The sequence below is a fragment of the Aegilops tauschii genome, chromosome 1 (genome assembly GCF_002575655.3).
Source record: "Aegilops tauschii subsp. strangulata cultivar AL8/78 chromosome 1, Aet v6.0, whole genome shotgun sequence".
Lineage (NCBI taxonomy): Eukaryota > Viridiplantae > Streptophyta > Magnoliopsida > Poales > Poaceae > Aegilops > Aegilops tauschii.
This window is the reverse complement of record NC_053035.3, coordinates 81,440,910-81,512,998: the sequence shown is the minus strand read 5'-3', so window position 1 is coordinate 81,512,998 and position 72,089 is coordinate 81,440,910. Positions and strand designations below refer to the sequence as shown.

General features: G+C 45.8%; 1 protein-coding gene and 1 long non-coding RNA gene across 7 annotated transcripts; one reads left to right on the top strand and one right to left on the bottom strand.

Annotated features, from left to right (window-relative positions):
- Nucleotides 1-47,401: 47,401 nt before the first annotated feature.
- On the bottom strand, nucleotides 47,402-63,559 carry LOC120973402 (uncharacterized). 5 transcript variants are annotated; one of them, XR_006669635.2, is made up of 3 exons: nucleotides 59,304-63,559; nucleotides 58,021-58,145; nucleotides 47,402-52,603 (listed from the first exon to the last, which is right to left on the bottom strand). It is a non-coding gene; the product is annotated as an uncharacterized lncRNA (long non-coding RNA). The 5 variants fall into 5 exon arrangements; XR_006669636.2 differs by having other exon boundaries at nucleotides 58,027-58,145; nucleotides 59,304-63,558; XR_006669634.2 differs by lacking the exon at nucleotides 47,402-52,603 and having other exon boundaries at nucleotides 57,749-58,145; nucleotides 59,304-59,757; nucleotides 62,572-62,681.
- Nucleotides 54,593-71,084, top strand: LOC109777371 (probable ATP-dependent DNA helicase CHR719). 2 transcript variants are annotated; one of them, XM_020336019.4, is made up of 12 exons: nucleotides 54,593-55,179; nucleotides 56,353-56,488; nucleotides 57,011-57,075; nucleotides 63,595-63,789; nucleotides 63,878-64,027; nucleotides 64,966-65,325; nucleotides 66,028-66,287; nucleotides 66,381-66,596; nucleotides 68,493-68,694; nucleotides 68,914-69,067; nucleotides 69,461-70,060; nucleotides 70,160-71,084. In XM_020336019.4, exons 1-12 carry the CDS (start codon nucleotides 54,904-54,906, stop codon nucleotides 70,834-70,836), a joined length of 3,291 nt encoding a protein of 1,096 aa, XP_020191608.1. In that variant the 5' UTR covers nucleotides 54,593-54,903; the 3' UTR covers nucleotides 70,837-71,084. The 2 variants fall into 2 exon arrangements, with proteins under 2 accessions (XP_020191608.1, XP_073364836.1); XM_073508735.1 differs by having other exon boundaries at nucleotides 69,461-71,084.
- The last annotated feature ends 1,005 nt before the right edge of the window (nucleotides 71,085-72,089 follow it).

The following is a 72,089-nucleotide window of genomic DNA, read 5'->3' as shown; positions in this document are numbered from 1 at the left end:
CCACCTGTAAAAAAGTAAACCATTTGTAACACCTCATTCATATATATATATGAAAACACAGTAGGAGCCTTTCCTACTGTCCATTCCTCAAAAAAATGATGTTACACTTTTAGAAGCAATTTTTATTGCCTTATTGCACCGATGAAAACTTACTTGAAGAATCTTATTCAATCCTTAGGTAGGTATGGTGGACTCTTGAAAATAAGATTTGGGTTTAAGGGTTTTTGGATGCACAAGTGAATTTTTGGCTAGCAAAGATAGGGGGCAAGCACCACATGTTGAAGGATCTATGACAATATGACTTCTATGTGAATATGAACAAACATAAACCATTATGTTGTCTTCCTTGTCCAACGTCAACAATTTTGGCATATAATATTTTGATGGGGGCTCACAATCACAAAAGATTTCCATGATAGTGTATTTGCATGTGAAAATTCTCTTCCTTATACTAATTATTCGTGAATTGCTTGTATGACCAAAATTGTGATTGTCAAGCCTCAAAAGATTTCACTTTCTAAACCCAATGTGAAATTACCACTAGGCATGATATAATTTCAACTTCTTGACATTAAAAATTTTCAACAATTTACTCATAGGATATAAGTGAAGCACAAGAGTAAATGACATAGAAAAGGGCTTCGTTGACGGGATGTGAATGTCGCTTATTTAGCCTCCTTGGCAACTATTTGAGGACTCTACTTTATTTAAAACCTTTCAGATCTAAGTAATTTATTAAAACAGCAAGAAAAACAAAATAAAATTAAATTCCAAGGATAGCACACATCATGTGGAGAAGCAAAAACTTAGGATCAACCAATACTAACCGATAATTGTTGGTGAAGAAAGGTGGGATGCCTACCGGGGCATCCCCAAGCTTAGATGCTTGAGACTTCTTGAAATATTATCTTGGGATGCCTTGGGCATCCCCAAGCTTGAGCTTTTGTGTCTCCTTAATTCCTTTTATATCACGGTCTCCATAAATCTTACAAACTTCATCCACACAAAACTCAACAAGAACTCGTGAGATAAGTTAGTATAAACCATTGCAAAAACTTTATCATTCTCCACTGTAGCAAATCACTAAAATTATTATTCAACATTGCATACTAAATGCCTCTGCATATTTAATACTCCTATCCTCAAATAGAATCATTAAACAAGCAAACATATGCAAACAATGCAAACATAACAGCAATCTGCCAAAACAGTACAGTCTGTAAAGAATGCAAGAATATCAATACTTATTCAACTCCAAACATTATGAAATTATACCACACTGTAGAAAATTTATCCGAGCTTATTATGCAAAAAGTTTCAACATGTTATCACATTCTGACTTTCCTCAGGAATTTTTGCAACATCGATAAACTTTCTGTTTTCAAACAGCAACATGTATACTTGCAAGATAAGCATGGTAAAGGCTATCCTTGAAATTTTTATTGAAAAGAAAGATGCAAAACATTATTCTAAATAAAAGCAACCAAATCCTAACAAAATAAATTGACGCTTTAAGCAAAACACATATTATGTGATGAATGAAAACATAGCTCTAAGTGAGGTTACCGATAATGTTGAAGACGAAAGAGGGGATGCCTTCCGGGGCATCTCCAAGCTTACTTGATTGGATCTTCCTTGAATATTACCTTGGGGTGCCTTGGGCATCCCCAAGCTTAGGGTATTTTCACTCCTTATTCTCCTCATATCGACATCTCACCCAAAACTTGAAAACTTCAATCACACAAAACTTAACAGAACTTTGTGAGATAGGTTAGTATGATAAAGAGCAAACCATTTCACTTTTGGTACTATCAAAGACAAGATTCATAAATGTTTCCACACAATTCCTACTGTATCATATCATTTCCACAATTTATATTGAGCAATATAAGCCATAGAAACTAGAAAACAAGTAAACTATGCATTGAAAACAGAATCTGTCAAAAACAGAACAGTCTGTAATGATCTGTACTCAAACCATACTTCTGCTACTCCAAAAATCATGAAACAATTAGGACCACGTGAGCAATTTTTATATTAAACTTATGCAAAAGAATCAACTCAAAAGCACTCTTATGTTAAAATGAGACTTATTTTCGTGAGTGCAAAAGTTTTTGTTTTTCAGCAAGATCAAATCAACTATCACCCAACATGATCCCAAAGGCTTTACTTGGCACTTTATTGAAACAAAAGCAATAAAACATGATCAATATAGTAGCATAATCATGTTAACACACAAAAACAGTAGGTAAAAGTGTTGGGTTGTCTCCCAACAAGCGCTTTTCTTTAATGCCTTTTAAGCTAGGCATGATGATTTCAATGATGCTCGTATAAAAGTAAAGAATTGAAACATAAAGAGAGCATCATGAAGCATATGACTAGCACCTTTAGGTCTAACCCACTTCCTATGCATAGGGATTTTGTGAGCAAACAACTTATGGGAGCAAGAATCAACTAGCATAGGAAGGCAAAACAAGCACAACTTCAAGATTTTCAACACAGAGAGAGGAAACTTGATATTATTGCAATTCCTACAATCATAAGTTCCTCCCTCATAATAATTTTCAGTAGCATCATGAATGAATTAAACAATATAACTATCACATAAAGCATTCTTTTCATGACCCACAAGCATAGAAATTTTACTACTCTCCACATAAGCAAATTTATTCTCATGAATAGTAGTGGGAGCAAACTCAACAACATAACTATCATGGGATTGAAAATTAAAATCATGATGACAAGTTTCATGGTTATCATCATTCAATATAGCATACATGTCATCACCATAATCATCATAGATAGCAACTTTGTTATCATAGTCAATTGAAGCCTCATCCAGAATGGTGGATTCATCACTAAATAAAGTCATGACCTCTCCAAATCCACTTTCATCATTATAATCATCATAAATAGGAGGCATGCAATCATTATAACAAATTTGCACATCAAAACTTGGGGGACTAAAAATATCATATTCATCAAACATAACGTCCCCAAGCTTATGGCTTTGCATATCATTAGCATCATGGATATTCAAAGAATTCATACTAACAACATTACATTCATGCTCATCATTCAAATATTTTGTGCCAAACAATTTATTGACTTCTTCTTCTAACAATTGAGCACAATTTTCCGATCCATCATTTTCAAGAAAGATATTATAAAGATGATCAATAATATGATGCAACCTCAATTCCATTTTTTATGTAGTTTTCTTTTATAAACCAAACTAGTGATAAAACAAGAAACTAAAAGATTCAATTGCAAGATATAAAGATATACCTTCAAGAACTCACCTCCCAGGCAACGGCGCCAGAAAAGAGCTTGATGTCTACTATGCAACTTTATTATTGTAGACACGTGTTGGGCCTCCAAGCGCAGAGTTTTGTAGGACAGTAGCAATTTTACCTCAAGTGGATGACCTAAGGTTTATCAATCCGTGGGAGGTGTAGGATGAAGATGGTCTCTCTCAAACGACCCTGCAACCAAATACAAGAAATCTCTTGTGTCCCCAACACAACCAATACAATGGCAAATTGTATAGGTGCACTAGTTCGGCGAAGAGATGGTGATAAAAGTGTAATGTGGATGGTAGAAATATATTTTTATAATCTGAATAAATAAAAACAGCAAGGTAGCAATTAGTAAACGGGCACAAAAGCGGTAGCAATGCTTGAAAACAAGGCCTAGGGTCCGTACTTTCGCTAGTGCAATCTCTAAACAATGCTAACATAGTTGGATCATATGATTACCCCTCAAAGTGTAATAAAGAATCACTCCCGAGTTCCTATTAGCGGAGAACAAAAGATAGATGTTGTTTGTAGGGCACGAGACCACCTCAAAGCTATTCTTTCCGTTCGATCTACTCAAGAGTTCATACTAAAATAACACAAAGCTATTTTTTCCGTTCGATCTATCCTAGAGTTCGTACTAGAATAACACCAAACCAAATTCATATTCATAATACTCAATCCATCACAAGGAACTACGAAGAGACCCCAAAGTTTCTATCGGAGAAAAGATAATAAAAACGTGCATCAACCCCTATGCATAGATCACCCCAATATCACCGCGGGAATCCGCGAGTTGAATGCTAAGACACATATCAAGTGAATCAATATGATACCCCAATTGTCACCTCAAGTATTCATACCGCAAGACATACATCATGTGTTCTCATCTCTGAATATTCAATCCGACAAGACAAAACTTCAAAGGGTAAAGACTCAATTCATCACAACATTAGTATAGAGGGGAGAAACATCATATGATCCGACTATATTAACAAAGCCCATGATATAGATCACGAGAGAGAGAGAGAGAGAGATTAAACACATAGCTACTGGTACAAACCCTCAGCCCCAAGGGTGGACTACTCCCTCCTCATCATGGTGGCCGCCGGGATGATGAAGATGGCCACCGATATGATTCCCCCCTCCGGCAGGGTGCCGGGACAGGGTCTAGATTGGTTTTCGTGGATACAGAGACCTTGCGGCGGCGGAACTTCTGATCTAGGTTAACCCCGAAGGGTTTCGGAATATTTGGGAATTTATAGTGCAAAGAAGGGGTGTGGGAGGCCACCGAGGTGGGCATAACCCACCTGGGCGCGCCCGATGGGCCTGGCGTGCCCTGGTGGGTTGTGCCCCCCTCGGGGCACCCCCCAAGTGCTGCTCTGGCCCATTGGGTTCCTTTTGGTCCATAAAAAATCCACAAAAAAGTTTCACGGTGTTTGGAGTCCGTTTTATATTGATTTTCTGCGATGTAAAAAACAAGCAAAAAACACCAACTGGCACTGGGCACTGGGTTAATAGATTAGTCCAAAAAATGATATAAAGTTGCTATAAAATGATTGTAAAACATCCAAGAATGATAATTAAACAGCATGAATACTTCATAAATTATAGATACATTGGAGATGTATCAAATGCGTTCGTCTGCCATCCTCCTCCAGGGAACGTTCGCCACATAAGTGACTAGCATCTTTGGTTTTCAACCAAGAGGTCTTGGGTTCAAGTCCCAGGTGAGGGAGTCCTGGATTAAGGGGTCCTGGGGCGTCCGACCTGTTGGACTTGTGCCGGACTAATGGGCTGAGAAGACACAAGACAGAAGACTGTCTCCCGTGTCTGTATGGGACTCTCCTTGGCGTGGATGGCAAGCCTGGCATTCGGATATGAAGATTCCTTTCTCTGCAACCGACTTTGTACAACCCTAGTCCCCTCCGGTGTCTATATAAACCGGAGTGTTTAGTCCGTAGAGGCAATCACAATCATACAGGCTAGACTTCTAGGGTTTTAGCCATTACGATCTCGTGGTAGATCAACTCTTGTAATACTCATATTCATCAAGATCAATCAAGCAGGAAGTAGGGTATTACCTCCATAGAGAGGGCCCGAACCTGGGTAAACATCGTGCCCCCTGTCTCCTGTTACCATCGACCTTAGATGCACAGTTCGGGACCCCCTACCCGAGATCCGCCGGTTTTGACACCGACATTGGTGCTTTCATTGAGAGTTCCGCTGTGACGTCGAAGACAGGATTGATGGCTCGCCTTGTTATCAAGGACAGTATCACCTCCGGAGGAGCCCTGGCCTCAGGCCAAACCCTCCGGCTGGGCGGCTATACCATGACTGCCCGTCCGGCCGTTAAGCCGACGATGACTTCTCGGGTCATCGAAAATCGCCTCCGTGTTGACTCCGGATACTCCAAACAGATGGATCCGACGGAGTTGCCGTCTTTAAACGAACTGCTGGATTGCATCGCCGCCTTGGGGGTCACTACAGACTACGATCTGATTGGGCTTAAACCCGATTAGAGAGAAATCAAATCTCCGCCGATCACCCATCAGATAGCGGTAGTAGAGGAGCAAAACAGCAACTCTTCCTCTACATTGAGGACGAACTATGTTCGGATTTCCTAGCTCGAAGAGCCGGATACCTGTCCGCGGAACGACATGCCCTGTCCTCCGAACCTAGAATCGGACGGTGGACCTGAAAAATCGGTTGATATCCCGGAGCCCGAACTATTAAGCTCGGAAGTTTCTCAAACTCCGGATCCCAAATTGGGTCAGGGTTCGGATTTAAAGCCACCCACCCACCCAGATATATGCGATCTCATGTACATACAACAGCAGTCTCAGGAAACGGTCCATCACTTTTGGGCCAGATTCCTCCTTGTCAAAGACAAGATTAAAGATTGCCGCGACGAAGACGCGATCTCAGTATTCTGCAATAATTGCACGGACAAAGGAATCCTCAACGCCATCAACCGTTATCGCGTATTACACTTTGCTGACTTGGAAACCATAGTACAGAAGTATTGCGCAATGGAAAGCGCCTGGAAAACTCAGGCAGCTCGCTGGGAACCATCGGTTTCCACTCAACCCCTCGTCCGGGCAAAAAGGATGCACCCTCGCGGGGCGCCCGACCCAATAGTAAAGAAATCTAAGCCCATTACGGGGCACGGAACCGTTCTGGAGGGATGGCTCGATAGGCCATGCAAAATACACACAACACCGGATACCATACCAACCCACAGCCTTAGAGCATGTTGCATACTCCGGCAAGTGGCCAAGAGCAGTGAGGATATCCTCACCAAAAATACCTCAGAGCAACACCCCCCGGAAGTCGACGACCTCGGCGTATTGATGGTCTTCGAGACTTTCGCTTCAAACAATCGGCGCAAAAGGGCCCTCCGCGACCTCGCCGAAGTTTGCCAAGTTGCAGCAATAAACCCCTGGAACGACACGGCCATAACTTTCAATGCCAGTGACGAACCAAAATTCTGGACAGTCCGGGTACCAGCCGCCTTGGTCCTCAATCCAATTGTGGACGGTTTTCGGCTCACCAAAGTGCTCATGGACGGCGGCAGCAGACTAAACCTCATCTATGAGGACACACTCAACAAAATGGAAATAGACAGGAGCTGCATCGAGCAAAGTAGCACGACCTTTCGAGGAATCATTCCCAGTCGGGAGGCGCGATGCGCGGGAAAAATCACGCTCGACGTGGTATTCGGCACGCTGGAGAATAATCAATCCGAAGAGATAACCTTCCAAGTGGCCCCTTTAACAGTGGATATCACACCCTATTGGGGCGAGATGCATTTACACGCTACCAAGCTATACCTCATTACGGGTACATGATGATCAAGATGCCCGGGCACAATGGTATTATCACTCTTGCCAGTGATCCGGACATAGCACTCCGCGCCGAAAACAAAACCGCATCCCTGGCCCTCGAGGCACTGTCTGAAGCCCTCGCGGCTGAAGAGTTAACCACGCTACGCTCCACGGTGGATAGGGACGATGTAATCCTGGACAAGCGACCCAAATCCACCTCCTTTAAACAGTAGATGAAATAGTCAAATTTCAAGTCCACCCGACGGACCCCAAGAAGACAGCATCCATCAGGGCACAACTGGACCCAACGGTTGATGCCGCGCTACGAGAGTTCCTGCGCGAGAACTGGGACATATTCGCCTGGCACCCTTCTGATATGCCAGGAATCCCACGCAGGTTGGCCGAACACAGCCTCAACATATCGAAGGGATATAAACCGGTCAAGCAAACACTGCGGCGCTTTTTCGAACCCAAATGACAAGCTATGGGGGAGGAGCTAGCCAAGTTAATCGAGGTCGGATTCATCAGAGAAATAAAACACCCGGACTGGCTAGCAAACCTGGTGATGGTGCCAAAGAAGGATAAATCCTGGCGCCTATGCGTCGATTTCAAAGACCTCAACAAGGCCTGCCCTAAGGATCCCTTCCCCCTCCCTCGCATCGATCAGATTATTGATGCTACTGCAGAACACGACTCACTATGTTTCCTCGACGCATACTCTGGATACCATCAAATCAAAATGAAGGAGTCCGACCAAGCCGCAACGGCATTCATTATCCCATATGGGTCGTTCTGCTTCAACACTATGCCCTTCGGACTTAAAAACGCCGGCTCCACCTACCAACGCATGATTCAAACATGCCTGGAGAAACAGATCGACAAGACAGTTGAAGCATATGTGGATGACGTCGTCATCAAAATTAGGCACGTCGAGTAATTGATAGATGATCTGCATCTCACATTCGACAACCTCCGTACATATGACATCAAGCTCAATCCGGAAAAGTGTGTTTTCGGCGTTCCCGCCGGAAAACTGCTGGGCTTCATCGTCTCCAATAGAGGAATTGTGGCAAATCCAGCCAAAATCCAAGCTTTGTCACAATTGGCTACACCAACAGACCTTAAACAGGTCCAAAAACTAGCCGGATGTGTGGCAGCTTTAAGCCGCTTTATCTCCAGACTAGGAGAAAAAGCATTGCCGCTTTATCGCCTTCTCCGACGCACCGACCACTTCGAGTGGACGGATGCGGCAACGACTGGACTGGAAGAGGTAAAGGCTCTTTTAGCGAGCAACCCAATCCTGGCCGCGCCGAACGTCGGCGAACCCATGTTGTTATACATCTCGGCAACACACCAAGTGGTGAGCGCGGTGCTCGTCGTCGAGCGAGAGGAGGACGGACACAAATTCCCACTTCAGAAACCAGTATACTACGTATCCACTGTCCTCACACCATGCAAATCCCGGTACCCTCATTACCAAAATATAGCATATGCGGTCTTCATGGCATCCCGGAAGCTACGACACTACTTTCAAGAGTGCTCAATCATAGTGGCTTCTGAAGTACCACTCAATGACATAATAAACAACCGCGATGCCACGGGCCGGATTGCCAAGTGGGCCATTGAGCTCCTTCCATTCGACATAACATACAAACCGCGCCGGGCCATTAAATCCCAAGTACTGGCCGACTTCGTCGCCGAATGGACAGAGGCCGAACTCCCTAAAGAGTACGGCACATATTCCAACCGGGTCAGGCACTTCGATCGTTCCAAAATGCTGGCGGGCTTAGGAGCGGGCGTTGTCTTAACGTCCCCCACTGGAGACACAGTTCAATACGTACTCCAAATATTATACACAGACTCCAACAATGCAGTCGAATACGAGGCCTTATTGCATAGCCTTCAGATGGCTGTCTCCATGGGCATACAAAGCCCGGAGGTGCGCGGGGATTCAAACCTTGCAATATCCCAAATAAATGGAGATTTCGATGCCAAATATCTGAAGATGGCGGCCTATCGTAATGCCGTTCTCAAAATGTTGGCTCAGTTCGAGGGGCTCGAGTTTCATCACGTGGCTCGAGAAAGTAATCAAGCGGCGGATGTCCTTGCTCGCATCAGCGCCAAGCGCGACCCCGTCCGCCTAACATATTCCTGGAAAGGCTCTTCAAGCCATCCGTGGTGTGGCAAGGGGAGAGCGCAACACCAGTCTAGACCCGATTATACCCCCAGATTCCGAACACAATACCAATATCATCGGGGGCTCAGCCACCGAAATAACACCATCGGCCCATCTTATCATGGTAGTAATTGCCCCATGGACCGGACCCTTCTTGGCCTACCTTAATAGGCAAGAGCTCCCTGAGGATCAGAATGAGGCTCGCTACATTGTCCGACGCTCAAAAGGCTACAAGGTCCATGACGGAGAGCTCTACAAGAAAAGCGCTACCGGAGTACTTCAAAGATGCATCTCCGAAGAGGAGGGACGGCAGCTCTTGGCCGAAATTCACGTCGGTCTCGATGGTCACCATGCCGCGGCTCGGGCCCTTGTAAGTAAGGCCTTCCGTACAAGTTTCTATTGGTCGACGGCCCGAGCAGATGCACAGGACCTTGTCCAACGTTGTGTTGGATGCCAGCTTTTCGCCAACCAAAGCCATATGCCTCCCACCACTCTACAAACAATCCCCATTACTTGGCCTTTTGCGGTCTGGGGGCTTGATATGGTCGAACCCCTTAAAGGAGGAAGCCATAAGAAAAAATATCTGCTGGTCATGGTAGATAAATACACCAAATGGATAGAGGCCAAACCAGTTAAAACGGCCGAAGCCGGACCAGTGATAGACTTCATATCCGGTGTTGTGCACCGTTATGGCGTCCCACACAGCATCATCACCGATAACGGCTCCAATTTTACAGCCGATGAGGTGAAAGCCTGGTGTGCTAACCTAGGCATTAAGCTCGATTATGCCTCCGTCTATCATCCACAAACAAATGGTCAAGTCGAACGAGCTAATGGTCTTATTATGAGCGGCATTAAGCCTAGACTAGTGCGGTCTTTGAAAGAATCAAACAAGCACTGGGTTGAGAAGCTCGACTCCGTACTCTGGGGGCTGCGAACCACGCCCAATCGCACTACCAGATATACACCCTTCTTCATGGTGTACGGCACAGAGGCTGGGTTGCCCTGCGACATTATTCATGACTCACCTCGAGTGCGCATGTATGAAGAGAGAGAGAGATGCCGAGCTTGATTGGAAGGATGGCGTAGATGACCTCGAGGAGGAACGCGACGTCACAAAAGCCCGTTCCGCATTTTATCAATAGCAGGCTCGCAGATATCAAAGCAGAGAAGTGCAGGCCAAGACTTATAACATTGGCGAACTCATTCTACGCCTACCAGAGAAGAAAAAGGACAAACTCAAGACCAAGTGGGAGGGTCCCTTCATCATAGATGAAGTTCTCACTAGAGGAGCATACCGCATGCGTGATGCATCGGACAACAGCTTAGAGCTGAACCCGTGGAATGCTGCCAGACTTCGAAGATTCTACGCCTAGAGCCGGACTCTTTGTTCATCTTCTTCTCCCTTTGTTTCCATTATTTTTCCTCTCTTTAAATTTTCTTCTAGCTTTAAGCTCTTGTGCGGCTAAACCACACACCTACGACGTACACATCCTTAAATATGTATGCCCATAAACCCGGGGGCTTCTTGTACAGAAGCTTATTATTACTTTTCGAGCATCAAGCTCACCACACATGTGTCTTTTTCCTCATATGTACCTTTTCTTCGCCATTATATGCATCGTTATGACTTAAGTTTTGGCCAAGCTGGGTTGCCTGGCTCCTGTGCTTAGGCCCTATGTTCCCGTTTGTTCGGCTAGGGCATAAAGGGAGCACCTTTGCGATTGTTACTGCCGGGTCATCCGGACGTGTACCTCAGACTGGGTGAAGCCAAAAGCTAGCGTTCTTAAGGGAATATTCGGTCGGCGTACTAAAGACGTGTTACACTCATTACACTATGAACCCCCAGATGTCACGCACACTGCGATTTTTTCAATCACAGTTCAGGCATGCACACTACCGATGTTCACCCAGGGAAAGGAACCCTTAACGGAACTATTCTCTCTGGAAGATGTTTCTTACAATTACAATGTAATATAACATAGCTAGCTGGATACAACTTGTCTGTTCAAGCAACTATGACCCCTACGCCTGGTTTCCACGCATACCCCGGTCTATATTGCCGCTTTGGTATTTGGAACACTCCGCACCTTCGGGTCCAGAGGTCGAAGCGAAAAGGTCTGCCATGACAATCGTTTTATAATCCGGCTAGGGACAATTATGTCAATTGAAGTACATAGTCACTTGGACTCAAAAACTTCTTCCTCTATGCCGTCTAATAGGCTGTCTAGCTTACAATCCTGTTGGGAACATTTGGCGGCTACCTTTACTTGGTCATATACCAAACTAACTAGAATTTCTTTTCCATCTGACCCCTTAGGCCCGACCCGGGCCATATGATTCGGATCAAGCTTGGTGTACCGTGTCTTCACCATGGCCCAGGCCTCTCGCGCACCTTCTCGGCACGCTGATATCTTCCATAATCGAATACGTCGCCGTGCTCCTTTGAATAGCTCCACGAGCTCCGCCATACTTCCTGGAGGGGAGGCGGATGGCCATAAAGCCTTGGCAACACTCTACATTGCTTGCGAACTCGCTCGTGCATTTGGGACAGCTCTTGTAGCAGGTCGCCTTGAGATCCGGACATTTCCTCTTCAGGACGGCCAGTCAGCATACCTGCAGACATAAATCTATCAGTTCCTGCCCTCGCAGAATTATATGGAGGCAAGTTCGAAAAGCATACTGAATATGCCGCCTCGTAGTCTCTTATTCTATTTCACGGAGTCGGCCAGCTGAGCTCGCACATCTTTTAGTTCTTCACCCAGCAGGGCGTTGGAATCCTGCAGCTTATTTTTATCATCCCTGACCCGTGTCAGCACACGTTCGCCCGCGGCTAGTTGCCTTTTGGCCTCTTGTTCACCCGCTTGCGCAACTTTCAGTGCTTCCTTCAGTTGATCTGACGATCCTGTCATGGGAAATTAAACAGTATTAATATTGTTGGTATATGATTATATTTTTTCGATAGAAGGGAACATTACCAGGCGGTGCCTCCTTGGATTTCTCCAGTTCGGCGGTAGCAGCAGCTAGCTGTGTCCGACACTGTTCCAGCTCTTGAGACAGCAGGTTGTTCTTTTCCGTGAACGCCTGGTTATACAATGATCCTTAAATCAGTTGTACCAACTGCTTCAAGTCTCGGGGGCTACTGGTATATGATTATCAGATTTGTGCAAAGGTGTACTTACCCGCATATCTTTCAAGTGTTGGTCTGTGGCTCTCGTAATCCTGTCTCAGACAGCTCGGATGCACGCATCAGCCGAGCTGAAGGCATTGAATGCCTCTTTTGTAAAACCGGAGTCGCAAGAGCGGCCCTCCGGCGCCGATGATTCATGGCGCTCTCCACTTCAGAGTTTGTGACGGATACATCATCCGAACCCTCTACCGAAGGACAATCCGGTGTCACTCTTGTATCAGCCCTTGTCTTTAAGGCAGGGTCTGGAACCTGACTTGTGGAGGCACGGCCGGCAGGATCCCCGGACATAGTCCGGCGAACGCTTTTCCTGATAAGACACAGTGGATAATGTCACAGTTTGATGTGACTGCCAGGGGGCATGTTTAAAAACCCATACCTCTTTGATAAAGGCTCTACCGTGTTGTCGTTCGCTTTCCTCTTCGAAGATTTGCTCGGCGCGGGCGCCGCTCTCTTAGGAGATGCCTCTGGTGCACATTAGGGCGTCGGGCGCCTCCCCTTTGGAGCATGAAATAGTGCGGTGGGTGAGGCGTAATGAGGAAGCTCTTTCGAAGAAGGTGTCTCTTGATTACTTACATGCGAGGCGGGGAGGAGGCTGGGATAGTCAGCGATAATGGCCACTTCTGTGCCGTCATAGCTCGCCTGGTAGAATACTCCATCCTCAAGCTCCACAAATACGTTCGGACCCTCTTCGAATCCGGGGTGAAGGTCCCGGTTGTGATCCTCTAGCTGTGGGGCGGGGCTATGGATCCCCTCGGTAACCTTCCGCCATTCCTGTTACAAATGGATGGGTTAATATCCATTAAAGGTGACTCAGGGAGAGGATTGAGTAAAGTGGTGGGATTAGAACTCACCCAGCTAGGAGGACTGTACATGGAAAATCCATCTCGACGTTTAAGACGAGTGAACTCCTCTTTCTCCCCTTTGTACAGTTCGGCCAATATTTTGGCCAAAGCAGCGGGGGTGTCCGGACCCTTCCGACCGCAGCATGAGGCGTCATCTTCCCTATTATAGTGCCACATGGGAAGCCCTCTGTATTGGAGTGGCTGGACCCCCCGCACTATGGAAGTCGCCATTACCTCGATTATTGATAATCCGGACTGGGCGAGTGTCCTTATTTTGCCCATTAATGGACGGACTTCCGCACTATCTTCCTCCTCGAGGCTTCGAGGGCACCAGCTGTGACGTTTCTTCAATGGAGCATTTGAAAATTTGGGAAGACCCATTCGAACTGGGTCAGGGAGAGCGACGTCCTCAATATAGAACCATTCCGAGGGCCATTCTTCGGGCGCCTTCTTCGGCGTGCCGGACAGGTATCCAGTCCCGGCTATGCGCCATACTTCGGCGCCGCCCACCTCGAATATCGACCCCTCTTGGTTGCGAGGGACGAGGCAGAATAGCTTCCTCCACAAACTGAAGTGGGCTTCGCAGCCCAGGAAAAGCTCGCAAAGGGCAACAAAACCCGTGATGTGCAGGATAGAGGCTGGTGTGAGGTTGTGCAGTTAGAGGCCGTAATACTCCAGGAGTCCTTGGAGGAAAGGGTGGATTGGAAACCCGACGCCTCTCAACAAGTAGGATACGAAGCACACCCGTTCCCCCCTGGTTGGATTGGGAAAATTTTCCGCCAGAACTTCGCTTGTGAAGGAGGTCAATCCTGCTTGAACAGGGACCATATCCACGGGGGGAAGGAATCCCTGTGTTTGGAGCTTAACCAACTGCTCATGGGATACAGAACATCTCTCCCAATCGCCTTTTTCGGAGCCGTGAGGGTGGGAGGAAGAACTGGGACGCTAGCCATGTTGAATGGTTTCCCCTGGCAAGACTCTAAGGATTTTCCACTGGGTGTGGAATGGATCTGAGATCCAATCCCTTTAAATAGAGGCCTTTCCTATGTGGCCGGGGGGTTATGTGCAAAAAATACCCCAACCTCTCATATTCGCTCGACACGTGGAAGCAGAAGGTGTGGAGGCACAGAAGCCGATGGGTGCGACATTAAATGGAAGGCCAAATACAGCTCTCTAAATTAGGTACTTTGAAGTGATCGGAGGAGGAACCCGCCTTGCAATGCCGAAGACGATCTGCGCGCCGGACACCTCGTCATTGGAGCCTGGTTCAGGGGCTACTGAGGGAGTCCTGGATTAACGGGTCCTCGGGCGTCCGACCTGTTGGACATGGGCCGAACTAATGGGCCGAGAAGATACAAGACATAAGACTCTCTCCCGTGTCCGAATGGGACTCTCCTTGGCGTGGATGGCAAGCCTGGCATTCGGATATGAAGATTCCTTTCTCTGCAACCGACTTTGTACAACCCTAGTCCCCTCCGGTGTCTATATAAACCGGAGGGTTTAGTCCGTAGAGGCAATCACAATCATACAGGCTAGACTTCTAGGGTTTTAGCCATTACGATCTCGTGGTAGATCAACTCTTGTAATAGTCATATTCATCAAGATCAATCAAGCAGGAAGTAGGGTATAACCTCCATAGAGAGGGCCCGAACCTGGGTAAACATCGTGCCCCCTGTGTCCTGTTACCATCGAACTTAGACGCACAGTTCGGGACCCCCTACCCGAGATCCGCCGGTTTTGACACCGACACCAGGAACTCTCAATTTTTCCTCCTTCCTTCCTCGCAAAAAAGAAGAAGAAAGAAAATCAAAGACTTGAGAAGGCATACAGAACAAGCTAGTGTACCAGTAAAGAGATGTTGCCGAGTTTTAGACAAAAGAGAGACGTGCTCCTGTAGCTGGTTCGAATCCAAACCGAGACTATGACTATATATGGTGCTATGCTACTCTGCAAGTAATGAAACTGACATATCCAACGTCCGCTTCTCCTCTTCTCTACTTACTCTGGCTAGCATCAGAAGCTCTGGCCGCAGCAACCATGTCCGTTGGCTGCTCGTCCACCTGCTCTTCAGCAGGCAACAACCAGATATGCACCAAGTCGCCACCCGTACCATCGCCTGTGGGTCTCATCACACCCCCGCCGGCACACGCACCACAGCCGGTTGCTCATCGCAACCCGCTGCCATTGGTGTGGTGCCACTACTGCAAATCACGCAGAGTCATCCGTCGCATCTCAACCACAATCTTCAACCCTGGCCGAGTCTTCTACAAATGCCCGAATCATGGGGTAATAATATGTTTAAGTGTTGTTCTGCTGCTTTCAGTTGCTGATTTTTTTAATAGTTTGGTTGATGATCTTCCAATTTGATTCCTGCAGAAAAGGGAAGATTCGTGTGATTTGTATTTCTGGGAAGTTGCTGATGTGGGGGAATGCAACTACGCTGATTATTTGGTTAGCCGAGGAATCGCAATACCAGCAGGTTGGGGTGTTTGACAAGTAATTGGAGGAATGGAAGAAGAGGAAGATGCAGAGCAGAAGATTAAAGAAAGATGCAGTTCCTCTGATCATGGCCAAGCAACAGCTGATGAACAGCCTTGACAATAATGAGGAGATGAAAGAGCTTGTGAAGATAATGGGCAAAATCGATGTGCCCTGTAGGATGATTGTCTCTTTATTTGCAGTGTATGTAGCACTCGTGATGTATTCAGTGGCTATGACATAAGAACTTTGTTGAAACTAGTAATGAATGAAACCTGTGTAGCAGGCTGGGCGTAGTGTTCTGAACATCTAATGATTTCTATTAACGGAAATCGGGGGGTATCCCCTTTTTCTCATAAATAAATAAATAGCAAAGGCCCTTTTGGTAATAAATAAATAAATTAGCAGAGGCCCTGTCGGGTCAGCTTTGTTCCCATTCGAAGACGTCGAGTAAATTGCAGTCCCATAGCAAACTGTGTCATCAAATTCAAGTTTCACAGCCAAATATGAGTACAACTAAACAACAATGTCATCATGTTTTAGTCGTCATACAATCACCAAACACAAATGACCATACATGACAAGTGATGTTCTCACAGCAAAATACTAAACAACATGTTCATCAGGTTTCAGTTGTCATAGCAAACACAATTTCACATAGTAGATAAGAAAACGTCTTCTGACAGGCAAATACAACAAAAGCAATCTAATCATCATCCGCAGCAGCAGTGTCAACATCTTCGCCATGTGTATCAGTCTGAATCGTAATTCCCCAGAGTGTCTTCTTCTTCTTCATCCTCAATGTCCTCCAACGTTGGCTTCTTATTGATCAACTCTTGTATGTCCACAGCACGACAGGCAATCTTTTCGCCAGCGTCATTGACGTGATGGTTCTCAAAGATATTAGGAACATCTGTGGAATCTTGTACATCAGGAGCAGTGTAAGCATCATCTTGTTGTGCAACTTCATTAAACAAATTCCTCTGCTCAAACCTTTGCAATACTCTCCAGTCATCGCTACGTGCAAATGTGTCTTCCAAGAAAAATATATGTGTTTCTTGATTTGCCAAAATAAAAGGCTCGTTGGTCTGGTATGCCGCCTTTACATTGATGGATTTGAAATAATCATCAGGTCTGGGTTTTGCGATCTTGGAAAACAGGTTATACGAACGATAGCACAACAGAACCACATACCGATGATCCTCGAAACTGGAGATATACTGCAACTGAACAATGTCTGTTATGTTAGCATACATTTCAGTTGTCTCTCTGTCGTACGTATCCGTGCTCATGATGGCACTGTTTTGTGTCTTCCTGCCTTCGTCGCGTGCAAGGGTGTTGTAGCGCACATCTCCAACAACGCAAGATTCATAATGTCTTACCCGAGTATCAGGACCCATTGCTAGTGCGTAAAGGGCATCATCAACTGCCTGCCCATCCTCCCGCATCATCTTAACCTATGGTTAGAAAATAGACAAGCTGATCATCTTATGTACTCAATATATTAAAAAAACTGATAGTGCAATTCAAAAGCTTACATGGCTCTTGAACCATTTCGCAAATCCTGCCATAACCAGTTTGTCAATGTTTCTTGGATTTTGCGGCAGTAACTCCTTTTTGTAGATGATGCACAACATAGTGATCACGTCAAACATCTAAATATATAAGAATGTGCTGCAAGTTTAGTAGATTATGATGTATAAGCTGCAGTACTTAGCACTTACTTGATATAAGGTAGTATCTCAGGACAGTTATTCAACCCATACCAAACCATTTTGTCCAGATCTTTAGGTTTGTCCTCTTGTTGACTCTTCCCTATAACTCGAACAGAATAATTGAAAACATTGAGCCCGGGATTGTCTTCACCCACCTCTTTGCTAAGATGATCAGCTGTTTCAATGTATTTTGAGCAGAATGTCAACACTTCTGTAATAATGCAAGCCTCTGCAATGGAACCCTCGGGTCTAGCTCTGTTCCTACATAGCCCTTGAAAGTGCCTAGCCGCCTTTCAATAGGGTACATCCAGCCATACTGTACTGGACCTCTAAGTAGTGCCTCATCAGGTAGATGAACGGCCAAATGCACCATCACATCAAAGAAGGCTGGAGGATATATCTTTTCAAGGTCGCATAGGATAGTTGGTATCTTGTCTCTAAGACGCTCCAAAGCATCTACCCTGATATTTCTACTGCAGAGTTCCCTGAAGAATTGTCCCAACTCTGCAACTGCTCTGTATAAGTCAGGGCGGCCCAATCCTCTAAGGATAATAGGTAAAACCCTTTGAAGTAGGACGTGGCAGTCATGAGTTTTCAACCCTTGTACCTTGTTTCCATCTGCACTAACTCTCCTTTCAGGGTTGGAAGCAAATCCATGTGGGAATCTCACACGTGACAGGACCTCGCAGAATTCTTTTCTTTTTACCTTGTCCAAGACGTACACAACTGGTGCCATATCCCGTGGTTTACCTTCATCTTGCACCTCCATATCCTCTATGATACCCAGGTGTGTCAAATCAATCCTAGATTTTAAGGTATTTTTCGTCTTGCCTTCAATATTAAGAAGTGTGCCGATAATGCTGTCACATATATTTTTCTCGATGTGCATCACATCAAGATTATGCTGCAGATCCAAATCTTTCCAATACTCCAAGTCCCACAAAGTGGACCTGCGTGTAAACAATAATCTCTCTTCTGCCCTGCCACGCTTCCTTTTCCCGCTACCATTACCAGGATGGTTTCCTGGTGTAATATGCCTGACCTTCTCTAATTCCACTTGCAACTCATTGGCGGTGAGCCTCTTGGCGCATCACGGTTTTCATGCTTTGCATTGAACACATGTCTTCGGTATTTTGTAGGATGCGGCTTGTCCTTGGCAAGGAAACGGCGGTGTCCAATGTAACAGATCTTGCTAAGTATTGCGTATGATAGCAGATTCCTGTCACAGAGAACACATGCATTGTAACCATGTGTCGTTCGCCCTGACATAGTGCCCAAAGCCGGATAATCATGGATGCACCAAATTATAATAGCATGCAGAAAGAAATCAGCTGGTGGGCTTCTATATAGGTCTCGATTGAGAACACCCCTCCATAGCTATTGAAGTTCCTCCACAAGAGGCTCCATGAATAAATAAAAATCCTTTCCAGGACTTTTTGGACCTGGGATGAGCAAGGCCATCATGTAGTTTGATTCATTGGTGCAGACATTTGGAGGCATGTTGTAAGGGATAACAAGCACTGGCCACATGCTATATGTGGCGCTCTGGTGGCCAAATGGGTTAAATCCATCTGAAGCTAAGCCAAGTCTAATGTTTCTCGGGTCAGTAGCAAACTTTTTCTGTTTCTGATTGAAGCTTTTCCACTCACTGCCATGAGATGGATGGCTCATTACATTCTGATCTCTGTACTCCTAGTTCCTAGAATGCCACAGTACATCCTCTCTTGTTTCAGCATCATGAAACAACCTCTGCAATCTTGGTGTAATTGGAAAATGACTCGGAACATTATGAGGAATCCTCTTCACAGCATCGCCATCTTTCCATCTTGATGATTTGCATTTCGAGCGTTCACTTAAGTTGGCATAATCCTTCTGAAACAGAACACAATTATTCTTACAAACATGGATCATATCATATCCAATTCCAACTACACGAAGGAAATTCTTCATTTCACTATAGGTGTGTGGCAGCTCAGATGCATCTGGGAAAGCTTTGCAGAAAGCAACCAACATCGCATCGAATGATTTGTTGGTCATCCGCTTAGATGTCTTCACCTGAAGAAAGGTGACCATAGTTGAGAATACTGACAGCTTATTTCCTAGGGTGACAGCCACGTTGCATTGTTCCAGCATGCGGCCCCACCATTTTTCTTCTGTAGGTGAAAGTTCACGAAATGCACGAGCATTTCGTAGCACTGTTTCAATGCTGGTCAAACTCACTGGCTCCGCCACCACCACCTCATCCTCCTCTTCCACCTGAGCATCAGGCAGATCAAGATGGTGAACTGCTGCTTCCATGTAGTCAGTAACATTGACGTTCACAGCTTCACCATGATGAACCCACCTAGTATATGTGATCGACATCCTATACAAGTGTAGATGATTTTGCACAGTTGACTGGGGTCTTCTAACTGAATTTATACAACTGCTACACGGGCAGAGCACATCTGATTTCGGACCACCGTACTCACTCCGGGCCGCTTCATCCCACAATACCGCCGAATCAAGAAAAGACCAAGGAAGGAAGCAATCTGAATATCAACACCCACAAACCCCTTTGTGTTCTACTCGTGATGTCATCTACGCATAAACCTGGCTCTGATACCACTGTTGGGACGGTGCATGGGAAACAAAAAATTTCCTAAGAACACCCAGGATCCAACCTAGGAGATGACCATCTAGGAGAGGAGATATTGGATATACATACCCTTGTAGATCGCTAAGCGGAAGCATTAAGAAACACGGTTGATGTAGTCGAACTTCTTCACGATCCAATCACGATCCGTCCCGCGAACTCCCGATCCAAGTGCCGAACGGACGACACCTCCACGTTCAACACACGTATGGCTTGATGACGCCTTCACCTCCTCGATCCAGCGAGCGACGGTGAAGTAGCAGCTCGAGTCCTTCGGTAGCACGACGGTATGGTGGCGGTGGTGGTGGAGAAATCTCAGCGGAGCTTCGCTAAGCACTACAGAGAAGAAGAGGGATGCGAGGGAGAGGAGAGGCAGCACCGTTGCGTGGAGATGTGCTCACGGGGTGCGGCTGCCCTCTCTCTACCTCTATATATATAGGGGAAGGGAGGAGGGTGTGGCGCCCCTAGGGTTTCCCCTAGGGGGCGGCGGCCAGGACAGATGGGTTCTCCCCTAGGGTGACTTGCCCCCCAAGCCGGGAGGTGGTAAGACCTAGGGGAGCGCCCCCAACCCTCCTGGTTTTTTTAATCTAAACACACTTATCATTATTCAATAATGTTCATAGGGATACAACTAAGATCTGGTGGGTTTAACAGCCACACATGGCGCCCAAAACCCAGACCGAAAGCATGCTTAGCAAGGCTATGCGCCTCATGATTTGTAGATCTTCCCTCGAATATGAAGGAGCAGCTGTTAATTGTTATTGCCGTCTCCACAATCTCTTTAACAGTGCTACCATACAGGCCACCAGTTTGCTTCTGAATATCATTAACCACCCCCTTGCAATCGGAGGCAACTATAACATGTGTCAAAGCTAGGTCTGTTGCTAAAGCAAGTGCTTCTCGGCAAGCAAGTGCTTCCAACGTAGCAGGATCTTTTATACCTGCTAGTCTGATGCATGAAGACCCCAGATATGTTCCCGAAGTGTCACGGCAGACCGCATTGAAAGAGCCTTCCTTCAGATTCCTAGCAACTGCGCCATACACTTTGATCTTTGCATGTCCAGGAGGAGGGGGAATCCATCTAGGAGCCACTCCCTGCTGGTTTGCCGCTGCAACTGCTATGTGTTTCTTTGGCTTACATTCTTCCAAGTCACGGATTTATCTGAAGATGAAGTTGTGCGTTGAAAGTGGGCTTTGGAAGATATTTTCATGCAATGCTTGTCTTCTGGAATACCAAAGCGCCCAAAGAGTCACAGCAACCTGGACGAATTCATTAGGAGATAACATGTCGATCAGTATAAATAACCACCTCTTCGCATCAGGCACCCTTGTGCTGTTCAGAGCTTCAACAAGGTCGGCATCCTGAAGAGCCCAAACACATCTGGCGACTGTGCAATGGAGCATAGAGTGCTGCCATGAATCCTCAGAACCACATAATCCACATCTGGTGCTCGTGGACATATTGCGATGGTGAAGAAGATCCACCGTCGGGATTGAATGTTGAGCAAGTCTCCATAAGAAGATCTTTAGTTTTGATGGCACATCTACCTTCCACAGCTTCTCCCATGATTTACACTCTCTGTCACTATTTGAGTTGGCAGACCGGCCTTCAAGCCAAGCTTCCCTACTCATCTTTTTTCAACCAGCATACGGTAGGCAGAGCAAACTGAGAAGAGCTCGTTCTTTTCGTGCACCCATGACCAGAAGTCGTCCATGTGTCTTGTACAAAGAGGTATAGACATTATGGCCTCTGCGTCGGTGGGAATAAACACTTGGCCAATTGTTTGCCTATCCCATTCTGCCCCCGGCAGAATTAATTCACTAACAAGCTGGGGTGGGTTCACAATCCTGCTCATGATCGGTCTCATGTTCGAAGGCCTCGGTAGCCAATTGTGAGCCCAAATATTTGTTGAATGCCCATCCCCGATGCGGCGAATCATCCCTTGTTTCATAACATCACGGCCTTCTAAGATTGCCCGCCATATTTGGGATGGCGCTTGTCGGTGTCAAAACCGGCGGATCTCGGGTAGGGGGTCCCGAACTGTGCGTCTGGGATTGATGGTAACAGGAGACGGGGGACACGATGTTTGCCCAGGTTCGGGCCCTCTCTATGGAGGTAATACCTTACTTCCTGCTTGATTGATCTTGATGAATATGAGTGTTACAAGAGTTGATCTACCACGAGATCGTAATGGCTAAACCCTAGAAGTCTAGCCTATGAGTATATGGTAATGAATCTGTCCTATCCGGACTATGCCCTCCGGTTTATATAGACACCAGAGGGATCTAGGGTTACATGGAGTCGATTACATAGGAGGGAATCTTCATAGCCGGTCGCCTAGCTTGCCTTCCACGCCAAGGAGAGTCCAATCTGGACACGGGTATAGTCTTCGGTCTTCGTGTCTTCACAGCCCATCAGTCCAGCCCATGGATAACAGGCCGGACGCCCGAGGACCCCTTAGTCCAGGACTCCCTCAGTAGCCCCTGAACCTGGCTTCAGTGACGAGGAGTCCGGCGCGTAGATTGTCTTCGGCATTGCAAGGCGGGTTCCCCTTCTTCCGAACTCCAATATAGTCTTCGGATGTGATGATTGTATCCGGACTTGTGTACATAATTGCAGAAAATACAATACTCCACGAGTCCAATTGGCCGACAACTGTTACGACATTGCATCACGCCTGCCCGGTTATTATTTCCAACCGTTGGCTATCCTATCGCCCCACGTCTCGGGAAGCGGTTTTATTGGCACGTCTTGTCAAAGCAGAGATCGTGTCCCCTTATTCCAGGGATTTTCAATAATGTTGGTATGGGTAACCCAATCGTCCCCTGGGTACAACTCTTCGAGGATAGGTAAGTTTTGAGACCCAAGAGGGGACGCTCGATATTCTGGGCCTTTATATAGGGACCCGGACTTGTCTTTCTCTTCTGCACTTGCTTCTTCCTCAATCCCAGCCACCTCTAGTTCTAGCCCTCGAGTTCCAATCACCAGCTGCCCCAATCATGTCCGGGCCCAGCCGTTCAGGCCGGTGGGTGGCCTCTTCTGTCACGGAGGAGGATATTGCGAAGCTCCGCGTAGCGAGGTACCTGACCCCAGAAATCCTTCATCGGCTTCCTGCCGAGGGGCAGATTATTCCCATCCCCAAATCTGGCGAGAGGGTAGTATTTGTGTCCCACTTCCTTCATGGGCTAGGGTTCGCACTTAGCCCCTTTGTCCGGGGGCTCATGTTCTACTATGGGCTAGACTTTCACGATCTGGCCCCGGACGCCATTCTTCTCATCTCGGCATTCATCGTCACGTGTGAGGCCTTCCTCCGGACTCCTCCACACTTTGGTTTGTGGCTCAGGACTTTTCATGTGAGACCGCAGGTGACAGAGGAGGAGCAGCCAGAGTGCGGCAGCGTTGCAATAAGCAAGCTTGCCAGCGCGGTTTGGTTTGAAGGATCTTTCGCCGAGTCTTCCGAACTATGGCAGCAGGGATGGTTTTATGTCAACGAGCCGCGGGGCTCCAAGTGGATGGCTACTCCTGCATTCCGACCCGGCCCTCCAATTCAACTCGCTTCATGGATCAACAAGGGATTGAACTGGGGATCCGTTAATGAGGTGCAGACTCTGCAAAGTCGCATCTGAAGCCTTACCGAGAGAGGCGTCAAGCTTGTGAACATTGTTCAAGTAATGCTAGTCCGCCGAATCCTGCCATGTCAGCGGCGGCCTATCCGTATGCGGGAGTTTAATCCAGAAGGGCGGCGGACTCTTCAGCACTTCTTCGGCACTACGCACGAAGGAATGTGGAAATTATATTTCGGGGAGCGAGAGCAATGGCCGGACACCACCGAAGATGTTGGCCTCGACTGCAATCATCCGAACACTTCGGTGAGTATCCAACACCTTTTATTCCAACATATTTTGACAAGATACTGAGCAATCCGTCCCTACGCAGGACTGGATAAAGAAAGCGGTATTAATCTAGAGTCCGGCGCCCCTTCCCGAAGATCCCGCGTCCACCCTGCTGACGCGGATGTTAATTCCGACACCGTACCGGGTGTCTGCAGAGGGGGGTGAGAGCGGGGAGCCCAAAGGAGATGCCTGCCACGGCAAGAAGCGAACTACTTCTGGAGGCCAGGAGGGAAACTTTCCAAGAAAGGAAAAATGCCATCATCGGTCGGCTTGAGCTGGGCAAGCAAGGTCAATGTAGAGCCTGATGATGAGGACGAACCTCCGGCCAGACCGTAAGTGAAGCGGGGTACTTTAACCATACCTCATTCTTTTCTTATTACTGAAGTAGTTCTCCGACATGTGCACGTCCTCGCAGGTTAACGCCTGGTGTTTCTCAATCGTCCTCCTCCTCGGGGGACCTTCTTCCAGAGATGATGGAGAGTGACACGCCTTCTCCGGCCTCCTCGCCCAATAGGGCGGATAATCTTGAGGTGTCGTCCCGGAGGGCCCCTCCCGACCAGCAAGTAGCACAGGGAACGAGGAAGGAGTTACCCGAAGGTGGTGCCTCTGTCACTCTGGTTTCGGGGGTCAAGAATGGCAGCCCCGAACTGTCCGGCTTACAACCGGAGATGATTCTGGGGGCAGGTAAGCAGATTCCTTTAAAGGAATGTCGTGCTCCGGCAACGGTGTCCGAAGACCCAGGAGTGCCGGAGACGCTGGCGGACATGCTGCGACAGGCGTCCATTTCAGAGGAGCATCGTGCCTTAATGGTTGCAGTAGTTGAAAAGGTTCTCTCCGCGAAGAGCGGGTTGAATGAGGCCTTCATGAGCCTTCTAAGGGGTTTTGCGGTTTGTGATGTAATTTTGTCAATGGAATATTATTGACTGAATGCACCTGTTGTATATGCAGTAGCCCCTGAGACTCGGATTGCCTTCCAAAAGAAGCGATCGGAGGATCGAAAAGACACGCTCGGGTACTGACCTTGGTTTAACTTGGAATGCAGACTGTCTTGCTTCCTGCGGCTACCCGTGGTATGGAAGTGGCCGAACTGCAGCGAAAGCTGGATACTACGGAGGATGACATTGCATTGATCAACAGGCGTCTTGACGACTCGCAAGGTATGTTTTGTGGGCATTCCTTACACCAGTGTGCTTTTAATTTAAGCCTGACTCTGAAAAGAGTTTTATATGGAATATGCATGAATGCAGATGGTGTTGCCGCCGTGGAAGCCCTTCGGGCGGAGCTAGCCCGGGCCAAGGAGCAGGCCCGGTTTAGTAATGTGGCCGCCGAAAAGGCATCGGCTGAGTTGAAGGCCGAACAAGCCGCGCGGCGCCAGGACAAGGAGGCCATGTCCACCATGGCGCGCGAGTTAGAAAATGCAGCTGGCCGCTGTAAACTTCTTGAGAAGGAAAATGAACCCAAAATGGCTGAACTTGACAAGGCCTTACGAGAGGCGAGAGAGGCGCGGTCTGAATCCAGAGCAGCCCATGAGGAAATCCGGCAAGCTGGGGATATTGTGGCTGGCAAGCCCTTTTTGCTACAGGCTAAGTTCGGCGATCCGAACTATGCTCAGCTTAACCAAGTATGGAGTTCTCCGGACAATTTTTTAGACTTGCCGAAGAGTTCTTCTGATGCGGCGCAGTTTTATCAGGCGCAAGAGGGGTATGCAACGGAGAAGCTTTTCTGGTCGCAATTCGGCGCGTCGAAGCGCCCTCTGTTGCTGAATGAACAGGTGTCCCAGTGGGCCGAGCTGCATAGGATATCCGGCGCTGCCATGAAGAACGTCGTAGTCCATTTGTGGCCGACTGAACCAATGTCGGTGTCAAAACCGGCGGATCTCGGGTAGGGGGTCCCGAATTGTGCGTCTGGGATTGATGGTAACAGGAGACGGGGGACACGATGTTTACCCAGGTTCGGGCCCTCTCTATGGAGGTAATACCCTACTTCCTGCTTGATTGATCTTGATGAATATGAGTGTTACAAGAGTTGATCTACCATGAGATTGTAATGGCTAAACCCTAGAAGTCTAGCCTATGAGTATATGGTAATGAATCTGTCCTATCCGGACTATGCCCTCCGGTTTATATAGACACCGGAGGGATCTAGGGTTACATGGAGTCGGTTACATAGGAGGGAATCTTCATAGCCGGCCGCCTAGCTTGCCTTCCACGCCAAGGAGAGTCCAATCCGGACACGGGTATAGTCTTCGGTCTCCGTGTCTTCACAGCCCATCAGTCCGGCCCATGGATAACAGGTCGGACGCCCGAGGACCCCTTAGTCCAGGACTCCCTCAGCGCTGCTCCTAGTTCAGCCTCCAGAAAATCAGTGTCTTGGTGGTATTTGGCTTTCAAGACCTGTGCACTGAGAGAATCCGGATCTATTAGAATCTGGTAGGCCTGTCTAGCTAGCAAGGCTAGATTAAAAAGTTCAACATCCCAAAATCCTAACCCTCCGCAATTCTTTGGTCTTGTCATCGTACTCCACGATACCCAGCTTGGTTTCCTTTTGCCTTGTTTACTTCCCCACCAAAACTTCCTTATCAATGAGTTTAAATGTTCGCTTAGACCTCGGGGAAGTTTGAAACAAGACATCGAATAAACCGGGACAGCTTGAGCTACTGATTTGATCAATACCTCTTTCCCCCCAGCTGAGAGAAGCTTCTCCAACCAACCCTTGATTTTGCTCCATACTCTGTCCTTTAGAAATTTGAAAGCTCCATTCTTGCTTGTGCCAACATCCGTAGGCATTCCCAAATACCTGTCTGTCAAAGACTCATTAGCTATGTTTAGGGCTGTCTTTACCTCAGTTCTCAAAGAATTGGGGCACCCCTTGCTAAAGAACACCGAGGAATTTGCAAGATTGATTCTCTGCCCCGAAGCAAGGCAATAACTCTCCATCAAAGAGGGCAACTCATAACTATTAAACAGAACCGAGAACTTTAATGAAGAAACCATTCTCATAACTATGTCAACCCAAGACGGAGCAAATCCCATCTTGCTCATAATAGCTCTGAGGTACTCCCACTCCACACAATCATATGCTTTCATCATATCCACCTTGACTGCGCTGAATCTGTTCCTCTGTGCTTTGTTTCTCTTCATAAAATGTAGGCACTCATAGGCTGTGATGATATTATCTGTGATTAGGCGCCCTGGGACAAAAGCTGATTGCTCTTTTGAAATTATTTCAGGTAGGATATGCTTCAATCTGTTTGACAAAACTTTTGACGCAATCTTATAAAGCACATTACACAAGCTTATGGGACGGAACTGGTTAAGTTTGTTGGATCTTTGACCTTTGGTATTAAGACAAGAATCTTTTCATTAATTACCTCAGGGCTCTCCTCGCCACGGAGAATGCGCAAGACCACATTTGTCACCTCGCCGCATAGATCCCAATGCCTCTGGAAGAAATGTGCCGGATATCCATCTGGACCTGGTTCCTTTGTGGGATACATTTAAAAAAGAGCTACCTTGACCTCGTCAGGTGTATAAGGTGTTGTAAGCTTATTCATCTCCACCGTGACCTTTCTCGGGATCGCATTAAGCACCATTTCCATCCCAGAAGTTCCCTCTGAAGTAAACAACTGTTGATAGAAGTTGTTTGTTAAAACTGCCATCTCCCCCGTGTCATGGGTTATAGAGCCATCCGGTCGTTCAAGACTTTTGATCAGGTTCTTGCGCCTGCGCATGCTTGCTCTCCTCTGGAAGAATTTGGTGTTGCGATCTCCATCTGTTAACCAATCCACTCGGGAGCGCTGACGCTGCTTAATTTCCTCCATGTGGTTTAACTCAACTAGGCGATCTGAGATTTTTACCTCTGCATGTGATGGTGACAACCTACGGGGGTCATTCTGCAAAGTGGCCAACTCCCTTTTGAGTTTTTTAATATCCCTTCCTACATTGCCAATGTTATCTCCAGTCCATTGCAACAAGGATGCTGAAAGGTCGCCTAGTTTTTCTCATTTGTGACACAGATTGGCCCGCATGAGCATTGGTCCACATCCCCTCCAAGGATGAGCCGAAGTCAGCATGCTTCTCCCAATATAGCTCGTATCGGAAGAGTTTCTGTCTTGTTTGCGCCGGTGTTTCAGGTTCCAGTTGTAATCTGATTGGACAATGGTCAAATGTCGCACTTGTTTCGTGAACCAATAATGCATGGGGGAACAAGGAGGACCATTCTGTGCTTGCCATCGCACGGTCGAGACGAACTCGACAGTAACCCCCCCCCCCCCCCCCATTTGTTTTCTTCTCAAAAGTCCAAGCCTTGCCCTGCTATCCCAAATCCTCCACAGCACACACATCCACCGCATCACGGAAGCCCTGAATCTGCGACGCGCGACGCTGGCCGGCTCTAGAGTGTTCATGTGGAAAGAGCACTTCATTGAAGACCCATGGTAAGGAACTTGCTGAAGCGATGGACTTTAGCAAATCCCACGTCTTGTACCTCTCTCCAACTTGTGCCTCCCCATACACACAAGTGAGCCTCCAATCTGCAAGATTAGGTATAGTCGTCGTTGCATCTACATGATATTCAGTGTACCCAAAAACATCAAACTTTATTCCATTGTTCCAAAATAAGCCAATTCCGCCGCTCCGGCCAGAGCTACTAACAACATAAGTATTATTAAAACCTAAAGTACCGGCGAGGTTTTTGACACATGCTTTTGATATTTGTGTTTCTACAATACATAGCACCGTCGGGGAAAATTGCTTCGCAAGATCGCGAAGCTCTCGAATTGTTGCGGCTTTGCCCGCACTGCGACAAATCCAACAGAGGAGATTCATTGTGCCCGGCGATCCTCCGAACGGGAGGTCGCCGATTTTGCATCATTTGGTTTGTCTGTCGATGGTCCTTTCTTCCCATTCTTCTTCTCCGAGCTTATACGTACCCTCTTGGGATCCTGCTTGGATGATGGACTGATCGATGCTGCTGGAGGAGGCAGCGCCAAAAGAGTATTCCCCGCCGGAACGACGGTACCCATACCTGCAGGGTCATATACTTCCGAGTTGTGTTTCCTATTATCCTCAGCAGGCTGCATCTCCAAGTCCTTGTCCATATCCTCATTGGTACTTTTATCAGCTTGAGTGTTCCCTTCGCCCCGACCAGCTGAGCGACCACCACGTCGTCCGCCTCGCCGTCCACGGCCGCGGCCACTTCCTGGGCCTATTCCCAGATGCCCTGAGATCCTTGAAGAAAAGAGCTGATGGGGCATGGATCCCGTCGCCGTGCTCCTTGAAAACATGACCAAGATGTCCGCAGACGGCGCACCAATCTGGTAGGCGCTCGTACTTCACCAGGTATATTTGTCTTTCTCCATCACGGATCATAGACACGACATTCTTCATGGGTTTATAAACACTGATCTTTACCCAGACTCGATAGAAGTTCCCGACGAAGTCTTGAGTAATAGGTTCAGCATAAAGGACCTCCCCAACTCTAGCAGCTAGGGCTCCTACCAGGTGTGCATATTTATCTGGGACATTGTGAATCTGTACCTCCCAGATATCAATTGTATCCGGCTTGACCAAGGTAGGTTTTGTAACTCCATCATAGGGGGAGATTACCACTGCATTGCCTCTGAAATTCCAAGGGCCCTCCTGCATGACACGTTCCCAGTCTCCCAGGCAAAAGAATTGCATGGAGTACAGGTTTTCTTCCAACGGGCGGAACTTCACGTCATGAGCCAGATCCCACGCTGCTCGCATGTTTTTGAAAAACCAAGATTGACTATATGGCTTGTCGATGTGGACTCGAGCAATCTCCACCCACCTGGTAGCATCAGGCGGCGCATCTTTCTCATCGAAGACTACATCATCAAGATCCTCTTCTCACAGGCCAAGTTTGGCCATCATCCTTTCCACCTCGGTCGCAGATCTTGATCCGGAAGCACCAGATCCCCCTGTAGCCATGATCGACGAACTTGCCCGAGAAGAAAACTTAGACCGGGCGGTAACCAAGGGGGAACCCTATCTCTCTTCTCTGTCTTGGGATTAGATCAAGCCCAGCGGCCTAATCCCAATCATACCCAAGAAGATCCGAGGAGGGAAGGTGAAAAACTCGACGGCGGCGATGCGATCGCCTCCGGGAGAAGAGAAACCCTAGCGAGAGGGAAAATGCATTAGGTGTCCCCAACCCTCCTGGTTACGTGAGATGGGGTGATGGGGGCGCTCAACCCCTTGGTGGGCTGGTTTGCCCCTCCCCTTGGCCCATGGGGCCCCCAACACTTGCCGGGGCCCCCTGGAACCCCTTTCGGTGATGCTCGTCATCAACCGGTACCCCCGGAACAATTCTGGACTCCAATACCCTTCGTCCAATATATCAATCTTCACCTCCGGGCCATTCTAGAGTTCCTCGTCACGTCCGGTATCTCATCCGGGACTCCGAACAACCTTCGGTAACCACCATAATGACTCAATTATACTTATATCGTCACCAAACGTTAAGTGTGTAGTGTTGGAAATATGCCCTAGAGGCAATAATAAAATGGTTATTATTGTATTTCCTTGTTCATGATAATTGTCTATTGTTCATGCTATTATTGTATTAACTGGAAACCGTAATACATGTGTGAATACATAGACCACAACATGTCCCTAGTAAGCCTCTAGTTGACTAGTTCGTTGATCAATAGATGGTTATGGTTTCCTGACCATGGACATTGGATGTCATTGATAACGGGATCACATCATTAGGAGAATGATGTGATGGACAAGACCCAATCCTAAGCATAGCACAAGATCGTGTAGTTCGTTTGCTAGAGCTTTTCTAATGTCAAGTATCATTTCCTTAGACCATGAGATTGTGCAACTCCCAGATACCGTAGGAATGCTTTGGGTGTATCAAACGTCACAACGTAACTGGGTGACTATAAAGGTGCACTACAGGTATCTCCGAAAGTGTCTGTTGGGTTGGCACGAATTGAGACTGGGATTTGTCACTCCGTATGACGGAGAGGTATCTCTGGGCCCACTCGGTAATGCATCATCATAATGAGCTCAATGTGACTAATGAGTTAGCCACGGGATCATGCGTTACAGAACGAGTAAAGAGACTTGCCGGTAACGAGATTGAACGAGGTATTGGGATACCGACGATCGAATCTCGGGCAAGTAACATACCGATAGACAAAGGGAATTGTATACGGGATTGATTGAATCCCCGACATCGTGGTTCATCTGATGAGATCATCGTGGAACATGTGGGAGCCAATATGGGTATCCAGATCCTGCTATTGGTTATTGGCCGGAGAGGTGTCTCGGTCATGTCTGCATGGTTCCCGAACCCGTAGGGTCTACACACTTAAGGTTCGGTGACGCTAGAGTTGTTATGGGAAATAGTATGTGGTTACCGAAGGTTGTTCGGAGTCCCGGATGAGATCCCGGACATCACGAGGAGTCTGGAAGTGTTCCGGGGGTACCAGGCTATGGCCAGCATGACCGAAAGGTGTTTCGGGAGCTCCGACAAGTGTTGGAGGGCCTCATGGGCCAAAGGGGAAGGGGCAAACCAGCCCACTAAGGGGTGGTGCGCCCCCCCCCCCCCACACCCTTTCCCACGTTACTTGGGGAGGTGGGGCGCCTCCACCTGGCTTGGGAGGCAAGCCTTCACCTGCTTGGCTTGGGGGGCAAGTCTCCCTAGGATTTTCCCTAGGGAGATCCAATCTGCTTGGCCGCCGCCCCTAGGGGAAACCCTAGGCCGTCTCCCCCTCTCCCCTTGCCCCTATATATAGTGGAGGGGTGGGAGGGCAGCCACACCTCATCCCTGGCGCAGCCCTCTCCTCCTCCAACTCCTTCTCCTCCTCCGTAGTGCTTAGCGAAGCTCTGCCGGAGAACCACGAGCTCCATTGCCACCACGCCGTCGTGCTGCTGGAGTTCTCCCTCAACTTCTCCTCTCCCCTTGCTGGATCAAGAAGGAGGAGACGTCCCCGGGCTGTACTTGTGTTGAACGCGGAGGCGCCGTCCGTTCGGCGCTAGATCGGATCTTCCGCGATTTGAATCGCCGCGAGTACGACTCCATCAACCGCGTTCTTGTAACGCTTCCGCATCGCGATCTTCAAGGGTATGAAGATGCACTCCCCTCTCTCTCGTTGCTAGTTAATCCATAGATTGATCTTGGTGATGCATAGAAAATTTTGAATTTCTGCTACGTTCCCCAACAGTGGCATCATGAGCTAGGTCTATGCGTAGATTCTATGCACGAGTAGAACACAAAGTAGTTGTGGGCGATGATTTGTTCAATTTGCTTACCGTTACTAGTCTTATCTTGATTCGGCGGCATTGTGGGATGAAGCGGCCCGGACCGACCTTACACGTACACTTACGTGAGACAGGTTCCACCGACTGACATGCACTTGATGCATAAGGTGGCTAGCGGGTGTCTGTCTCTCCCACTTTAGTCGCATCGGATTCGATGAAGAGGGTCCTTATGAAGGGTAAATAGCAATTGGCATATCACCGTTGTGGCTTTTGTGTAGGTAAGAAACGTTCTTGCTAGAAACCCATAGCAGCCACGTAAAACATGCAACAACAATTAGAGGACGTCTAACTTGTTTTTGCAGGGTATGCTATGTGATGTGATATGGCCAAAAGGATGTGATGAATTATATATGTGATGTATGAGATTGATCATGTTCTTGTAATAGGAATCACGACTTGCATGTCGATGAGTATGACAACCGGCAGGAGCCATAGGAGTTGTCTTAATTTATTGTATGACCTGCGTGTCAATGAAAAACGCCATGTAATTACTTTACTTTATTGCTAACCGTTAGCCATAGTAGTAGAAGTAATAGTTGGCGAGACAACTTCATGAAGACACGATGATGGAGATCATGGTGTCATGCCGGTGACGAAGGTGATCATGCCGCGCCTCGAAGATGGAGATCAAAGGCGCAAGATGGTATTGGCCATATCATGTCACTTTATGATTCGCATGTGATGTTTGTCATGTTTACATCTTATTTGCTTAGAACGACGGTAGCATAAATAAGATGATCCCTCTCTAAAATTTCAAGAATGTGTTCCACCTAACTGTGCACCGTTGCGAAGGATCGTTGTTTCGAAGCACCCCGTGATGATCGGGTGTGATAGATTCTAACGTTCGCATACAACGGGTGTAAGCCAGATTTACACATGCGAAACACTTAGGTTGACTTGACGAGCCTAGCATGTACAGACATGGCCTCGGAACACAAGAGACCGAAAGGTCGAACATGAGTCGTATAGAAGATACGATCAACATGGAGATGTTCACCGATGATGACTAGTCCGTCTCACGTGATGATCGGACACGGTCTAGTCGATTCGGATCATGTATCACTTAGATGACTAGAGGGATGTCTATCTAAGTGGGAGTTCATTAAATAATTTGATTAGATGAACTTAATTATCATGAACATAGTCAAAAGGTCTTTGCAAATTATGTCGTAGCTAACGCTTTAGTTCTACTAAAGATATGTTCCTAGAGAAAATTTAGTTGAAAGTTGATAGTAGCAATTATGCGGACTGGGTCCGTAAACTGAGGATTGTCCTCATTGCTGCACAGAAGGCTTATGTCCTCAATGCACCGCTCGGTGTGCTAAACCTCGAGCGTCGTTTGTAGATGTTGCGAACATCTGACATACACGCTTTGATGACTACGTGATAGTTCAGTGCGTAATGTTAAAACGGTATAGAATTGAGGCACCGAAGACGTTTTGAAACGTCGCGGAACATATGAGATGTTTCAAGGGCTGAAATTCGGATTTCAGGCTTGTGCCCACGTCAAGAGGTGTGAGACCTCTGACAAGTTTCTTAAGCCTACAAACTAAGGGAGAAAAGCTCAATCATTGAGCATGTGCTCAGATTGTCTGAGTACTACAATCGCTTGAATCGAGTGGGAGTTGTCTTCCAGATGAGATAGTGATGGTTCTCCAAAGTCACTGCCACCAAGCTACTGGAGCTTCGTGATGAACTATAACATACCAGGGATAGACATGATGATCCTTGAGCAACTCGCGATGTTTGACACCGCGAAAGTAGAAATCAAGTAGGAGCATCAATTGTTGATGGTTAGTAAAACCACTAGTTTCAAGAAGGGCAAGGGAAAGAAGGGATACTTCATGAAACGACAAATCAGTTGCTGCTCTAGTGAAGAAACCCAAGGTTGATCCCAAACCCGAGACTAAGTGCTTCTGTAATGAGGGGAACGGTCACTGAAGCAGAACTACCCTAGATACTTGGTAGATGAGAAGGCAGGCAAGGTCGACAGAAGTATATTGGATATACATTATATTAATGTGTACTTTACTAGTACTCCTAGTAGCACCAGGGTATTAGATACCGGTTCAGTTGCTAAGTGTTGCTAACTCGAAATAAAAGGCTACGGAATAAACGGAGACTAGCTAAAGGTGAGATGACGATATGTGTTGGAAGTGTTTCCAAGGTTGATGTGATCAAACATCGCACGCTCCCTCTACCATCGAGATTGGTGTTAAACCTAAATAATTGTTATTTGGTGTTTGCGTTGAGCATAGGCATGATTGGATTATGTTTATCGCAATACGGTTATTCATTTAAGGAGAATAATGGTTACTCTTTTTATTTGAATAATACCTTCAATGGTCTTGCACCTAAAATGAATGGTTTATTGAATCTCGATCGTAGTGATACACATGTTCATGCCAAAAGATATAAGATAGTAATGATAGTACCACATACTTGTGGCACTGCTATTTGAGTCATATTGGGATAAAACGCATGAAGAAGCTCCATGTTGATGGATCTTTGGACTCACTCGTTTTTGAAAAGTTTGAGACATGCGAACCATGTCTATTGGTTTATACGCATGAAGAAACTCCATGCAGACGGATCGTTTGGACTCACTTGATTTTGAATCACATGAGACATGCAAATCATACCACATGGGCAAGATGACTGAAAGGCCTCGTTTTCAGTGAGATGGAACAAGAGAGCAACTTGTTGGAAGGAATACATTTGATGTGTGCAATCCAATGAGTGCTGAGGCACGCAGTGGATATCATTATGTTCTTACTTCACACATGATTTGTGTAGATGCTGAGAATATTTACTTGATGAAACACAAGTTTGAATTATTGAAAGGTTCAAGTAATTTCAGAGTGAAGTTGAAGATCGTCTTGACAAGAGGATAAAATGTCTATGATATGATCATAGAGATGAATATGTGAGTTACGAGTTTGGCACACAATTAAGACATTGTGGAAATTGTTTCAGGACTAATACTGCCTGGAACACCATAGTGTGATGGTGTGTCCGAACATCATAACTGCACCCTATTGGATATGGTGCATACCATGATGTCTCTTATCGAATTACACTATCATTTATGGGTTAGGCATTAGAGACAACCGCATTCACTTTAAATAGGGCACCACGCAATTCCGTTGAGACGACACCGTATGAACTATGGTTTAGAGAAACCTAAGTTGTCGTTTCTTAAAAGTTTGGGGCTGCGACGCTTATGTGAAAAGTTTCAGGCTGATAAGCTCAAACCCAAAACGGATAAATGCATCTTCATAGAATACCCCAAACAGTTGGGTATACCTCCTATTTCAGATCCGGAAGCAAAAGTGATTGTTTCTAGAAATGGGTCCTTTCTCGAGGAAAAGTTTCTCTCGAAAGAATTGAGTGGGAGGATGGTGGAGACTTGATGTTGAACCGTCACTTCAACTAGTGTGTAGCAGGGCACAGGAAGTTGTTCCTGTGGCACCTACACCAATTGAAGTGGAAGCTTATGATAGTGATCATGAAACTTCGGATCAAGTCACTACCAAACCTCGTAGGTCGACAAGGCACTAGTAGGAAAAGGGGCTTTTACCCCGGTTCATAAGGGCCTTTAGTCCCGGTTCTGGAACCGGGACTAAAGGGTCGTTACTAATGCCCTAGCCCTTTAGTCCCGGTTCTTACATGAACCGGGACTAAAGGCCGTCCACGTGGCCGGTGCGGGGAGCCCAGGCAGGAGGGCCTTTGGTCCCGGTTGGTGCCACCAACCGGGACCAATAGGCATCCACGCATCAGCACCTGGCAGGAGCTGAGGTTTTTGTTTTTTTTTGAAAGGGGGTGGTTTAGGGGTTTGGGGGGGTTAATTTAGGTGTTTCATATATTGTGTTAGCTAGCTAATTAATAGAGAGAAGTGTCCTCTCTTATCTCCGTGCTTGGTCGACGCTACGTACTATATACGTATGGAGAGGAGTAGACACGCTAGCTAGTAATCAAATGAAGGAAACAGAAGATCGTCATGAACATATATATATGCATACAGAGAGAAGTGATATCGACCACCTCTCCTTCTCCGAGATATTGGTCGAACAACAAGTTCTCGTATATCTATCCGATCGACACTACCGGCTACATATATACAATAATTATGTCTTACAATACAATCTCCTAATTATATTGTAGGAACACAGGGTCCACATAGTATTCTCTGTTTTCAGCGATCACGTGGTCAAGGAAGAATGCCGCCAATTCCTCTTGAATTCCTCACATACGATCTGGTGCTAGGAGTTCATCCCGCTTCCGAAAAATCTAATTTGAAGAAGGGGGTCAATACATATATATATGAATAAATGAAACTCAACACAAATGATGGTAATAAAATAAAATTGTGAATATTATTGCTTACGCACTTCATATTGTTCTTCAGTGTAGCCTCGCTCACAGGTATGGTAGCGGATGGACTCGCAAATGTAGTATCCACAGTAATTATTCCCGGGTTGCTGCCACAACCACTTTACAAGAAATAGAGGTCAATCAAACTGATAAGCAAGCATGCTAAATGGTATTGATCAAACTAGCGCTTGAATCACTAGGAGATGCGCGGAACATGCTACTATAGTACTTACTTTTGGGTGTCTAAATTGCAGCTGGTTCGGCAGTCCCGAGGCTTTTGAGGTGAATTTTCTCCAAACCCTGCCAGACAAAGAAAATAATTACTTGATATCAGGAAATGAACAAAGTTGCTGATATGGTGGATAATGATCGATTTAACTTACTTCTGGAGCATTTGAGTCATGTTCGCATAGTCCTGGGGATCTTTTCGTCTCGAGTCTAAGACGGTTACTACTCCCGGCTCAAGCTTAATCTCTAGGAGAATATAGTGGAAGCTGCGCATGCATGCATGCATAAGTCATCAATTACATTACCATAACCTGGACTAATAAAGGGAAACCGAATATGCAGAAGACAGTAACACTCACTTGAAGTTGTAAGGAAAGAGTATTATATCTTTGTTTTGATTTAATACCAACGATTGTAGCAAGTTGGCCTCGGCTTCTTTGGGATCATGTTTGACCGTCCATTCATCTATGAGATTTGTGTTAATGAACCCAATATCACCGATTTGTCTTTTCTTCAATTCGGCAATCTTCAATCTACATAATATAGTGAGGATAAGTATAAATACATGCAATGAAAGAGCTGACCTATATAGAGAGACTTAATGACAGAAGTAGTACTACTTACAGACAGTAGCAAGTGATCGTTGTTTTATCGAGGGACATTAGATTGTAAAACTGGAAGAAATCCTCAAATGGAACATTCAGCAGCTCAATTCCAACGAGGTCATGCTCCGGTTTAACTCTCAGCGTTAAAGTACTCATCCCATCAGACTCTCTGCAGGTTTCATGTACCAATCATGTAGTCTTCGCATCATCGTGCTTAGAGATTTGACATCTTTGACGAGAGGCTTCCCGTAATGGTATTTGTGTTCATCCACCTCCATGATTTCATAATGTACATCGCCGGGCAGGTAATCTCCAAGATCGGTATAACCGGGCACCATACCCGGATCATTAGCGACGATGTCTTTTGACACCTTGAGCGGGGGGCACGATTGGTTCTCTTGTTCGCCGAGTTGGGCAATTTTTTTTCCAGCTTGTCGTTCTTTCATCCTTTTATCACTGACAGTACTTCCCGACCGCTCCGCTTCGGCATATGCCTTTGCAAGAACGCGCTCATAGTTGCCTTTTGGCGGAGACTTTGGTGGTTTTGTCAGGGCAGCCAGAGTGCGCTTTGCTTTCACCGGATCTACCTTCTCCTCCGGAGGTGGATGTTTCTTTGCTTTGACCCCTTCAAAGAAGTTCTTCACTTCGGCTCGCACGATCTTCGCGTTCTCCTCCTCGGTCCTCTCATATGGTAACTTCTCTGGAGTCTTCAGAGAAGGACCGAATCTGTATTGCCTCCCGCCTCTGGCAGCTGTACTGCTAGACGCCGGCAGAGCAGACGGAGCGGCTGCGGCTGTCTTCTTTCCTTGCTTACGAGGCGGAGGAGAAGGACTATGACGCGCCGGAGCAGCCGTAGCGGCGGCGGGTCTCTTCCGCCCTTGCTGACGAGGCGGAGAAGGAGGAGGCTGGCTGCTCTGGCGCGCCGGGGCTGGCGGAGAAGGAGGCGGAGTGCCGCCACGCGCCGGAGAAGGAGGCTGAGTGCCCTGATCACTCACCAGAGGAGGAGGCGGAGGAGGAGGCGGAGTGCCGCCACGCGCCGGAGAAGGAGGCTGAGTGCCCTGATCACTCGCCGGAGGAGGAGGCGGAGGAGGAGGCGGAGTGCCCTTACTCGCCGGAGCCGTCCAGTTTGGAAGCTTGATGAGCTCCTTCCGCCATAGGCATGGAGTCTTCAGAGCTAAACCCAGCCGAGTCTCCCCTTCACCGGTAGGGTGGTCAAGCTGGAGGTCCTCAAATCCCTCCGTTATTTCATCCACCATCACCCTAGCATATCCTTCAGGAATCGGCCGGCAGTGGTAGGTTGCGCCGGGTTCAGTAGGTAAAACAGAGCCAACAGCCGCCTTGACTTTCAAGTTCTGCCATTCCGCCATAAGGTGGCAATGTTGAGACTCCGTGATAGCATCCACGGGGTAGCTAGGAGTAGCCGCATGCTCCAGCTGAGGCAGCTCGGTGGAAGCCACGCTGCTTCTACGCTGAGATGGCGGTGTAGCTTCGGGGGCAGTTTCGGCATCTCTATTGCTGTCTCGTTCCTCTAGCACTTGAACCCTTTCGTGCAGACGCTGAATTTGGATCTGCTCCACTTTTTTCCTCCTCTCCTGGGTTTTGTAACCGCCCGCGTCCGGAAAACCAGCCTTCCACGGAATGGAGCCTGGCGTGCCTCGTGTCCGTCCAGGGTGCTCAGGATTCCCGAGGGCCATTGTGAGCTCGTCGTTCTCTCTGTCTGGAACGGACGTCCCTTGCTGCGTTGCATCGATATAGTGCTGAATCTTCTTGACGGGTATTGCAAGTTGCTCGTCCGTCCAACGACACCTCCCTGATACAGGGTCCAAGGTTCCGCCAGCCCCGAAGAACCAAGTCCGGCAACGGTCTGGCCAGTTCATTGTCTGTGGTTCGATCCCTTTATCAAGCAGATCCCTCTCAGACTTGGCCCACTTAGGCCGGGCTTTGAGGTAGCCACCTGACCCCGTGTGATGGTGAAGCTTCTTCTTCGCAGCATTCATCTTGTTTGTCGCTGACATCTTCTTACTCTTTTCCGATGTCTTGTGGGCCACAAATGCGGGCCAGTGATCTCTGATCTTCTCATACCGGCCGACGAATTTAGGTGTCTCTTCTTTGTCGACAAACGTTTTCAGCTCATTCTTCCACCTCCTGAATAGGTCTGCCATCTTCTTAAGAGCATGAGACTTGATTAATTGCTCTTTAACTGGCTTCTCCGGATCCTCCTCTGGCGGTAGGGTGAAATTTGCCTTCAACTCAGTCCAAAGATCATCTTTCTGCATATCATTGACATAAGACACCTCAGGGTCTTCCTTCTTAGGCTTATACCATTGGTGGATGTTGATCGGGATCTTGTCCCTAACTAGAACCCCGCACTGAGCAGCAAATGCATCCTTTGTCCGGATGGGTTCAATCGGTTGGCCGTCGCGCGCGATTGCTGTGATCTCAAACCTTTCATCTGAGCGCAACTTTCTCTTCGGGCCTCGTCTCTTTACCGTAGTTGTGCTTGATCCGGAGGGCTAGAAAAAAGAAGAAAGACGAGTGTTAATTAATATGTGTACATACCAAAACAATGAATGCATCAATTAGCTAGTCAGCACAGGCTTAACTAATATATTTACCTGGCCGGACTCTGTTCAGTCACCGGACCCGTCACCACGGGCTCCTTCTTGCACCAGCATTGGGTCACCGGAGCCATCATAATCATGTCTTTCCTCCTCCACTCTTCGATCACCGCAGCCTGCTTCTTCACCCTGTTCTTCCAGACCATCATTGTCGTTAAGATACGACAAGATATCACCTCCGGCTAAGATTATGTCCCCCAACACATCTTCTGCTTGCTCATCTCGTCCGTGCTCCATTGTTTCTGCAAATATTACAACATGGCAATTATTACACAAACATGATAGCAGGTGGATATATTAGTGCAAACGTAGACCTAGCTTATTCCGGGTTTGGGGTGGCCTAGGCAACGCTTCAAGGGTAGGGGCGCGGCGGGAGGGGGTAGGAGACCGACATCGTTTTTTTCTAGGGTTTGGGTGTCCTCGAGAGTTTTGGTCGAGCGAGAGGGCCGGGGGGTGCTCCCGTGGTATAAGTTATCACGGTCGAGAGGGGGTATACATATCGACCGTCCATCATGTCGAAGTTATCTGGGAGGGAGTTATATATATCGACAACGACGACATACATACACGGGAAAATAATGTTATCGGGGAGGGGGTATATATCGACCCCCCCCCACGTGTTGAAGTTATCGGGAGGGGGTTTTATATCGACAACGACGACATACATACACGGGAAAATAATGTTATCGAGGAGGGGGTATATCGACCCCCCCTCGTGTTGAAGTTATCCCCCCTCGTGTTGAAGTTATCGGGAGGGGGTAATATCGACAACGACAACATACATACACGGGAAAATAATGTTATCGGGGAGGGGGTATATCGACCCCCCCCCCACGTGTTGAAGTTATCAGGAGGGGGTTATATCGACAACGACGACATATATACACGGGAAAATAATGTTATCGGGGAGGGGGTATATCGACCCCCCCTCGTGTTGAAGTTATCCCCCCTCGTGTTGAAGTTATCGGGAGGGGTATATATCGACGACGACAGACCCGATAAAACATAAGAAAACGAAGAAGAAATAAAAAGAGGAGAGAAGAATAAAGGAATAGAGGAGAGGATTGAAGAAAAAAAAGAAAAAAAAAAGAAAAAAAAAAGAAGAAAAAAAAAGAGGAGAAGAAGAAAAAATAGAAAATATTCTATTTTTTCTTCTTCTCCTCTTTTTTTTCTTCTTTTTTCCTCTTCTTATTTATATCTCCTCTTCTTCCTCTCCTCTTCTTCTTTCTTTCCTCTTCTTATTTTCTTCTTTCCTATCCTTCTTTTTCTTCTTCTTCCCTTCCTAGCTAGATATATAAAACTTTTCTAAAATTGTAACTTTTGCATATATAAAACTTTTCCATGTGGATCATCATTTCTCATATATATCGAATATATATCCATTGTCATATATAAAAACTTTCTATATATGAACAAAAAACTTTCTATGAACAAAAGAACATTTTTGACATATATATTCATACATTTTGAACATCTACATACATACAATTTTTTTTGTTCACATATACATTATAGCCATATACACATATACATCACATATGAACAAAAAAATTAAACTAATAAAAATAAAAAAAACAGAGCCGGGGCGGCGGCTCTCACAGCGGGGGCGGCTAGGACGATGGCGACGGCGGGGGCGGGGGCGGCGAGGGCGCCGGCGCACGGGGCCGGGACGGGGCGGGGGCGGCGAGGGCGCGGGCGAGCACGCGCGGGCCGGGCAGGGGGGCTCGGGGCGCCGAGGCGGCGCGCGCGAGCAGGGGAGCACGAGGCGGGGCGGCGCGTGGGGGCAGGGCGACGGCGACGAGCACCGGGCGGCGACCCGTCGAGGCAAGGGCGCGGGGCGACGGCGATGAGGAGCGGGCGGCGACGGCGAGCACGGGCAGCCTGGCGGCGTCGGGGGCAACTGGCGAGGTATGTCGAAAATTTCCTAAGTGTGGACTTATATAGCAAATCCTTTAGTCCCGGTTCGTGCACCAACCGGGACTAAAGGTAGGCATTAGTCCCGGTTGGTGCCACCAACCGGGACCAAAGGCCTCTTTTCAGCAGCCCAAAGGGCGGGAAGCGGCGACCTTTGGTCCCGGTTGGTGGCACCAACCGGGACTAAATGGGGGGGCATTGGTCCCGGTTGGTGCCACCAACCGGGACCAAAGGCCTCTTGCTGCCCGCGTCGCAGCCAAAAGTTTAGTCCCACCTCGCTAGTTGAGAGGGGCTCGGAGTGGTTTATAAGCCCCGCTGCAGCTGCCCTCTCGAGCTCCTCTCAAATGCAGGCTTACGGGCCTAATCTCACACTATGCTGTCTGTTGGCCTATTGGGCCTTCTGTGGGCCTGAATCCTGGCCCAGGTTGGGTTTCTAGTCGTATTCAGGCCGTGGTGGCCCAATAGGTGGCAGTTTTTTAAATTTTTTGCATTATTTATTTTCTTTTGTTTGTTGCTTTATTTTTTAATTCTTTTTGCTTTTAGGTCAGCAAAATTATAAACTGTCTGTTAGTGCCATTAGTTTAGAAAACATATAAACTTTCTATTAGTGCCATTAGTTCTTTATGAAAATTCTTTTTGCTGTATTTAGTTTTTTATTTTCTTTTTTGCTATATTTATTTTGTTTTATTTCTACTTACAACAAAAGACTTATTTATTTTATTTTATTTTGTTTCTAATTACTTATTTATTTTACTTTATGATAATTCTTTCTGCTATTAAAGTTTCTATCAAAAAAAGTTCTTTATGAAAATTCTTTTTGCTTTTAATGATTAAAAATAAAAAAAAGGCGCAATGCGCGTTGATTTGCTTCAAGCCTTTCGGAATAGTGTAGACTGCACTGCACATAGCTCGATGCAGTCTACCTTATTCCTCAAGGCTTGAAGCTAAGCAACGTGAGCATTGCGCCTCTTCTTCATCGTCTCTGCACTCAGGGCTTATAAACCGCTCCTAGTGCCTCTCAGCTAGCGAGGTGGGACTAACAAACTGCTTAGCTAGTAAGAAACTCTAGTACCGGTTCGTGCCACGAACAGGTACTAAAGGTGCTCGTGGGGCCACAGCCTCATTAGTACCGGTTCGTGGCACCAACAGGGACCAAAGGGTGGAATTGGTCCCGGTTCGTGCCACCAACCGGGACCAATGGCCTTGCACAGCGGCGTGGTGGTGAGTTTAGTCCCACCTCGCTAGCTAAGAGAGAGCCGCACCTGTTTATAAGGTGCGGTGCGCCTGAGCTGTCGAGCTCCTCTCTAAAGCAGGCTTACGGGCCTAACCTCTCTACACTCAGGGCTTATAAAGCATTTCAAATGAACTCTGAAAAGGTTGAAAGTTGGCATGGTATCATCATTTCATCCACATAGCATGTGCAAGAAAGTTGAGAGGGTTACGGCAAAAACTAGATGCACTTCTTGTACAAAACGGACAATGGTATCATACTCGTCTATTACAAAGTTGGCATGCTATCATCATAATAGTTGCGGGAGAAAGTCTTCACTTTTTCTTCGCTTGTGTCATTTGCTTATTGCGCCGTAACCATGGATAATCTTCATCGTTTATCAGGATGCTTGGGTCAGCCTTGACTTTGAAGGGAGGAATTTCATGAAACTTTTCATAATCTTCAGACATGTCTGTCTTGCCCTCCACTCCCACAATGTCCCTTTTTCCTGAAAGAACTATGTGCCGCTTTGGCTCATCGTATGATGTATTCGCTTCCTTATCTTTTCTTTTCCTCGGTCTGGTAGACATGTCCTTCACATAGATAACCTGTGCCACATCATTGGCTAGGACGAACGGTTCGTCAGTGTACCCAAGATTGTTCAGATCCACTGTTGTCATTCCGTATTGTGGGTCTACCTGTACCCCGCCTCCTGACAGATTGACCCATTTGCACTTAAACAAAGGGACCTTAAAATCATGTCCGTAGTCAAGTTCCCATATGTCCATTATGTAACCATAATATGTGTCCTTTCCCCTCTCGGTTGCTGCATCAAAGCGGACACCGTTGTTTTGGTTGGTGCTCTTTTGATCTTGGGCGATCGTGTAAAATGTATTCCCATTTATCTCGTATCCTTTGTAAGTCAATACAGTCGAAGATGGTCCCCTGGACAACGAGTACAACTCATCACAAACAGTGGTGTCACCTCTGAGACGTGTTTCCAACCAACTGCTGAAAGTCCTGATGTGTTCACATGTAATCCAGTCGTCACACTGCTCCGGGTGTTTGGAGCGCAGACTGTTCTTGTGTTCATCGACATACGGGGTCACCAAGGTAGAGTTCTGTAGAACTGTGTAGTGTGCTTCAGACCAAGAATATCCGTCCCTGCATATTATTGAGTTCCCCCCTCCAAGCGTGCCTTTTCCAGTCAGTCTCCCCTCATACCGCGATTTAGGGAGACCTATCTTCTCAAGGCCAGGAATGAAGTCAACACAAAACCCAATGACATCCTCTGTTTGATGGCCCATGGAGATGCTTCCTTCTGGCCTAGCGTGGTTACGGACATATTTCTTTAGGACTCCCATGAACCTCTCAAAGGGGAACATATTGTGTAGAAATACGGGCCCCAGAATGACAATCTCGTCGACTAGATGAACTAGGACGTGCGTCATGATATTGAAGAAGGATGGTGGGAACACCAGCTCGAAACTGACAAGACATTGCGCCACATCACTCCTTAGCCTTGGTATGATTTCTGGATCGATCACCTTCTGAGAGATTGCATTGAGGAATGCACATAGCTTCACAATGGCTAATCGGACGTTTTCCGGTAGAAGCCCCCTCAATGCAACCGGAAGCAGTTGCGTCATAATCACGTGGCAGTCATGAGACTTTAGGTTCTGGAACTTTTTCTCTGGCATATTTATTATTCCCTTTATATTCGACGAGAAGCCAGTCGGGACCTTCATACTGAGCAGGCATTCAAAGAAGATTTCTTTCTCTTCTTTCGTAAGAGCGTAGCTGGCAGGACCTTCATACTGCTTCGGAGGCATGCCGTCTTTTTCGTGCAAACGTTGCAGGTCCTCCCGTGCCTCAGGTGTATCTTTTGTCTTCCCATAGACGCCCAAGAAGCCTAGCAGGTTCACGCAAAGGTTCTTCGTCACGTGCATCACGTCGATTGAAGAGCGGACCTCTAGCTCTTTCCAGTAGGGTAGGTCCCAAAATATAGATTTCTTCTTCCACATGGGTGCGTGTCCCTCAACGTCATTCGGAACAGCTAGTCCGCCGGGACCCTTTCCAAAGATTACGTGTAAATCATTGACCATAGCAAGTACGTGATCACCGGTACGCATGGCGGGCTTCTTCCGGTGATCTGCCTCGCCTTTGAAATGCTTGCCTTTCTTTCGACATTGATGGTTGGTCGGAAGAAATTGACGATGGCCCAGGTACACATTCTTCCTGCTTTTGTCCAGGTATATACTTTCAGTGTCATCTAAACAGTGCGTGCATGCATGGTATCCCTTGTTTGTCTGTCCTGAAAGGTTACTGAGAGCGGGCCAATCGTTGATGGTTACAAACAGCAACGCGTGCAGGTTAAATTCCTCATGTTTGTGCTCATCCCACGTACGTACACCGTTTCCAGTCCACAGTTGTAAAAGTTCTTCAACTAATGGCCTTAGGTACACATCAATGTCGTTGCCGGGTTGCTTAGGGCCTTGGATGAGAACTGGCATCATAATGAACTTCCGCTTCATGCACATCCAAGGAGGAAGGTTATACATACATAGAGTCACGGGCCAGGTGCTGTGATTGCTGCTCTGCTCCCCGAAAGGATTAATGCCATCCGCGCTTAAACCAAACCATACGTTCCTTGGGTCAGCTGCAAACTCAGCCCAGTACTTTCTCTCGATTTTTCTCCACTGCGACCCGTCAGCGGGTGCTCTCAACTTCCCGTCTTTCTTACGGTCCTCACTGTGCCATCGCATCAACTTGGCATGCTCTTCGTTTCTGAACAGACGTTTCAACCGTGGTATTATAGGAGCATATCACATCACCTTCGCAGGAACCCTCTTCCTGGGGGGCTCGCCGTCAACATCACCAGGGTCATCTTGTCTGATCTTATACCGCAATGCACCGCATACCGGGCATGCGTTCAGATCCTTGTACGCATTGCGGTAGAGGATGCAGTCATTAGGGCATGCATGTATCTTCTGCACCTCCAATCCTAGAGGGCATACGACCTTCTTTGCTGTGTATGTACTGTCGGGCAATTCGTTATCCTTTGGAAGCTTCTTCTTCAATATTTTCAATAGCTTCTCAAATCCTTTGTCAGGCACAACATTCTCTGCCTTCCACTACAGCAATTCCAGTACGGTACCGAGCTTTGTGTTGCCATCTTCGCAATTGGGGTACAACCCTTTTTTGTGATCCTCTAACATGCGATCGAACTTCAGCTTCTCCTTTTGACTTTCGCATTGCGTCCTTGCATCGACAATGACCCGGCGGAGATCATCATCATCGGGCACTGGTTCCTCTTCATCTTCAGCAGCTTCCCCCCTTGCAGCATCATTGGGCACATCGTCTGGTTCCTCTTGATCTTCAGCAGCTTCCCCCGTTGCAGCATCACCGTATTCAGGGGGCACATAGTTGTCATCGTCCTCTTCTTCTTCGCCGTCTTCCATCATAACCCCCATTTCTCCGTGCCTCGTCCAAACATTATAGTGTGGCATGAAACCCTTGTAAAGCAGGTGGGCATGAAGGATTTTCCGGTCAGAGTAAGACTTCGTATTCCCACATGTAGGGCATGGACAACACATAAAACCATTCTGCTTGTTTGCCTCAGCCACTTCGAGAAAATCATGCACGCCCTTAATGTACTCGGAGGTGTGTCTGTCACCGTACATCCATTGCCGGTTCATCTGTGTGCATTATATATAATTAAGTGTGTCAAAAACCATTACAGAACATCATGAATAGATAATTAAGTGACCAAATTAATAGAAGTTCATCATCACATTAGAACCAAAGTACATACATAGTTCTCATCTAACAACATATATATAGCTCTCCAGAGCATCTAATTAATTAAACCATACATTGAAACTATGTAAAACATTTCAATGCGAAAACAAATGCGATCATAATCGCAACCAAGGTAACAATTGATCCAACGGCATAATGATACCAAGCCTCGGTATGAATGGCATATTTTCTAATCTTTCTAATCTTCAAGCGCATTGCATCCATCTTGATCTTGTGATCATCGACGACATCCGCAACATGCAACTCCAATATCATCTTCTCCTCCTCAATTTTTTTTATTTTTTCCTTCAAGTAATTGTTTTCTTCTTCAACTAAATTTAACCTCTCGACAATAGGGTCGGTTAGAATTTCCGGTTCAACCACCTCCTAGATAAATAAGATCTACGTCACGCTGGTCGGTATATTTGTCATAAACAATAAATGAATCAAATAGTTATAAAAAGATAATATATACCACATCCGAATCATAGACAGGACGAGGGCCGACGGGGGCGGATACCAAAACCATCGCACTATGTAATAAGAAGGAATAAAATAGTAAGCAAATTAGACAAGTATCTATCTAAAGTAAGAATTTTTTTTCTTTCAAAAAGAAGATAAGAACAAGAGGCTCACCACGGTGTTGCCGGCGACGAGATCGGCGCGGGCGGTCGACGGCGGTGAAGACGGGAATGGGACGTGACGGGCCGCTAAACCTAGACAAATCTCGAGGAAAATGGAGCTCGGAGGTCGAGTTTCGAGAGGAGAAAGATTAACTAGTGTGGCTCGGGCATTTCATCGAACACCTCATGTGCATAGGAGGTGAGCTAGAGCACCACAAAGCCCTCCCCTCGCCGGCCAGAGAAAAACAGAGCACTGTGGAGTGCTCTGCCGTGGCGATGGGGTATATATAGGCACCTCATTGGTCCCGGTTCGTGGCATGAACCGGTACTAAATCCGGTCCTTCTGTCCCGGTTCATGCCAAGAACCGGGACAAATGGTTGTGGGCCAGGAGCGAGGACCATTAGTCCCGGTTCGTGGCTCGAACCGGGACAAATGGTTCCATACGAACCGGGACCAATGCCCTCGAGGCCCCGGCCGGCCCCCTGGGCTCACGAACCGGGACCAATGCCCCCATGGGTCCCGGTTCGTGACTGAACCGGGGCTAATGTGAAAACTGCCCTGTGACCTCTGCCCCGTTTTCTACTAGTGAGGATGCGTACTACTTCAGAGTGGTACGTAATTCTGTCTTGGAAGTCATGTTGCTAGACAACAATGAACCTACGAGCTATGGAGAAGCGATGGTGGGCCCGGATTCCGACGAATGGCTCGAGGCCATAAAATCCGAGAGAGGATCCATGTATAAAAACAAAGTATAGACTTTGGAAGAACTACTTGATGGTCGTAAGGCTGTTGGGTGCAGATGGATTTTAAAAGGAAGACGGACAGTGATGGTAAGTGTCACCATTAAGAAAGCTTGACTTGTCGTTAAGATGTTTTCCGACAAGTTCAAGGAGTTGACTACGATGAGACTTTCTCACTCGTAGCGATGCTAAGAGTCTGTTGGAATTATATTAGCAGTTACTGCATTATTTATGAAATCTTGCAGATGGGATGTCAAAACATTGTTTCCTCGACGATTTTCTTGAGGAAAGGTTGTATGTGATACAACCAGAAGGTTTTGTCAATCCTGAAAGATGCTAACAAGTATGCAAAGCTCCAGCAATCCTTCTAAGGATTGGAGTAAGCATCTCGGAGTTGGAATGTACGCTTTGATGAGATGATCAAAGATTTTGGGTTTATACAAAGTTTATGAGAAACTTGTATTTCCAAAGAAGTGAGTGGGAGCACTATAGAATTTCTGATGAGTATATGTTGTTGACATATTGTTGATCAGAAATGATGTAGAATTTCTGGAAAACATTCAGGGTTATTTGAAAAGTGTTTTACAATGCAAAACCTGGATTAAGCTACTTGAACATTGAGCATCAAGATCTATAAGGATAGATCGAAAACGCTTAATAGTACTTTCAAATGAATGCATACCGTGACAGGATTTTGAAGGAGTTCAAAATAGATCAGCAAAGAAGGAGTTCTTGGCTGTGTTACAAGGTGTGAGTATTGAGTAAGACTCAAGACCTGACCACGGCAGAAGAGAGAGAAAGGACGAAGGTCGTCCCCTATGCTTTAGACGTAGGCTCTACAGTATGCTATGCTGTGTACCGCACCTGAAGTGTACCTTGCCATGAGTCAGTCAAGGGGTACAAGAGTGATCCAGGAATGGATCACATGATAGCGGTCGAACTTATCCTTAGTAACTAGTGGACTAAGGAATTTTCTCGATTATGGAGGTGGTGAAAGAGTTCGTCGTAAAGGGTTGCGTCGATGCAAACTTTGACACTATCTGGATGACTCTGAGTAGTAAACCGGATTCGTATAGTAGAGCAGTTATTTGGAATAGCTCCAAGTAGCGCGTGGTAGCTGCATCTACAAGATGACATAGAGATTTGTAAAGCACACACGGATCTGAAAGGTTCAGACCCGTTGACTAGTAACCTCTCTCACAAGCGAGATATGAACAAACCCCATGGGTGTTGGATTCATTACAATCACATAGTGATGTGAACTAGATTATTGACTCTAGTGCAAGTGGGAGACTGTTGGAAATATGCCCTAGAGGCAATAATAAAATGGTTATTATTGTATTTCCTTGTTCATGATAATTGTCTATTGTTCATGCTATAATTGTATTAACTGGAAACCGTAATACATGTGTGAATACATAGACCACAACATGTCCCTAGTAAGCCTCTAGTTGACTAGTTCGTTGATCAATAGATGGTTATGGTTTCCTGACCATGGACATTGGATGTCATTGATAACGGGATCACATCATTAGGAGAATGATGTGATGGACAAGACCCAATCCCAAGCATAGCACAAGATCGTGTAGTTCGTTTGCTAGAGCTTTTCTAATGTCAAGTATCATTTCCTTAGACCATGAGATTGTGCAACTCCCAGATACCGTAGGAATGCTTTGGGTGTATCAAAAGTCACAACGTAACTGGGTGACTATAAAGGTGCACTACAGGTATCTCCGAAAGTGTCTGTTGGGTTGGCACGAATTGAGACTGGGATTTGTCACTCCGTATGACGGAGAGGTATCTCTGGGCCCACTCGGTAATGCATCATCATAATGAGCTCAATGTGACTAATGAGTTAGCCACGGGATCATGCGTTACAGAACGAGTAAAGAGACTTGCCGGTAACGAGATTGAACGAGGTATTGGGATACCGACGATCGAATCTCGGGCAAGTAACATACCGATAGACAAAGGGAATTGTATACGGGATTGATTGAATCCCCGACATCGTGGTTCATCCGATGAGATCATCGTGGAACATGTGGGAGCCAATATGGGTATCCAGATCCCGCTATTGGTTATTGGCCGGAGAGGTGTCTCGGTCATGTCTGCATGGTTCCCGAACCCGTAGGGTCTACACACTTAAGGTTCGGTGACGCTAGAGTTGTTATGGGAAATAGTATGTGGTTACCGAAGGTTGTTCGGAGTCCCGGATGAGATCCTGGACATCACGAGGAGTCTGGAAGTGTTCCGGGGGTACCAGGCTATGGCCAGCATGACCGAAAGGTGTTTCGGGAGCCCCGACAAGTGTTGGAGGGCCTCATGGGCCAAAGGGGAAGGGGCAAACCAGCCCACTAAGGGGTGGTGCCCCCCCACACCCTTTCCCACGTTACTTGGGGAGGTGGGGCGCCTCCACCTGGCTTGGGAGGCAAGCCTCCACCTGCTTGGCTTGGGGGGCAAGTCTCCCTAGGATTTTCCCTAGGGAGATCCAATCTGCTTGGCCGCCGCCCCCTAGGGGAAACCCTAGGGCGCCTCCCCCTCTCCCCTTGCCCCTATATATAGTGGAGGGGTGGGAGGGCAGCCACACCTCATCCCTGGCGCAGCCCTCTCCTCCTCCAACTCCTCCTCCTCCGTAGTGCTTAGCGAAGCTCTGCCGGAGAACCACGAGCTCCATTGCCACCACGCCGTCGTGCTGCTGGAGTTCTCCCTCAACTTCTCCTCTCCCCTTGCTGGATCAAGAAGGAGGAGACGTCCCCGGGCTGTACGTGTGTTGAACGCGGAGGCGCCGTCCGTTCGGCGCTAGATCAGATCTTCCGCGATTTGAATCGCCGCGAGTACGACTCCATCAACCGCGTTCTTGTAACGCTTCCGCATCGCGACCTTCAAGGGTATGAAGATGCACTCCCCTCTCTCTCGTTGCTAGTTAATCCATAGATTGATCTTGGTGATGCGTAGAAAATTTTGAATTTCTGCTACGTTCCCCAACATGTAGACCCTGCGGGTTCGAGAACTATGTAGACATGATCGAGACACCTCTACGGTCAATAACCAATAGCGGGACCTGGACGCCTATATTGGTTCCTACATATTCTACAAAGATCTTATCGGTCGAACCTCGATGTCAAGGATTCAGCTAATCCCGTATGCAGTTCCCTTTTTCTATCGGTATGTTACTTGCCCGAGATTCGATCGTCGGTATCTCCATACCTAGTTCAATCTCGTTACCGGCAAGTCTCTTTACTCGTTTCGTAATACAAGATCCCGTGACTAACTCATTGTTCACATTGCTTGCAAGCTTATTGTGATGTTGTATTACCGAGTGGGCCCTGAGATAGCTCTCCATCATACGGAGTGACAAATCCCAGTCTTGATCCATGCCAACTCAACAGACACCCTCGAAGATACCTGTAGAGCACCTTTATAGTCATCCAGTTATGTTGCGACGTTTGGTACACACAAGGCACTCCTCCGGTGTCCGTGAGTTGCATGATCTCATGGTCATAGGAACATATACTTGACATGCAGAAAAATGATAGCAATAAACTTGATACGATCATATGCTACGTTCATAGGTTGGGTCTTGTCCATCACATCATTCTCCTAATGATGTGATCCCATTATCAAATGACAACTCATGTCCATGGCTAGGAAACCATAGCCATCTTTGATCAACGAGCTAATCCGGTAGAGGCTTACTAGGGACATGTTGTTGTCTACGTATCCACACATGTATTTGAGTTTCCGGTCAATACAATTATAGCATAGATAATAAACGATTATCATGAACAAGGAAATATAATAATAACCACTTTATTATTACCTCCAGGGCATATTTCCAACACCTTCTTCTTGAGCCGGCCCATTGTGCTCTTCCGTGAGCCGGCCTCCTGCTGGGTCTCACACCGGGCCTTTGGACCTTTCTTGTTTCCCTTCCATGACCCATAAAATAGAGTGACCCATAGAGCCTCCATGCTCCTAGTCGGGTCATAATTTTGGCCGGGTCTTAGTCGTAGGGAACATCCCCAACAGAGCACTTTGGGAAAATGATTTTCTTCACTATTCGAAATGCCTAAGTATGGTGCCTGGAAGTCCTCTATTTGAATCCCTTTCACAGTGCTAAGTGCATGGGAGTTCCACATCACCTACAAAACACACAAAGACAAAGAAAATTAATACAAACTAACAAAGAATAAAGATTATGCAATGCTCGTGGTGAAAAGAGTAAATACAAGAAATCATGCATATGGATATGTAATTGGCTCAATATGACATGATATATGGGGAGAACATGCAACAAATGAGCTCTAAAAGCGTAAATACAGAGCCATCAACTGACAATATATGATCATGGACATGAAAGCCCAAGGGAATGAATAATTGAGACATAAGGATTGGTGGTGTGCGTTGCCGTACACATGCACATTGCAACATACGTAGGAAGACATTGTTGATTCTACGGATGCACAATAACAACACAATAAAGCATGGTGTGTGTTATAAATAATTTTATTTGCGCACAGTCTACTAATGTGGACATACATGCATATTGCTATGATCCAAAAAATGCACATTTGAAACATGTGCTATCTGATCCAATTGGCGAATCAATCTAATCTACAACTCAACAAACAATGTGGTCGCGCTTCCTCGCATCAATCGTGCCCTAGCCAAAAACACAACATTTCGCCGGGGCACAACAGCCGCGAATCACCCCAAAATACCCTTATGATAGACGAGCCGTCCATCGGTTTACATGTGCGAAGCAAAGTTGAGGTTAGTTGTACTTACATTGTTCTGTCAAGGTTGGACTACTGGCGATGGATGTGGAAGGGATGTCACCAGGGCTAGAATGGATACCGCCGGAGCAAAGGAAAAAAATGGGGCGAGCATTAAAAATCCTCGACGCAGCTATGACAGTGGGCGGCCAAACGTAGCCAAAGACCCCGCCGCGTGAACAACTGAAGCCCCCACTAGTGCAGTTGACGTCCCGACAACAATGATGGTTCGTTACGGGCCGACTGCCACTAGAAGCAAATCGAGAAGGAACCTTGAGCATCTTTTGCGTCTCCTAGAGGTCGTGATCCCCAGTCGTAACGATAGCGAGCCAACGACGGCGAAACTACTGCTGAGAAGGCATGGAATTGGGCACTAGGGTGGTGGAGCATCGGCTGCCATATGTGGCAAGGAAGGGACCGTGATACATAATGTGGGTTTTGGCAGCAAGTGAGTGTAGCAGGGAATTAATAAGGGTGATACGCCGTGCCACCCACGCTTCCCAAGGAGTACAAGTTTACTGACACGTGAAACTTCATGCTGCGCTGCACCTTCTCGGCACCGACTCCTTAGGAAAGGCCGGCTGGGCCATTATTCTCCCTCAAGACCGAGGACAACTTTAGGTTCGTGAGGGCAATTCCGTGCCGACCAGGATGCGAAGTCTATCGAACACGATCAAGTGTACTTGACACAGCTTCTTCAAAAGTCAGGTAGGACGATTTACATTTTGCCATACAATCACATTCAATTCAATCCTATTTATGAGCAATGAAGATAATAATAAATAGTTTCTCTACCCGGCTTTGCATATACTCCCTCCGTTCCAAAATAGATGACCCAATTTTGTACTAACTCTGTAAAAAAGCCCTTCAAAAAGTTCACCTAACTTCTTGGTTGCATTTGATTTTTCTATCATCAAGTTATAAATAAAACCTGCCATTCTCCCAACACAAAAAAACCCCTAAAAAAAGACCAACACAAAAAAACCCACCTGCCACCGATTATCTCCATTTTCACTCAAGTTCTATAACTTTATAGTACTAGCATTTTTTATTTGATTATATTTTTATTTATGTAAACAGAAATAAGAACTTAATCGGTACCTTTGGCGTTCACCACGCGACGGAGCAGGTGCGTTCTCCATTTTGTTTTTCTGTGAGTGTAACGTGCGTTCTCCTTAGCGCACACGCAAAAAATGGAAAAGCTGGTGTGGACCTTAGCGCACACGCAAAAATTGGCAAAGCTGGTGTGGACCTGGGCTTAGCCCGGCTTAGGTCCGCAGTTCGGTCCCGCAAATCCAACCCGGCCCGAACCGACCCGATCTGGCGTATATTATCCCGACGCAGTAAAACAAAAGCGAAAGAGAAAAGGAAAACCTAAATTCCCCATCCGGAGCGCAGAGGCACCCCACCCCGCCCCGGCGCCCGCCCGCCCGCCTCCCCGACCCCGATCGATCCATCGAAGCCGAAGAAGCTCCCCCCCCTCCCCTCTGACAACACCGCGCGAAAACATAACACAGCCCCCCTCTCCAGTCGTAAAGCCAGCCCCCGCAAAGGCTTCGAGCGGGCGTTGCCGCGCTCCGATTTGAACCGGGAGCGGGGGACGAAGGCCCCCGCCTCACCGCCTCGCCTCCGCCGCGTCGCGCGGGCTGGAGGCGGAAACCCTAGCGATGGCTGCGTCCGTGGACGCGGCCGCGGCCGTGGCCGCGCCCGAGGAGGCCGGCGGGGGCGACGCAGAGCAGGCCAGGATCCTCATCGGGGCGCTCAACCTTCTGTCGCGCAACCTCCCGCTTCCACCCGCCGTCCTGCGCGCGGTCTCGTCCATCTACCACGGCGGCGAAGACGCGGACCAGGAGGAGGAGGAGGAGGAAGGGGCTGAGGGCCCGTCGCTGGTCGGGGATGAAGGCGGAGAGGGGGATCCCGCTGACGCCGTCGATGCGGCCGAGGTGCGTGCCGGTGCTTCTCCACTATGCGGCGCGTTTCGGTTGGATGCTCTGGCGTCGTGTAGCTCGATGGGGACTCTGGTGCCGGGGTTTGGTCTGGTGCGTGGTTTGGCTAGGGTTTGTGGAATTGGCGAGATTTAGGTGTGGTCCCAAATAATTAATTACTGTGGTTCGTGGCTTCGTGCTACGGATTTTGGGTTCGACTTGGGCTGCATGTTTGTGCAATTGGGAGCGTTAGCTTTTGGCGCTTTGTAATGCGTGTGGGTTAGTAAATTTCTCTGGCTGACACCCTCTTGATTCTCTTTAGGTGAACGCATGATTATGGCATATCAACTTGTAATCTTTAGGTGAACGCATGATTATGGCATATCAACTTGTATTATCCCGGGGCTACAAGATTGGTGCTAGATATATTTAGCTGGCCACTCAGCTGGGACGACTTGAGTGACATTTGATGATTGGGTATCATGTTGTTTGTTTGGGTGATAGGGTCTTCTAATGTCGCGATGGAATCAGAAACATGTAGCTTCATTTCCAAAATGCACTATATTTATCTAGGACTTCCTTGAGAACTTTGTCTTGCCATCAGACTGATTTTCATTAATGAGGGGAGTTAGATGAAAAATGGGATAAATTGCTTGTCTTCCTTTATATGTTAAGTTGTTTGCCGTCATAACTGATCTGAGATACTTCTGCCCCCACCCCCCTTGTTTCGAGAAACTTCTCCTTCTGCCACTGTTTGTGATCCCGACCTTGGGTTAGGAAAAAGCCATGCCAGTTTTCTGTTGTCCTGACAAGAAATTACCAGGAAGGAAAGCACCACAAAATCACATGAAGTTCATAAGAAACAAAAATACAGGATGACCTGGAGAATTCTGGAGTCGCTTTTCTACAAAAGTTTAAGACTGATTTTCTTCTTCTGAAGTTTCAGTCCAGATGAATCCATGATTTTTTTCTTGATTATCTGGCATTTTCTTGTTACAGTTCTGAATATTCTTTTATTCTTTCTGTTGATGGTTGTTTGGCTTTGGACCACATGACAAGGGCTAGAGAAACACGTAATGCTAGAAGGAGGAACACAACGAGTGGCATAAATATTATCTCTTTTGTTCTATTATTATTGGAGGTTTAGTGTTTGTTAATATTCTTTAACTGGCCTTTTCCTCTACCTCTTAGGAAGCCACCTTAATTCAAGAGTTTGAAGATTCTATATATAGAAACCAAATGATGCACATGTCGTCCTCAAAGTTGACTGCTCTAAAAGAAGAACGCTTCAATACCTGCATCCAGCATCGGTTATCTGAACTCGAAGGTCAGATATCAACTCCTTCAATGTCTTGTTACCTGATTAGTTCTCTGAGTTCCATTTTCTGTAGTAAATCAATACTGTATTAGGCTTTTAGCATTAGTACTTATCCTGCTTTCACCTTGTCTTTCTGTATTATGAAGGTCCCTGGTTATTTTGGTTTAGTACTTATCTTTCTGTTTTATCTTCTGTTCTGTATCTTTGCTTATCTTGATTTGCATATAAAAAGTTGGTTCTGCAATTGACCTTCTGAAAATGGCTAAGACGGTGCAAAAGGGTATGATTGATGTTTTTGGTTTTCTTAGAATCTTGTATGTCCATTTCTCTGTTCACACTCTTGTAATTGCACGTCCCAAACATGATTTCTAGTGGATGCTTACTATTGGGCATGTCTCCACAACACGATTTTCCTGTACTTGCATTTTTTTGCAGCTGCTTTTTAGAGTACTTCTCAACTTTTCTAAACTTATTTAGTTATTTAATAAGTTATGTACACCAATGCCAATCTCGTTTCTTGTTATGTGCCAGGGTTACCATCTACTAGGGGTGAAGATTTGCAAATGAAGTGTTTACTCGAATTATATGGGCTCAAGGTAAATGCAATGTCTATTGGGACCAATGATTTTCCAGGCATTGCATTTTTCTGCTTTACATGCTTACACTTCCCACTACATGGTTTTCTTATTTGTGATAGTTTCTCTTTTCTCCTGACCATCTAATATTTGTGTAGATAATTGCTTGATGGTTATACATTGATAAATGTTATAAGCTGAAGTATGCTGGTTTTATAATACACTGCTGTCCCCTTTTTTTTTCCCGAACAACTTCATTATTTATAAAATATTGGCATGTTTGGTCGATAGGAACGACTTTGCCAAGCCATTTATGTTGGCAAGTCGATATTTTGGCACTGCCTGCTGCCAAATTTTGGTGCAAAATTGTAGTGATTGGTTTGCTGTCAATTGCTTGGTCCATATGTTTGGCACTGCCAAAATTTTGCAAAGACAAGGTGGCTGCCAATTTCCCAATTCTTTTGGAAGCAAACCATTTGGATGACTACTTTCTGGGTATACCAACATATTGGCAAGCCAAAAACTGGCAGCTAACCAAGCAGGCCTGGTGTCTTATTTGAGTGAATCAGGCCTCACGTCTTCATGGAATATACCTGTAAATACATGCAACTTCTGCATACTAGTTGCAGTGTTTGGTTTAATGATACACTTGACGAGTAAGCATGCAGGGAAAATCTGTACCAAGTTACAGCGATACAGATACAAATGCCGATACTGTGCTCTGGCACCTTTTAAAAAACACATATGGGTTATGTTTGTGTGTGTGTGTGTCTCTCTCTCTATATTATTATAGAGGTTAGTCATGTTTATACTAGAAGTCTATTGGTCTCCAACATACAAATACAAATACAAATACCGATACCATGCTACAGCACCTTATAAAAAACACAGATACGGGCTATGTTTGTGTGTGTATATATATATACTTAATACCAAAAAACATATATAAACTGTGTGAGCGCGTACACTGACTTATTCTGCGTGCAGATCCATCATGTGGGCGCCCTCAGTTTGGTTAAGATCAAACCAACCTGTAGTGTACCCCACCGCATGTCACAACTGATTGTCACACCTAGCCCATATATAGTAACCTAAAATGAACATGTTTGAGCGTACAATTTTGCATGTAAACAGTAATCACGCATACATATAGTAGTAACGCCAGTAATAATGAGGACAAGAACTTGTATTACGATATAAACTACTTCCATTTATCATCTTGCAAAACTAGAGCCTTGTACATCACAACGTCATTTACTACAAATCTTCTATATTTACTAGATGCTCCACTACACATTAATTAGCACCTACAACTTTAATACATTACCACCTAAATAATCATGTGGTTTTGATTTGCATCTTAGTTTTAGTTGCATCTTGTGGTGATTCCATTACTATATTTGTAACTTGTGGTGATTCCATTACCATATTTACCAGCTATTTTACCAGGGTTAGAAGAATGGCTGGTTTGCAAGACAGGGAGTTGTGCATGGCACATAGTAATAGATGTAACTCTAGTACTATTTTTGCTGGCTATTTTACCGGGATGGTTTGCGGAGCAGAGTGTTGTTTGTGACTAGCAGTAACCATCTTAGTTTTAGTTGTGCATCTTGTGGTAATTCCATTACCATATTTGCCAGCTATTTTACCAGGGTTAGAAGAATGGCTTGTTTGCGAGACGGAGGGTTGTGCATGGCTCATAGTAATAAATTTAACCCTACTACTATTTTTGCTGGCTATTTTACTGGGATTAGAAGAACGACTGGTTTGCGGAGCAGAGTGTTGTGTGTGACTAGCAGTAACCAATTTAATTCAGTTACTTTTTCTTGCATGCGGTTTTACCATCATGATTAGCGGGTTGGTACGGAGCCACGGGACAGAGGTGGGGCGCGTGGAATGGTAACAGAAATTAAAGAAATTACTATATTTTCTACTTCCTTTTACTCTCACACAATTAGCCGAGTGAGACTGCACTGGTTTGGTGGCACAGTGATTAGCGACCGGCGCGTAGAATAAGAGCTTTGCACGCTCGCTTGGTTTAGCGCCACCGTATATATATATAGATTAGTGATTTTTATACTAGAAGTCTATTGGTTCTCCAACTCCAGTGTCCAAACGCCCCAATATTATCTAAACAAGGCCTCTAGCTCCGCAAGATTAAAAAGGCATGCCTACAAATGAAATAGAAAGCTATTAAAAGCATCCTAGCAAAAATTGTAATTAAATACTTTGCATTGTAAATTACCCACCTGCAGTATAGAACATCCTAGCAATCAGAGCAGCAAAGCTTGCTGTGAGTTTCCTGATTGAAGCTTGCTTCAATAGCCAATGAACCCCTTCTCTTCTTCCCACTGGTTCCATTGTCATTTAGAGAAATCGCACAAGCAGCATTCAGCCCGTGGACTGCATTGGCTCTTCCACTGCCTGCATTTGAGTTTGAGCTTCCAACTCCAGAACCACCAGTCGCTACCAGTGCTTAATGAACTAGTCATTTCTGACCTTAAAAGGGGGGTAAGAAGTAATCGGCACACAACAACTCGAGAGGGAGAAGGGAGAAGGGGAAACTGACCCGCGGCTTGGAAGGAGACAGATCAGCTCCGGACGGCGAAGGGATCTGCGGTGGTGGTTTGGATCTGGCGGTGAGAGGCTGACAGCAGCCATCCTTCTTCTCCAGTGCGGCGGCCCTCCGACCAGGGGAGGGAGCTGTGGTGAGAAATCAGCCTTCTCCGGTGAGGAATCCCGTTTCGCAGGCGTGAAATCAACCTCCCCGGCGAGGATTTAACCTCCCCAGTGAGGATTCATCCTCCCCGACGAGGACTCAACCTCCAACGACAAATCGACTGATTTCGGCGACGGATCGAGCTTCTCTCGCGAGAAATCGAGCTTCACTGGCTGGTTCCCATCAGTGCAGCAAGGGACAGAGGAAGAGGGAGAAAGGCGGCGTGAGGAGGAACCCCAGATTTTCTGTCGACTGTGCTCGTATGGGATCCTTTAGTAGGACAGTGGAATAAACGGGCCGGTGGTTTAATGTGCTAGGTCAGCACGTCTAACTAGCCGTGTGGCACTAAGGTCAGATGGAGGCATGGGCGTGTGAGAGCGAGTCGAGAATGGGTAGGGTGCGTTTGTGGTATGAATTGAGCGGTTGGGTTTTCCTGTATCAGACAGGTATCGGGGTGCATCCCAGCTGTATCAGAATTATTTTTAGGACGCTGCTAGACAGCAATTGCTTGCTCCCTAGCACGATGGAGCGACCTATCTATTTTGGGTAAGTGCGCGTGTGACCTCCTCCTAGATCCAGAAAAGGGAAGTTATTTGCCCATAGCACTTACAAGCTGCCGCAAAAGAAAAAACAAACTGGTCCCCGCACCACGGGACCCTCATTACAGGAAAAATCCACTTTCGCCCACCCTGGTCGTCTTGACCTCTTCTATCCAAGAATACATCAAGCAAAAAAGAGAACTGGGCAACAATATTATACACCAGGGGGAAGGAGCAGGCAAAATAGAAGGGTAAAACAATTCGGTTGCTGTCTCTTAACTTGTCACATGATCCGGACTACAGAAAACTTGCTTTGAATATGGTATTTTTTTCATGTTCCTGTCCCAAGAAGTTGCATGCTCAAGATCAGGATTTGAAAAAGCAATTTAAACGTGTTCCCATGGGCAAAAAAATTGTCATTAAGTGTTAGTGTGGTTGCTTCATATCTATGGGATCTAAGTTCCCTTCCCCTTTGAATATGTGAGAGTTCTGAAGTTAGCGGTGTTGGTAGGCAAATTAATATGTGTTGGTGCATATTTGTAGGCAAATCAATATGTGTTGATGCATTCTAAAAATATGTAGGCAACTTGGGGAGCGTTTGGCAGGCGAACTAGGAGTGAGGACTCCATGTTGCAGGCAAATTAGGAGCGTCGATAGGTGAATTTAGGAGCGTTCAGTAGGCGAACTAGGAGTGAGGACTCTATGTTGCAGGCGAATTAGGGGCGTAGGTAGGCGAATTAATATGGGCAGGCAACTTAACACAAAATTGTTAGGCTGATTAGGAGTGAGGATTCTAAGTTTTGGCTACTTAGTGTGCATTATGGCGTGACTAAGTAGCTAGGTTGGCAGGCTAGCCGACTTTTAGTGTTCTGTTTTGGCGACTTAGTTTGCATGCTGATGCGACTAAGGCTAACGGCTAGGTTGGCAGGGTAGCATGACTTATTGCGCGGTTTTAGACAACTTGTGTGTGTGAGGGCATGACTAAGTTAGCTGCTAAGTCGAACGAGTTCGGGCAACTTAGTTATATATGCTGGCTAGTTTTAGGCAACTTAGTACGTGTGGTGGGCAAATTAGTGAGGGGGGTTAGCAGCTAGGGAATCATTGAGTTAGGGAACTCTGTTCATTGATTTAGCGACTTTAGTTGGAGGGCTTGGCAACTACGGGTCTGCTGGCTTGCTGGGGTTGTAACCGTGTCCGGCAGGGGACCAACCAATAGCTATGTCAGCTTTTTTTTTTTTGGGGGGGGGGGGGGGGGGGGAGGGTAGAATAATATAAACTGAGAAATTAACACAGTAGATTGTCCTGGTCCGGAAACGGGAGCCCAGCCATGGTTCAGAAACCTTGCCCAGGTCCACTTCTTTTTGCTTCAAAAAACAAACATGTGCGCAAAAATGGTTACAGGTGTTTGTTCGCATCGATTTTCAGTCCAAAATCGACATGACAAAATAATGTGCCACATGCTGAGGACATGCCATTAACAGCTCAACACATGGTATGACCCCAAAATGCTGGCATCATATTAGCCATTCCCTGCTCACTTTAAATTACTTCATCAATGATTCCTAAGAAAAAAGAAACAACTAGATTTTGGATTGATTTAAGTTGTTGATTCTAACTTGGCGCTGAATAATGACTGCTGATTTTCTACTTCAAACTTTTTCTAAAAGGCTCAAAAAGTACAGCTGTCAGGCACCAGGGGATGCACCAATGCAGATTCACAAACTACATATTTTTTAGGCAACTTGGAGGAGCATTGGTGGGCGAATTAAGAGTGCTGTTAGTCACCATAGAACCCGAACTAGGCAATACTTGGAGAAAGCCCTCACAAGTTCGTACGTTCTGGCACCCAGTGTTCCTAAATTTAGCTTCTCTGCATGTATAAATTTGCAGGCAACTTAATACAAAAAATTTGGGAAAAAATCCTAGCAATGCGTGATAAATCTTTGTTGCAGGCAACTTAACAACAAAATGATGGGCAGAAAAATTCCTAGCAGCACGTGAGAAATCTATGTAGTGGCAACTTCACAAAAAAATTCTTGGCAAAAGTTCCTAGCAGTGCGTGAGGATTCACTACCTCTCCTGTGAGAGTTCTCGTTGTTTGCTTCCCCCCATCCCCCTTGCAGCACCTACCCCGAGCCTGGTACCTCCCTCCCTCCCCACACCCTTCCTCATGCCCCGTGTGAGTCGTCACTCCCGCACCGCGAGTCGACGAACTCATCTTCTACTGCGATTAGAAGGAGGGTGCAGAACGAAACTAACCTTGGGATGGCGATGTACTGCATGAATCGCAGGTCCCCCGGGAGCCGGCTGCCATCCAATTTCTTCACGCACGCTCGCGGGCTCATCCCTCCGCTCCCTGATCCACCATGCTCGATGTCGGTCCACTGTGCAGTGCCGCGTCTGGTGGACGGTGCGGCTGTGTCGCTCTGCTGCGCGGGGTCGCGCCAGGGACTGGGTGCCTGCAACCCTAGAATTTCAGTAGGGAAGAGAAAGGGGAATCGCCGGCGAGTGCGTGACCTGGAAAGAAAATAGTGAGCGGCGCGTCTCGCAAAAAAAAAAAGAAAAAAAAGAAACGGAAACGGCAAAAGAAGCCACCGCTTCGCCCACCCCTCCCCACGTAGCGCGATCTCACGAAACGATGGACGGCTGGCGCTCCATCGCGCTCGCTTGCTTTCTAGCGTTTGGGTTATTTTTACTATTTGAAAAATAGAGAAGTGGCTGATATGTATGAGGATATGTATCTCGGGTATCAGGACGTATCCAACCCCTGACACACTGGTTCCCAACTGTATCCGTATTCCCCAGGTGGTAATGTGAATGTATATTCATGCTTCTGAATGAAACATTTGATTGATGTACTCATCACTGTGGGAGGCTGGTAGCTATTGTCGTTCTAATATGATAATGCTCCAACACGGAGAAAAATAATTACAGATGTGATCTTTTATTGTCGATTTCCTCATTGATCGGGGCACATGAACAATATTTGAGTTGTTTGGCACAAAGGACATCTATAACTTTCAATACTTATTCCAATTATAGGAATGAGTAGTGTAATATGGCAAGTAGTTGTGCACCATATCTTGTTTGCTAAATAGTAGTATGAACTATCAACTGTGTATTATGTTGTTTATATATATATTTCATAATGCATCGTTGTGATATGAAGTGAAGTGAAGTATAACATGTGTGTGGCATCTATAGATCTATATATAGAAGTATAATAGTGGCGCTGAGTTATTGTATTGATGACCATTGATTAACTTAATTGTATACTTGCAGTTACTAGACTTGCAGAAGAAAGTACGGTCTGATGTCAATGCTGAATACTGGCTACACAAAAAATGTGCGCATCCTGAGAAGCAATTGTTTGACTGGGGGATGATGAGGATACGATATCCTTTTACCATGTATGGAATAGGGGATGGTTTTTCAATGGACACCGATGATATCCATCGCAAAAAGAGATTCACCGAGGTTTTTTCTCACATATTTGATATTCAGTTTTGACAATTTTTATACAACTGAAATCTTGATTTTCATTTTTTGCGTTCACAAACTTCAGAGGATCTCAAAGCTTGAAGAGGAGGAAAAGAACCAGGCTGAGACCAGGAAGAGAAGATTTTTTACAGAAATTCTTAATGCTGCTAGGGAATATCAAGTGCAAACATCGGCTACTTACAAACGAAGAAAGCAACGTAATGATGGAGTTCAGGTATGGTTTGATTTGTTTCCTTATTTCAGAATTAGCAAACAAGATGGTCAATGTATCACCTAATTTTGTGTCTTCACTGGATTTATTAGCTCATCCTATTTGTTTACAAACTCGGCTCTGCTGATGATTCTCTTTTATCTCGTGATGTTTATTTGAAACACGCCTTATTTGCTGATAGCCATAACCTGATATTGTCAGTTTCTGGTAGGTGTGAACAATGCATCAAAAGTTTCTACTTGTTATATTTAGAGGACTTTCTTAATTTAGCTATTTTCTCCAATATTCATTGGAAGGGGAGCCTTGGCGCAGTGGTAAAGCTGCTGCCTTGTGTCCATGAGGTCACGAGTTCAAGTCCTGGAAACAGCCTCTTACAGAAATGTAGGGTAAGGCTGCGTACTATAGACCCAAAGTGGTCGGACCCTTTCCCGGACCCTGCTCAAGCGGGAGCTACATGCACCGGGCTGCCCTCTCCAATATTCATTGATATGTCTGCAACACCATTTCATGAGTGATGAGCCTCCCATAGGGATAAATGCTTTTTCTAGCATCACTCTACAATTTTTTTATGCTGTATCTATTGGCCTATCTGCAATTGTCTTGCTTCAGTAGCCATGCCATGATTTTGAATGATATTTTTGATGCTGGTTGCAACATGAAAGATGGACATTGTAGTAGCATACATGAAATCATTAGAATTTACAACAGATAAAAAAGATATCTGATGAAATGTGTTGTGCATGTTGTAATGCCCAAGAGATATGATACTTTTTGTGGATGTTCATGGTCAAGCCTTAAGATGTTTATCGCCCCCTTCCGCCCTTTAAGTTTTTTTATTAGAACGCCATTGTGTTTACTATGCATTTATCCCTATCTATACCCCTTTCTTTGATTTGCTAATCTAAGGATGCGTGAACTTTTTCTTTACTTGTTAAATGTAGGCATGGCACGTCCGGGCGCGCCAGCGTATCAATCGACTTGAAAAAAGTAGGTTGCAAGTTTTGAAAGCAGGTGATCAAGAAGCGTATATGCGGATGGTTGAGGAGAGCAAGAATGAACGGCTGACGATGCTCCTTGATAAGACAAATGAGCTTCTAGAAGGAATTGGGAAAGCTGTACAGCGACAAAAAGATGCTGAGCATGTTAGTCGTCCTGAAGGGTCTGAAGACTCAGAATCTGATGAATCCCCTGAGGAGTCTCCTTCAGATGATGATGCAGATACACACGGTTCTGCAAATACTAGTAAATTTAATGCTGCTGGCCGTAGGCTTGATTCTACTGTCCATTCCATCGAAGAGAAGGTAGATTGAAGCTCGACTTTTAGCCATATACTCCCTCCGTCCGGAATTACCTGTCGGAGAAATGGATGTATCTAGACGTATTTAAAGTTCTAAATACATCAATATCTATCCATTTCTGCGACAAGTAATTTGGGACGGAGGGAGTATTTAGTAACTTGTTGCTTGAGATGTTGTCTCGGTCTCACAGTTTTAATCGATTTCTATATGCTATGCAACTAGTGTCGTATAATCTGGTAGCATGGCAAGTAAGATTGTGTGATCAAATACGAATTAACCTTTTGGCTGCACTCATGTTATGCCCCCCTTGGATTCCTGATGATGGTAGATAATATTATTGTCCATAATACAGTGGGTAGAGCCCTACTGCTATACAGTGGGTAGCGCCCTACTGCTACTAGATACCTACTGGCTTAAATAAATTATGTGAATTCTTGATTCTGCGAGATCATCTGCTCATAATTAGTGTGTTATAATCATGTAATGTGGGGATTTTTCTGCAGAAGAATTTATTGCCTGTTTGCAATAACTGATGGTCCCAGTTTATTTGGATCTAATTTCACTGCTCAGTGGTCCACGAATGAAAATTTTCATTATTACGGTGTTCTGTTAATTTGTTTTTGCCATTTTGTTCTTACAATACAATTTGTTATGTTTCTACTTCTGGGGCAACTAATGTTTCTTTCTACTGTTTTGGATTTACAGGTAACAGAACAACCGTCAGCCCTTGTAGGTGGGGAGTTGAGACCATATCAGTTAGAGGGTCTCCAATGGATGCTTTCTTTATTCAACAACAATTTGAATGGCATTCTGGCTGATGAAATGGGTTTGGGGAAAACAATTCAGACCATAGCTTTGATCGCTTATCTTTTGGAAAAGAAGGAGGTCACAGGACCTCACTTAATAGTAGCTCCCAAAGCAGTACTACCAAACTGGTCTAATGAGTTCAAAACATGGGCTCCCAGGTATTGTTTCACTGGAATTTGCTTGATCAGTATTTCTATGTTTTCCTGCTATAAATTGAAGTAACCTAACTCTGATATGCTCGTCGTTTGCAGTATTGGTACAATTCTGTATGATGGTCGTCCAGATGAGAGGAAATCTCTCAGGGAAACAAATTTTGGAGGACAATTTAATGTTCTGCTCACACACTATGATTTGATACTGAAAGATAAGAAGTTCCTGAAGAAGGTTCACTGGCACTATTTGATAGTTGACGAAGGACATCGCTTGAAAAATCATGAATGTGCTCTTGCTCGCACGCTAGTTTCCGGGTACACACTTTGGTCATAAGTTACCTTTTTTTTTCTTTACTCTGGTGAAGCTTCTTCTATGTGATCACTTGCACCTCTGTCGGAGGATGGCTCTGTGCGCTAGTGACTCCATAACTCATTGTCATATAGAAAACTTGAAAATTTCTGTTGCGGAACAGCCACAGCGGAAAGATGATAGAGTTTGAGTTAATTAAAGATGAATTATTGTCCGTTCCTAAAAAAAAGAGATGAATTATTGTCTGAATAAGAATAATATTGTAGTCCAGAAGAAAGATTAGATTAGTTTAGGAAAGTAACTGGTTAAAAGAGTCCAAGATAGAATTAGACATAGAACTCGTGCGGCATGTTCAGTCTGCCGTATTAAAGGCAGGGCCTGTACTCTATTGAGGGATGCAAGCAATAAACCTCCAGTATTCCTCTTTTTTTTTTTCCTTCTTCGCCGATCATGCCCCAACTTTGTTTCCACAACCTCCCCCAGTCAACCATTCTATTCAACCTGTCTTCTGTTCAGTTCACGTTTGTATCAGTCACAGCCGTTGAAAAACTCCAACCTTTCAGCTTTGTTTGTAGTATTAGGTCTCAGAAACCAAGGCTGGTGCTGCTGACCAGTATGAAGCTTCCATTCCTCTTCTGATAAGGTGGCATTGGCAAATTGAGCCTCAAAAGCACCTTATCCTGTCAGTTATTACACTCTTCAAACAATAAATTGGTCTGTTAAAATAAGTACGTATCTCTCCCTTCATCAGCAAGAAAGAGTGAAGTTATAACTTAGTATGACTAGGACACGACCTGAACTTATTCAAAGGTTTCTCACAAAATCATGTTGTATGTGTGCACAAATTTGTGAAAAAGTATAATCATGTGTATAGAACAGAAATTAATAGGCATGCCTTTTTGAAATGTACATATTTTAGAAATAAGTTCATATCATAGTTTGTGGAACTTACATACTGGAGTTTGTGGTCTTCAGACAGGCTATTTAGCAGGTTAGACCTGTGCACACAACCAAAACATGTGTCTTATTAGTCTTACGTGAGTAGCTAACAGTACAATTAAGGAAATTGTGACGTGTTCTTTACAGAATATAAAAGGTTACTTTGTACACAAGCATTATGTCTTCTCTCCGTGTTCGCATAAAAACCAGGCATATTTCCTTTGGGTATAAGGGTATGTTTAAATGATTACCAAAACCAACCGTACCAATATTTTAGCATGCCTATCCCCTCTATCTAATTCTAGTTCATTTTTCTTGCCAACATTGATCAAAGCATGGGCAACTTCCTTGACCAATATTGGCTAGCCAAATTTTTCTAGGGCAGCTTGGGCTCAAACCAAACACACCCGATTTTTAAACTTAAGGTACAAGCATTTATCCTTCTATTTCAACATTGAATGGGAGTGCATCCAACTGTACAAGAGAATCTGATGGCTTCTGGGCTGACATCTGGATCCCCCCCCCCCCCCTCAACCGCACCGAATCAAAACCAGTGGCTATTTTTCTTAACAGCTCTCATTATCTGTATCAACAGTATGGTCCCAACTGATAATTGATAAATTAGTCACCATATTGTTTATTTAAAGCTTAGAAGTTAACCATTAAGTTCGGTGTAAATTGCTGTGAATTCCAGGTAGGCCAGTAAATATTTATCTTTCTGTATGAAAAATGTTTTTTTCTTGAGAGTATCTTGATCAAGATGAATAACTTCCATTACATTTTCAGTATCTCTTTGCTTCATGGCTACTTGCTTATTCCCACTTTCCAATTTTCTGTTGAAGCCTCATTTTCCTTCATCTTTTCTGTGATTTAACCTTTTTGTTCATCCTTATTGGCTGAAGTGTTAAATTTTGTCTTGACCTTGTGAATCTGACTTATAGATTGCTGATACTTTCTTGTAGATATTTGATCCGCCGCAGACTACTTTTGACTGGCACTCCAATCCAAAATAGCCTACAGGAGCTGTGGTCATTGCTCAACTTTATTCTGCCAAATATTTTTAATTCATCTGGGAATTTTGAGGAATGGTTTAATGCACCGTTTGCATGTGATGTTAGCATTAATGATGAGGAAGAGCTATTGATCATACATCGTTTGCATCAAGTGAGTAATGCTTGCCCCAATCCACCCTCAGTCACTCAGTGATTTTAACAAGCTTACATGTTGATATAATGATATTTGTACCTCCACTTCTCTGGCATTCACACCTTTTCGGTTCAATGGAACCAACCGGTGTGTAAGCACATGTGACACATGAAATGAAGATTACTTCTGATATTTGGGATTTTTATATTTATTCATTTGCTCTTGGTATTTGCCCAGGTTTTGCGTCCATTTTTGCTCCGTAGGAAAAAAGATGAAGTGGAAAAGTATCTCCCTTCAAAAACACAAGTAATACTGAAGTGTGACTTTTCAGCTTGGCAAAAAGCATACTACGAGCAAGTCGCAAGCAAGGGAAAGGTTGCCCTAGGATCTGGTACGTTTTACTTCCAATTCTTTCTTCCCTCGAGGAAGTACTTCTGACTGAATAAATTTGTAATGTTTGATCGATCCTTGGAGAAAGCTGTGCATAAAATTTCAAACTCATGCTATAGTGTCAATGCAAACTTGGTCTTCTTTTGTATTGATGGCATATATAATGCATAGTATTGTCCTTGTGCCTGTACTGCATCTTGAGAATAATAATAAACCGACCGATTCTTAAGTGGAAGGTGGGAGCATAATCAGGTGCTTGGTGACACAGCTATGCGTGCCCACCATTGAGAGCCAGCAAGGGATTCCTGCCTGTATTGCATATTTGCATTTAAATTGTCCTTGTATCTTTCTTGAATAGAAGCACTTCTTTATTGTCAAATATGTGCATGTGCAGGACTCAAACCAAAGGCTGTGGCAAACCTATCGATGCAGCTTAGGAAGTGCTGCAATCATCCTTACTTATTTGTAGAGCAATATAACATGTATCAGCGCGAGGAGATTGTTAGAGCATCAGGGAAGTTTGAATTGCTCGATCGGCTACTTCCAAAACTGCATAGGGCTGGTCACAGGGTTCTGCTTTTTTCTCAGATGACAAGATTGCTTAATATTTTGGAAGTATATTTGCAGATGTACAATTTCAAGTATATGAGGCTTGATGGATCAACGAAAACTGAAGAACGAGGGAAATTATTGGCAGATTTTAATAAGAAGGACTCAGAGTACTTCATTTTTCTTCTCAGCACACGAGCTGGAGGCCTTGGATTGAACTTGCAGACTGCAGATACAGTTATTATTTTTGATAGTGATTGGAATCCTCAGATGGATCAGCAAGCTGAAGACCGTGCTCATCGTATAGGACAGAAAAATGAAGTGCGTGTATTTGTTCTTGTTAGTGTTGGATCAATTGAAGAAGAGATCTTGGATCGTGCAAAACAGAAGATGGGTATTGATGCAAAAGTTATCCAGGCTGGGTTGTTCAACAACACCTCCACAGGTTTGTATGCCATTGCTGGCTGTCCTGTTCCTGTCTCTTTTCTCCGTGATGTATTCAAATTTGGAACTCACAAAAATATTGTATTGATCTCTCGTGCAGCTCAGGATAGGAAAGCGTTGCTACAGGAGATTTTGAAGAGAGGAACTAGTACACTTGGAACTGACATCCCTAGTGAGCGTGAAATAAATCGTTTGGCTGCTCGAACTGAGGAGGAGTTCTGGTTATTTGAGAAGATGGATGAAGAGAGGCGACGGCGAGAAAACTATAAATCCAGGCTGATGCAGGGACCTGAGGTTCCAGAATGGGTTTTTGATATCAGTGAAACCTTAGCTGAGAAGCTCCTTGCGGAAGAAGCCAAAAATCCTGTGATAAACACAAAGAGGCGAAGAAAGGAGGTTGTCTATTCGGACTCTTATGTTGATCAATGGATGAAATCTGACGAGGTATACGAAGACATCCCAAAGATGACTCCAAGAGCAAAACGGAGTGCTTATTTATCCGATATACAGGAGGTTGATTTACATGATAGGGCAAAAAGGCTCAAATATTCTGACAGCGCCGATGGCGCAGGCAACTCAACCTGGACACCAGAGAAAGGAAGACCTGGAGTTTCCTCCTACAGCAAGGATGAGAACGAAGACGACAACGACGAAGATGAAGTCACCGCCGGTGGTTTGCAGCAGGGTGGTAGCTTCACCTGGAATACCCTCAGGAGGAAAAGGTCAAGCCACTCCACTAATCCGTCGTCAGACCCTAAAGGGCGCTCGGCATTTTAATGCCCATCTGATAGGAGTGCCATTTAGATGCATGTCTGCTTTCTTCCTTGTGAGGAAAAGTGCTCCGATATAGAGAAACTAATAGAGTTTCTTCAGAAGTGCATCTAAGCTCATCAACTTTAGGACTAGTGCAGTATTTTATGAATTGGTTGGTATTAAACTGTATCTCCACCAGAACTCAGAATGTTTCCTGATATGTTCGATGCTTAAATATAAACAATGGTCCTCATGTCATGAGGGTAGAGGTATGTTAATTAGTTCTAAAAGAAAGTAGGGGCATGTTAAATAATTGCTGCCCCTTGTGTTGTGCTAGCATGTCTAGCACAGCCTTTGTAGCACATACATGTGATTTCTCGTCCCGCTTGTTGGCAATTCTGATGGGAAACTCCAAACCAAGCCGCCGAGGTCGTGCTTGGAGATAAAGTTGAAACAAGGAGCCGAAAGATTTGGGTTGGGTTCGAGAAATATTTTGGTGAATCGGGGACCCCAGTTGTCATTGTGTATAGGAGGATTTAGGGAATTAAATTTGCGGAAAAATTGGAGGAGTTATTTGGGAAGATGGAATAGGGAGTTAAATTTTAGGAGTAGGGCTAGAGTTTCTCTGTAACTCGCGTTAAGCTCACCTCCTAGTCGTCCCAACTACTTTGATCTGAGCGTTTTTCTAAATCAAATCCTCCGAGTGACGTGAGCAATGCTTCGAGGTTCGTAGCAGCGATGTCCACATTGCTTCATGTGTCAGCAATGGGATAATTGAACTAACCCGCAAAAAAAAAACCGTGATAACTGAACATGAAAATTTCATTGTCAGCCACATGCATGACGAAGCTCGCCCTCCCTGCTTTAGGTCCCGACGCAATGTCCCTTTTTTTTTTGAGGAACCCTACATGGGTTTAAGCTCTCAGCTACAATCGTTAGACAGAATTTCTTGCACCTCGCTCGGAGCAGAGCCAAGGTAACGAAAGTCTCCATGGTACTTCACTCTTGCGGCCAGACAGTGGGCAGCTTTGTTCCCGTCCCTGCTAATCCACCTCACCTCAACCGATCTGAATCTCGACAGTTCAGCGTTGATGTCCGCAATGAGTGGGAAGAGATTTGTTGTGTTCGTGGCGCTTGGAGATAACGCATTCGCCACCGATTTGCAGTCTACCTCAACCTGGATTGGCTCGTTGTATAACTTTCCGAATTCCTGTAGGCCATGTAATAAGGCTAGGCATTCAACCTCCTCAACTGAAACACATTGGTTCAGGTTGCGG

Excerpts from the sequence above, each read along its gene's own strand:
- LOC109777371 (XM_073508735.1), top strand. The coding sequence starts at position 54,904 with ATGGCTGCGTCCGTGGACGCGGCCGCGGCCGTGGCCGCGCCCGAGGAG. Across the intron at positions 65,326-66,027 it reads TCCATTCCATCGAAGAGAAG|GTAACAGAACAACCGTCAGC; the intron begins GTAGATTGAAGC and ends TTGGATTTACAG. Across the intron at positions 69,068-69,460 it reads AAAGGTTGCCCTAGGATCTG|GACTCAAACCAAAGGCTGTG; the intron begins GTACGTTTTACT and ends GTGCATGTGCAG.